The following is a 72,089-nucleotide window of genomic DNA, read 5'->3' on the forward strand; positions in this document are numbered from 1 at the left end:
TAGCCCTTAGTTAACCCTAATGCATCCTCCCTAATTTCCACTATAAATACCCCATTAGTCTAATTAGAGGAGCATGTTCTTCTTATCAATAATTAGTGTAGTTAATATCAATCAAATCTCTCTTTAATATTGTAATTAAGTATTAATCAAGTTTCAATCCAAGTTTTAGTTCTTTAATCTCTGTTTTGTTCATCCTTTATTTTGGGTAATTGAAGATTATTTGGGTTATTGTTGGGAGATTGACAACCTCTCAATCAAGCATTCAAGTACTTCTTTTATCTTTGCTTTATTATTGGAATCATTAGTAGGTATAATCTCTTAATCCCTTTTTAATTATTGTTAATTACTTTCATTTATTCATCATGTTTCATATTGTTGGTATGATTGACAACCTTGCTAGCATGATCAACATGATAATGAGTGAGTAGTCTCTTAGCTAGGGTTAATGGGTGATTAGGGGAAACCAACATGGGGAATGATTCATGCTTAATCTAATATGCTTTCATGTTTTATTCGCTTGCTTGTTTTAATCTCAACTCATGCACATGTTATATTTGATGAAATGCTAAGCCTATGAATCCTTCCATTTACTATCATCTTCTATCTTTTCAATGAGACTTGTAAGACATAACCCAACTCGAGTCTCATTAGACCATGCATGTTGTTGAGTAGGGAAGATTAAGTCGACTTGTAGGTGTTGTACAATCTAATCGATTCGGCTCCGGGACCCAAACTTTCCTAGGATTGTAAGATATAACCCAACTCAATCCATCACAACAATAATTGCTTGCTTATAAATTGAGAACATGTTTGTATGTTCATATCCCATGATTCCCCTATGATCCCATGACACCCTAGTGCCTTTAATCAATTGTTTACACCCCTTTAATTCATCTTGCTTGTTTATTTTCACTTCTATTTTAGTTTAGTGACCTTTTACATCAACCCAATTTGTGACACCCCTTAGACACCGCTAGTTTCAATAGAAATCTCATTTCAATACCCATCCCTTGGGATCCGACTTTTACTTGCCTCTTTACTAATTGTAGAGTTGTTTGTGAAGCTATAAATTGTGTTTTGATTCGACCGCGTCCCAACGACCACATCTTAATTTGTGAACACTAAGCGGACTCGCATCAACCTTTCTACGGATTACAAATTTACTAACCTAACTCGTACAACTAACTATAGCTGTAACTCAATGAGTATCGTTAAATACACGAGTGACTAACTTACGCTAATAAGAAAGCACTAATGATTCTACTAAAAGTTCACGTTAATGAACGAGTAAGAAATCAATTAAGCACTATTATCTTATAACGATAACAATAAGAACGAATGCACAAGTTTATAATTCACACGACCTATTTTTTAAAAATAAACAAAACGGTTATCTTGCTTTAAAACACGGTTTTTGTTTTGTGAAAATATATGAAAGTTATGCTCAAAGGTCTTAACTGTTTATGATGTAAAGTATAGAGTATTTATAGTAAAAGAGGAGCAAGGGTCGGTTTAGCAAAAACCCTAAGTGCCGTGGAAGTCTTGTAAAGTAAGAAAGAATTAGGTTAAATCTTTCCTTAAATCTTTTCCAAGACTTGCATTAATAAATAATATTTTCCTATCTTAACAACTCACCAATATATTGGGGATTAGGAAAGATAATATAAGGAGATAAAGAAATCTCTAACAAATATTATCCTAATACTTTAACCCTTATCCAAGCAAAGACTTATTGTGCAAGAAAGAAATTACTATTCACGGCACTGTTCACGCATCACTATTCATCCCTAATATTTTTATAAGATAGAAAGGAATAAATCAAATAATAAAGAGATAACAAATCTCTAACCAAATATTATTTTAAAGATTTACTCAATATTTTCCTTCTATCTTTACAAAAATAATATCTTATAAGTTAGGAAAGTATAAATCAAAATAATATAAAAGAGATATTAAATCTCTAATCAAATATTATAAAGATTTACACAAAACCCTAACTTGTACAAAGAGTAACCGTGTATGAGAAAGAAACGACTCAAAACGACTCATAAGCCCAATCCTCTTTCACGAAAACCCTAGGTAAGATAAATTAGGTTTAGGGTTTCTAGAGTATATAGAAACTAGAAACCCTAATTTGCAAGATGCCTCAACTCATAAATTGATTCAATAATAATTACTAATTAACCTAATAGTAAAACCATAGTCAATATTAAAATAAGCTCCCTTGTAAAATAAATACTTTTACTAAGACATTTAAAACGGTTTTCCAAAAACAATATAAAAACTATTTTGTCGTGTGTTTTATAAACTTCACATCTCAATGTTATAGTAGAAGAGCTATAACATTGAGCTCTTATATAAGTAATGTTATAGCTGTGAGGCCATAACTTTAACAATGTAAGAAGTCCATTCTTACGTTACCATTACGAGATAATCACCTACGCTATTCTAATCTTCGTTAGGAGATCTTCGAGTGTAGACTACTTCATCATTCAAGCTTGATTAATCTTTAAATGAGCTTCATCTTCTCATGAATGCTTGAATAATTCTTCAATATCTTGTAATATCTTGATCCTTAATTGAGGGCTTGATCATAATATAAACGCATCATACATCCATCACAATTACTTAATGCTTGCGATTAGTAAGTCCAATCTAAAAGACTAAACAAAAAATTTTGCACAACGAGTATATACAATATAAAGTACTCTTGACATCATCAAAACATAAACATATATCCTATATGGTTCAACAAACGTTGACACCAATTTCTTTGTACATGCATAAACAACCGACTTAGGAAATATTCACATGTTAGGTTAAAACTTTTGGATGTGCATTCATGCATTTACACCGTTTTATCAACTCTTGCACTTAAACAACCACGATCGTTCAGTAGAGGCCGCTAACGTGGGCGGGATTGGGTGTCCGATTAAAGGGCTTCCCAATACGTACCCTCACCCCTTGCTCAGAACCTTTGGATAGTGGATAGCCTTATCCAGGGCGTACGAGAGTCATTTTAGGCATAGAATGCTAAAAGGGGGACGAGTCCTTATCTTTAGTACCTATGTCAAACACTGCTTTGTGCTTCGTTTGACCGAGGTATAAAGTGGATTCAAATGGGTTCCAGGCATCCCACAAATGCTTGGTGGCGACTCCGAACATCTCTGTATCGTTTCGAGACCTTTACCGAGACGAAACCGACCGATCTAAAGCGATCCGGTTGAAAGCATTTTTACGCCGCCGAGCGTGGCTTTCTAGACCGGTGCATGTCCACAGATTGGCTTGGCGTACAGGTGGTCCGTGACTACGGATCGGTAGGTGGCCCAAATCCACAGACCGGCCTGTGGCCCATGTCCACACATGGAATCATTAGGAAATCATGGTGAGATAAAACAAACAAGTTTCATAGATGCAAGCAATTATTATTGTTGGAATCAAGTTAGTGTGTATCATACAATTTCTAGGGGAAACTTAGGTCTCGGAGCCGAGTCAGTCAAGACTTTACAACACCTACTAGTCGACTTGGTTTTCCCTATTTATGGTGAGATAACATAAATGAGTCCTAGGAAGATTTGGGTCCCGGAGCCGAGTCGGCCAAGACTTTACAACACCTACAATCGACTTAATTCTTCCTAAATCAACTATATGCATGGTCTAACAAGCCTTGAGGTTGTTTATGTCATAAAAGTCTTGTTGAAAATATAAGAAAATTAAGTTAGGTTGTCAATCAAGCAATTCGTCAAACATGACATGTGCATAAGTTGAGAAAACAATAACAAGCATTCATATGAACTTACAAAGCATAAATCTTCCCCATGATTAACCCTTCTAATCCCCCACTAATCCCTAGTTAGGAAACTACTCACTCATTATCATGGGAAACATGTTAACAATGGTGTCAATCATCGTACATGATAGAAGAGTAAAACAATAAGCAATAAAGTAAAGAGTAAAGGAATTATACCAATATTAAGATGACCAAATGGAAAGGAAAGAATAATAGAAGAGAACTTGATTGATTGATGAAGAGTTGTCAATTCTCCAATAATAACCCAATAATCTTCTATTACCCAATAAGAAATCTTGAACAATAATTAAGGAAATATTAAAGTGCAATTTATGGAATGATTAAGATTAATTTATTCTAATCTACTCTTAATCTAATATAAGAAAGCTTAATCTCTTGATTGTTACAAATGGAGTATATATCGTAGTACAAGGATTAGGTTAACTAAGGGTTTAAATGACGGTTACACCCTTTAATTAAATTTAGCGCTTTGCAAGTCCTTAAGGAGCCCCACGACTCCCCATTGCGAAGACAATCTTCCTGCCGAAAGATTCGCTCGATCTGGGCTGAAATCAAGTGTCCTGGGCTTCAAATCGAGCGGGTTGAGCTTGACTCGAGCGGGTTGAGGCTCAACGCGAGCGGGTTGTTCTTGACTCGGGCGGGTTGAGCAGCAGATTCCCTTTTCTTACTTTTATGCCTATGATGCTTCTATATACTCCTTATTCCTATCATCTTTGGTCATCATTCTTGCCTCCTCTTCATACTAGTCCATCCAAGACCAACAACAAGCTTTCGAGTATGCGCGAGAGATGGGAATTCCGCCTCATTATCTCCTTTCCTACAAGACATATAAAATGCACTAGGAAAGCAAATAGGAAGTAGATGATGAATAAAATAGTTATGAAATGCTATATTAGTATGCAAAAATAGGTTGATTAGGGGACTAAATGTGCGAACTCATGAGCCACATCAAAAGTCTCAAGGAGAAAGATTATCTACAAGGGACTTATATGCACTTGTCAAGCTTCCCAATTAGGCATCTTCACAAAAAATTTCTACCATGCAACTACATGCCATGATTGTAAGATTCATTAATCTCTTATTATACACTTCTAATAACTATGTTGATTTAGTTTAGTCATAAACTAATTAGATCTTATGCATGCATAACATTAAAGTACAAACTAAGAAGAAATCTGATCAACTTACAATGAGGGCCGAATGGTTTATACTAATTGGTCTCCTACCAAATTAGTCTTCTTAAGAAAAACCAAGTGCTCCAACAAAACCTTTACATTCAATAGTAGAATCTACTCCTCAAGGATTGTACCAAGGTAATCACTCTTAATAAATATACTAATTTAGATACTAGAAATTAGTATATATACCCTTAAAAATAATAACTAATATTATTGTTTACTACCTTTAGTAATGGTGGAATAATATTAGAGATTTTGAACAAATTATTCATAAAACCATTTTTATGTGAGAGAGTATGATGGAATATAAGAGAGATAAGCATAAGTTTTCTACACTAGAAAAATAAGAACCAAATGTTCTCATATAGAGAAGAGGGAGCCGGTTTTTGGCTCTTATTGGGAGCCAAAATTGTTCTTCTCAATTTGCTTTTTGTCTTCACAAGAAAGGCTAGGTGTAGGTCTAGTTTAGGGTAGTCATCATTTTGTTTCTTAATTAAAAACAATAAACCATAAAACCATAAACAACCTACTTAAAACCGGCACCCATATGTAAAATGGACTCCATTTTATCTTTTGTAATTTGTCATTTGTAATTTGTGTGACATATGACAAGTAATATGTCATTAGGCATAATAATGCATATTTAACAAATTAAATATCATTATATATTTAAATAAATTACATTTAATAAATTAACAAGTAATTCACAATTACATGTAAATAAAATGGGTCACATTAAGTCTAGTTAATATAATCTACAACATCTTGTAATTATAATTAACTAATTACTCGTATCTCAAATGTTTCACAAACATTAATCAATTTTATTAATATTACAAATTAATTACTAAATTGAATCTTATTTAATCAAATTATAATAAGATATAAATTTCTCTCTTATAAATAAAATTTGTTCAATTTAAGGAATTAATTAACTTGTATCAACATAGAATTAATTAATTAAACAATTAAGAGTGTTATCCTAGAGGTATGACCTTAAGAGATCAACTGATCACCACCGTCATACGACAGTAATGTCAAACTCTATTCAGCCAATCATTACCGATTAATGTGGATCAGTTGACAATAAAATATTACTTTCCCTCATGCATTCTTATTATAAAATTTAACCTTGTGATCGCATTATTGTCGAGGACACATACTCCAACAATGATGCAACTAAGATATATACAACTCAAATGCGTATGCTTCTATCACTATTATGCCATATAAACTAAATGCAACTCCTAACATCACATTGGTATAAACCGCATCAACAAAAAGTAGCCACGATGTCATTAACATATAAGAAAGGGAGACGGAGATTTTGAAAGATCATACCATGTGGTCTTCTTTATATCCCTTATTGTTCGAATATGACGTAGTCGTCCCCATGTGATAAGAGTGACAAACAAACATGTATATACAAGTCTATGCTAAAAAGAAAATGTTTTTGGAATTTTTCAAAATTTTCAATTTTTATCATTTTAATAATATAGGTTAGATATTAGAATTTCTCATCCTTACACTAGTGTGGACATTGCCCTCAATGGACAAAGCGATAGGGAATGTATGCAAATGCAAATTCATGAAGCTATATGAAATGTATGAATTCTATACTAAATGCATACTACATGATATGTATTATACATGATGCAAACTAAGCTATACTACATGATGCATGCTTTCTATTAGGTTGGAGAGCTAATTTTAATTAACTCGGATTGCTTATGAATGAATTTCCCCAAACCAAACTAAACACTATTGCTAGTGCAAAAATTGGGAAGATTATTCATAAGTTATGCAATGCAATGCATGATAAGTAACTTGTCATTTCTTATTCCTCATGGTGGGAGAAAAAAAAATAGTCACCTCAATGTTGCCGAGGTTGATAGGTTCATATACCTATTATTAGACTCTTCTAATAGTGAACAAATTAACATTTTAATTATTAATTCTTTAGATCTAGTGCATGCATAACTAAATAAGAGATTAAATAATAATAACAATGTCCCTTACATTGTTATATGGCTCGAAAAATTGGGCACAAATAAGGTCACCTTCCTTATTTGTTCTTGAGCTAAAATGTATTGGATGATCCTCCAAAATCCCAATGTAGAGATCCTACTTTGATTGCACCCAAGACAAATCCCTTAAACTAATATATTAATTAACTAGATTAATACACTAGTATCCTTAAAATGATTCTAATAATATTCTTATTACTACACTAGTAACCTAATATTGTATTTAGAATTTATGATGAACAATTTATAAGGTTTCTAAACCATTTTAGAGAGAGTTGTGAGAGAAGGAGAGAAATTCATGTAGAATGAATAATGAATAATGATAGAGTAAATAACAGAACAAATTCTCTTAACAACGAGGAGGAAAACCGGTGGGGGTCAAGGGGTAGATGCCAAAATATGGTATCTCCTTTTCCTTTTACTCTTCTTAATATTTTAGGTGTGTAAGGCTAGAAGGTGTAGGTGTAATTATTTAAATTTTCTCACATAAAATAATATCACCCACTAACACCTTCCACCTCCATTATTTCGGTCCATATATATAAAATGGACTACCATTTTATTTTGTCAATTTGTCATTTGTCACACAATATGTCACATGTTGTATGTTACATGTTATTAATTAATTTAATGCATATTTATCAAATAAATATCATTTTATACATTAATTAAATTACATATAACAAATTGACTAGTGATACTTGATCACATAAATAAAATGGGTCATTTAATTATAATTCACAACATATTATAATTATAATTAACCATTCATTCTTATCTCAATTGTTTCACAAACAATAATCAATTTTAGTAATAAAGTATTTCAATTACTAAAACAAATCTTATTTAATCAAATTACAATAAGATATAAATAATCTCTCTCACAATGAAATTGTTCAATTTTAAGGAATTTATTAACTTGTATCGTCATAGAATTATTCAATTTGTCTATTAAGAGAATTGTCCTTTAGGTGTGACCTTAAGGGATCAACTGATCACCACCGTCAGACGACAGTAATGTCAAACTCTAGTTAGCCAATCATTACTGATTAATGTTGATCAGTTGACTATATAAATGAATCATCCCTTATGTATTCTTAATATGAGATTTAAACATGTGATAGCACTATTATTGAGGACACATACTCCTACAATCTCCCACTTGTCCGAGACAAGTGTGCGTCACCAATTCTCTTGTCCTATTATAATCTCCCACTCAATGCAAGGTGTCTCACGGGTCGTACTTGCATTTGATCATATGTTGAGTTGTTTCCTCGATTTGGAGAGTACCTGTATGGCCGGAATCATCTACCGTAGATACCTTTCGAGTGTGGCCACGAATTTTCAGTTTACTACTTCTCGAGTGGGCTTGAGATTTCAAATAACCCTGACAAGGGGGTGGACAATTCCTATCGCACTATTTCCTTCATTTAGCCATAGTTCATCATAACCCAAAATGCACTCATTTGACCTCATTAACGACAGTCATAGAGCATAAATCAAAGCCGATAAGAAAATTGTGCCAACTTGGGCAAATAGTCTCTAGTCAAAAGAATTGACTCATAAGAATACTATAATAGATCTTCCCACGACCAGGCTTTATGAATTACTAGAACTCTATAGGCGGTCAGTACCCGACAGAACCCGACAGAGTGTCCCATACAGTCTGTCTATGTGATCGACTAGTCATCGCACATGACTCTATGACACTTGAACTTGCCATCAATTGCATCACACTCCAGTCACTTCGAGACGTCACCTCCTTTAAGTAACTAGGGACGAATACTATGTCAATCCTGTTCACTTTAGTGGGGTTCAATATTGTCTCAACAACCCATTTGGATACAATAAAGTAATTAATAATTGAGGTTGTACAAAGAAACTAAAACGACAAATGCGATTATCACATATAAACCAAAAAATAAGTTTTTCATTTTATATCTCATAATCTAATACAAACTTGGCATGCATTTCAGACCCATGGAAATAACATGTTGGTCATGCTTAGCCTACGATAAAGGTTTGGTTAAAGGATCACCTATGTTGTCATCCGTCCCAACCTTACAAATCGCTATTTCCTTTCTTTCAGTGAAATCTCTAATTACATGAAATTTTCTAAGTACGTGTCTAGACTTGTTGATAGACTTGGGCTCTTTAGCTTGAAACATTGCCCCACTATTATCACAGAATATCGTGATAGGATCTTTGGCAGTAGGGACTACCCTTAGCCCCTCCAAAAATTGGCTAATCCACACGGCTTCCTTGGCAGCTTCTGATGCTGCAACGTACTCAGCCTCCATAGTAGAATCCGCAATCACAGCTTGCTTGAAGCTTCTCCAGCTTACGGCACCACCATTGAGCATGTATACAAATCCATCTTGTGATTTCATGTCATCTCTATCTGTTTGAAAACTCGAGTCTGTGTAACCCTTAACACATAGCTCGGAGTCACCTCCAAACACTAAGATAGAATCCTTAGTCCTTCGCAAGTACTTGAGGATGTTCTTAACTGCTATCCAGTGACTCTCATCTGGATTATCTTGATATCTACTAGTCATGCTTAAAGCATATCAGATATCTGGATGAGTGCATATCATGGCATATATGATTGATCCAACAGCGGAAGCATAGGGAATCAACTTCATGCGTTCAACATCTTCGGGTTCGGAGGGTGATTGAGACTTGCTCAAAATTATCCCACTACCCATAGGAATTAAGCCTCTCTTAGACTGATCCATGTTGAAGCGTCGCAGAACCTTGTCAACATAAGATTCTTTACTTAATGCCAATATCCATTTGGGTCTCTCTCTATAGATCCGGATACCTAATATGCATTGTGCTTCTCCCAAATCCTTCATTTGGAAATGATTTCCCAACCACTCCTTAATGGGGGATAACATTAGAATGTCATTTCCAAGAAGTAGTATGTCATCCACATACAATATTAGGAACACAACATTGCTCCCACTGAACTTCATGTATAAGCATGGTTCCTCAACACTTCGAGTTAAACCATTTTCTTTTATAACATGATTAGTCGATGGTTCCAACTTCTTGATGCTTGCTTATAACCATAAATGGATCTTTTAAGCTTGCATACTTTGTTAGGATTTTTAGGATCTACAAAACCTTCAGGTTGCATCATATACACCTCCTCTTCTAGATGCCCATTTTGAAAGGCGGTCTTGACATCCATTTGCCATATTTCATAGTAATGAAATGCGGCGATCGCTAACAGTATCCGAATGGATCTAAGCATGGCTACGGGGGCAAAAGTTTTGTCATAGTGAAGACTATGAACTTGGGTAAAACCTTTTGCCACTAGCCTAGCCTTGTAGACATCATCATGTCCTTCTTTGCCATTCTTTACTTTAAAGACCCATTTGCATTGAAGAGGTCTTGCTCCTTCAGGCAAAACCACCAAGTTCCAAACTTGATTTTCATGCATAGAACTCATTTCGGATTCCATGGCTTCAAGCCATGAAGCTGAATTGGGACTAGAGATTACAGCTTCGTAGGTGGCGGGTCGTCACTTTCTAAAAGTAACACATCAAGACTCCCATCCTCTTGGATAAGTCCAACGTATCTATCAGGATGACGAGTTACTCGACCCGACCTCCTCGGTTTAGGAATAATAACTGAATTAGACGATGAAGGAACGTCTTCATGTGCCTCTACTTCGGTTTGTGGCTCTTGAACTTCATTAAGTTCAAAATTTCTTCCACTCCGTCTCTTAGAAATAAACTCACTTTCTAAGAAGACAGCTTCACTAGACATAAACACTTTGTTTTCATGAGGTTTGTAGAAGTAATAGCCTCGGGAGGTGATGGGGTAACCTACAAAGATGCATTTTTTGGATCGTGGGGCTAGCTTGTTGTCGGTCTTTACCTTAATGTAAGCATTACATCCCCAAATCTTCATATAGGATATATTAGGAACCATTCCTTTCCACATCTCATATGGAGTCTTTTCGGTTGCTTTTGTTGGACTATTGTTCAATGATTTGATTGCGGTTTGGATTGCAAATCCCCAAAAAGACTCAGGTAACTCGGTTTGACTCATCATAGATCGAACCATATCTAGTAGGGTTCGATTTCTCCTCTCGGCAACACCATTAAGTTGTGGTGTACCGGGTGGAGTGAGTTGTGACGCTGCCACAACTTTTCAAGTGTAAATCAAATTCATTACTAAGATACTCTCCACCACGATCGGATCGTAGTGCTTTTATCTTCTTGTTCAATTGGTTTTCTACTTCATTTTGAAATTCTTTAAATTACTCAAACGCTTCACACTTGTATTTCATTAAGTAGATATACCAATATCTACTTAAATCATCGGTGAAGGTAATGAAGTAGTCATAATTACCCTAGCGGTGATAGTCATTGGTCCACATACATCGGTATGTATAAGGCCCAATAGTTCACTAGCTCAAGTCCCTTTACCACTAAAAGAATTACGAGTCATTTTGCCTAGGAGGCAAGATTCGCATATAGCATAGGATTGAAAATCAAATGATTTAATAACATTAGTTGAAACTAATCTTTTAATGCGATTCTCGTTAATATGACCTAATCGACAATGCCAAATGTACGATTCATTTGGATCACTTGATTTGAGTCTCTTGGATTTTATATTATATATGTCATTACTTGGATTTGAAGTCTCTAGAACATAAATGCTATTTATAGAAGAGCCTTGGCATATGACCAAGTCATCTCTAGAAATTATACGACAATTGTTTTTAATGGCAAAATTAAAGCCTTTTATGTCTAACCTAACAATTGAAATAATGTTCTTAGAAAGAGAAGGTACATAAAAACAATTATGCAAATATAACTCAAATCCATTTGCTAGAACAAGTACATAAGTTCCCTTGGATGTGGCCGCTACTCTAGCTCCATTCCCAAGTCGGAGATCAACATCGCCCTTTCTCAGCTTTTCCACGTTTCTTAGCCCCTGCAAATGATTACAAAAGTGAGAACCGCAACCGATATCTAATACCCACGTTGTTGTGGAAGTAAATTTTCAGAAGGAATTTTACCGAGTGGAATAACAAGACAATCCCTAATATTTCCCAAATATATGGGGCAATTCCTCATCCAATGTCCCATACCATGACAATAATGGCATTCATCATCAAGTTTGGCTCCTTTGGTAGTCCCACTAGCCATCTTTTTTCCATTGTTGAATTTTCTACCTTTCTTTCTATTCCTTTTGAACCATTTTCCTTTAGTTGCAAGAGCTTGCTTGCTAGGACTCCGACTAGTTTCGGCATCTCTTTCTTCCAAAGACAAGGATCCCATAGATTTAGTGAGATGGTCTTCCCGAGACACATTCACAAAAGATCTAGTCATAGTAAGAGGTATGGAGGAAGTAATAAAATTAAGGTTTCCTTCGGAACCGATCCCAAAATGAAGCTCTCTAGTTGTATCGAGATTGTTGTTGGAGCAAATATCGTCAAATAAGTTATGACAAGACTCAATGGTAACAGGTGTTGTTGCATTTGTAGGATCCATTGCGATATATAAACTACAAACATAGAGGTAAAGGAAATATTAACATTTGTCATTTTAATCATACTTGTAAACACTTTAAACAAGTTTTAAGCATTTATATAGTGACGTCTACCCAACTATTATAAATTATCCCGAGATTAAAATTCATATCAATTCGGGCACGGTGAGCCGATTTATCCCTTATCAATATAAATCGATGGATTAACTCTTTAATCGATTCTACTTCTAGAACTCTCGGTCGATAAAATTACTTTAATATTTATCTTTAGCCCGGAACACATGCGACTACGGTCACGAAGACTTCCGTTGAGCTCAATTCAAATTTCGATGTAATAACATTTTATTACCCACTTACCCAACGTAACAAGATTAGCACCCAGGTGAGCCGAGCCTACTTCCTTATGAAATTGGGACTCATGATTTCTACTATTTGGTAAGGCTAATTCTCAATTATTATTAAGTTAGAGGTCTTGTCAATTTATTATCTATGACATTTTAAGTGAACTAAAGCGGTGAACTACGATAATTATAATTGACACGGTCGATGACTCGATATGATATGCATGTGTTGTTGTGGCGATTTGGCAATGCATGCAACATATTAAAATAAATGCAAAGCAATAATAAACTTCTAGTATGGCCTTCTTAAAATAGAAAATCAAATAATATATTACATATTCGGAAACCGACTTCTTTGGTCCCTTGAATCTTCAAGTGGCACGCCTCCCAAGAACGCCATCTTTGTCAGAACGCCTTTCCGAATGGCACCCTCTTGAAGAAACTCTATGATTACAAATAATAATAAAAATACAAAGATATTTCTATTATACATTTGTAATGTGAAAAACTAGTAAAAATAAAAGTGATACGACATCACAATAAATTAAAACCGAATCAATATTCAAAATTATATAAATAAAAAGACATTCAACAATTGAAATATGCAGTATTACAATATGTGTCTATCATGCCAAATTATGTGCCAAATCACCCTATTTAACTTATATCGTTTATATAACCCGGTTTTATGGAAATGCATGATAATAACTTTTAAAAATCACAAATCAATACTTAACTCAAATTTAAGCTCAAGTTAATTATCCTAATACTCTTAGGACTCAAAAATTAGTTATCACTCAATTTTTGATAATAATTCAACTTGATTTAATTTCATGCTCATTTTTTACCTTAAAATCATAACACTTATGAAATAAATCCAAATTAAATTACAATAATTTAAAAATTTGAATTTTAAATTTTTTAACATTCTGGAATAATTCCATGACACTCATAATGTCAAAAACCATAGTTAAAAATTTCGAATTTATTTCGAGAAAATATTGTTGCGATTTATCGGTTTTATCAAATAAAACATCTAAAGTATACAAAAATTAATCCAATTAATTTCACAACTTTAGATCTGATAAGTGGGATATAAATTCAACCTAAAATAATTTTCTCATGTCATGCAATTCGTTCTTGCTATTTATGCTATAATAGTCACTATTTATGCCATTTTTACACTAAAAATTCATAAATCATGATAAATGAATCAAGTTCATTTCCAATTTTACACACAATGATTAAAACATGCATGTGACAATATATTAAAATTTCATGGCCCAATTCAAATTTTAACTATATTTAACCATTTTACCTCCTTTTAATTCATTTTTATCTCACAAAAATCGTAAATCATGCAATATTAATCACATTAATACAAAATTTTACATAAAATAATTAAAATATGCAAGTGAGGTCATATAAAAATGTAAAGGTCAGAAACTTAGTTTAATCATATTTAGCATTTTAATTTCCATTTTAGTCATAAAAATGTAATCAAATCACTGAAAATCATTAAAATGAGCAATAAAATACCATAAATCATAAAAATGACCTAAAACCATTTTAGGATCAGAATATATAACATGCATCATGATTTTGTGATTTACTCTAATAAATCACAAATTTTTAGTTTTAATTAAGTTACTAATAACACGAAAAAAACTATAAATCGATTATGCATGCAACATCTTATGCTCTGATACCAATTAATAGAATCATATACCTATTATTAGACTCTTTTAATAGTGAAAAAATTAAAATTAAAATTATTAGTTCTTTAGATCTAGTGCATGCATAACTAAATAAGAGATTAAATAATAAGAACAATGTCCCTTACATTGTTATATGGCTTGAAAAATTGGGCCTAAACAAGGTCACCTTCCTTAGTTGTTTTTGAGCTAAAATGTATTGGATGATCCTCCAAAATCCCAATGTAGAGATTCTCCTTTGATTGCACCCAAGACAAATCCCTTAAACTAATATATTAATTAACTAGATTAATACACTAATATCCTTAAAATGATTCTAATAATATTCTTATTACTACACTAGTAATCTAATATTGTATTTAGAATTTATGATGAATAATTTATAAGGTTTCTAAACCATTTTTGAGAGAGTTGTGAGAGAAGGAGAGAAATGCTTGTAGAATGAATAATGAATACTGATAGAGTAAATAAGAGAACAAATTCTCTTAACAAAGAGGAGGAAAACCGGTGGGGGTCAAGGGGCAGATGCCAAAATATGGTATCTCTTTTTCCTTTTACTCTTCTCAATATTTTGGGTGTGCAAGGCTAGAAGGTGTAGGTGTAATTATTTAAATTTTCTCACATAAAATAATATCACCCACTAACACCTTCCACCTCCATTTTTTCGGTCCATATATATATAATGGACTACCATTTTATTTTGTCAATTTGTCATTTATCACACAATATGTCACATGTAGTATGTTACATGTTATTAATTAATTTAATGCATATTTATCAATAAAATATCATTTTATATATAACAAATTGACTAGTGATACTTGATCACATAAATAAAATGGGTCATTTAATTATAATTAACAACATATTGTAATTATAATTAACCATTCATTCTTATTTCAATTGTTTCACAAACAATAATAAATATTAGTAATAAAGTATTTCAATTACTAAATCAAATCTTATTTAATTAAATTTTAATAAGATATAAATAATCTCTCTCACAATTGAATTGTTCAATTTTAAGGGATTTATTAACTTGTATCGTCATACAATTAATCAATTTGTCTATTAAGGGAATTGTCCTTTAGGTGTGACCTTAAGGGATCAACTGATCACCACTGTCAGACGACAGTAATGTCAAACTCTAGTTAGTCAATCATTGCTGATTAATGTTGATCAGTTGACTATATAAATGAATCATCCCTCACGTATTCTTAAGTTGAGAATTAAACATGTGATCGCACTATTGTTGAGGACACATACTCCAATAGAGGTGTGAGTCCTTTCATGTTCCCAGGACTCAAAAACTCATAGCCATAAAGAGTCTGAAAATGACTCTCTAAATGCTCTATACTACATGATATACAAGGTATGTAATCATGAGATAAGAAAAACAAAGGAAAATGAGGGGTAGGAGACTCACAATGGTATAAGATGAGATGCTATGAAAGCCATCAACTCCTTAATTGTGTCGTCCTCCTTTTGTTAGTTCAACAATCAACTATCATTCATCATCCTCCTCCAAGGATCTGGAGGCATCACCATCAGCATCTTCACTTGAACTTTGGTCACTTTCTTCATTACTTGCCTCGCTACTCTCCCCATGTTTATCATCAACATGCTCCTCACTCCTAGCAACCTGGATTTCCCTTTCTTCATCTTAGGAGGCTTGAGGAAAGAATACCTTTCTATCCACCCAATCCGATAAAGGACTCTTGGGATCAAGAAGTCCTTGCCTAGCAAACTGAAATAGTTGTGAATATTGGGCATAGTAGGCATTCACCCGATCCTTGTAAGCCTCTTTATGGTCATGCTTCATGAACATAGTCAAGTAATCGTTGCCTTCCACAACATATGGATCATCGGTTGTGAATTCTTTAAAGGCAAAGGGGTAAGGCGGTATAACTAAGCAGGAGGGGTCTTTATTTGGATTTTGTTGTTTGTTGATGATTGTCTTGGCAAGTCGGGAGACGGGAATAAGATATTTGTTTCGGTGAGTGGAAATGCGGCAAATTTTTCGTGGCAAGACTATAGAGTCGGCTCCCATGATTATCCGTTCGTATCCCGGGGTTGAGTTAGCATGTGTCACCAAATGGAATTCGTGAATTGGTGAACTCATATCAAGGACATGACCACCCTTAACCGGCTTGTAAGCTTTGTTCTCATTGAAGTTTGGGTTAAAGTGTTTAGCCAACTTTGTTATAAAGCCACCATTGACAATAAAGGCCGTCTTTTCCTTTTGTTCTTGGATGTCCATCCACCTCTCCAACAACAATTGGATAATGTTTTAATCATTCTTAGACTTCCCATGGACATTCATGTGAAACTCTAAGTAAGCAAGGTCAGTTCGGTCATATGATTTGCTTCTTTTCTTTCTTTTAATGTATTGGCTATGGACCGATGCCAATACCAAATACCCGGATGGTGGATATACAAGGCATTTCACTTCCTAAAAGTGGTAAATTCTTGTCCGGCAATCGCCTTCCATAGGGGTTCGGCATTGAAATTTAGAGGCTTCTTGAAGAAATCCCAATGGTCACGAAACCCAAGTACCTTACCTAAATGACCCTTAATCATGCGCCTACTTTGGTTCTCAAGCCGAAACTCAACATACCTTCGAGTTTCTACCTTATACACCTTTAAAGAGCTAATGAACTCCAAAGTAAGGTTTGGGTAAGTCAATTCTTCCATCTCGAACTAGGTAGATAACCCCATAGTTTCGAAGAATGCTCTAGTTTGATCAAGCACTCCCAACTTTCTTAAAGTCTCTTGCCAAACAAATTCGGTGGCAATGACTTTCTTTTTGCTAAGGGATTCAAATGCATTTATATGATCATTAGTAAGGAAAGTTACCTTCAGATAGTCTTTGATTTGCTCGACCTTCGGTGTTTGATGTGACCATTATTTGAGAATATTTAGTCCCCGAATTAGCCTTGATCCCATGCGTTTTAGTGCATATTTGGGTCATTTATTGTCTTTAGTCCTTTGTTTTGCATATTCTTTGAGGTTTTGATCTCGTGGTAGGAAAGGAGTGCAAACCTTGCATTTTTATGGCAAAATGGAGCTAAATTGATTGAATTCAATGACCAAGCATCAAAGAGAAGACAAGACTAGAAGGCCTTTGTACATATTGTAGTAGATGGGCAATGATGAGAAAAGATCCTTGCATCCCTGAGGAAATCCTCAAGGATTGTATGAAGAGAAAGGAAGAAAAGAAGAAAGGAAGAAGCTGATCGACAATCCGAGCGGATTGCCCACAATCCGCCCGTCCTAGACAAACAATCCGAGCGTCTTCCTCAGAAGGCCGCTCGTCCACAAACACCACAATCCGCCCGTCCACCCCAGAAATCCGCTCGTCCAAAACACCCACAATCCGCTCGTCCCGTGCTCTGGACGCTCGGATTGTGTGACTGCTATTTCGTCTTCTACATGTTCTATGAAGGATGCGCATACCTCGGGAAAGACTAGCAAAAAGGAGACTCGCATATTTTTCTGAGTGGAGCGATTCCTCAAGGACTTAATCGTCATTTAAGCCCTTAGTAAACCCTAATTTGTGTACCTAATCCCCACTATAAATACCCCATTAGTCTAATTAGATAATCATGTTCTTCTTAGCAATCTCTAGTGTAGTTTATATCAATCTAATCTCTCTTTAATCTTGTAATCAACTTTTAATCAAGTCTTAATACAAATCTCATTTCCTTAATCTCTCTTTTGTTCATCTTTCATTTTGGGTAATTGAAGATTATTTGGGTTATTATTGGGAGATTGACAACCTTCCAATCAATCATCAAGTACTTCTATTATTCTTTGCTTTATTATTGGAATCATTAGTAGGTATAATTCTCTTAATCCCTTTTTAATTATTGTTAATCATCTTCATTTATTCATCATGTTTTACTTTGTTGGTATGATTGACAACCTAGCTAGCATGTTCAACATGATAATGAGTGAGTGGTTTCCTTAGCTAGGGTTAATGGGTAATTAGGGGAAACCAACATGGGGGATGATTCATGCTTAAATTAATTTGTTTTCATAGTTTATTTGCTTGCTTGTTGTGATCTCAACTTATGCACATGTTATGTTTGATGAAATGCGAGCCTATGAATCCTTGCATTTTTTACCCATCACCTATCTTTTCAATGAGACTTGTAAGACATAAACCAACTCGAGTCTCATTAGACCATGCATATAGTTGAGTTGGGAAGATTAAGTCGACTTGTAGGTGTTGTACAATCTAATCGATTCGGCTCCGGACCCAAACTTTCCTAGGATTGTAAGATATAAACCAACTCGATCCATCACAACAATAATTGATTGCTTATAATTTGAGAATATGATTGTATGATCAATTCCCATGAATCCCATATGACCTCATGACACCCTAGTGCTTTTTAACAATGGTTTACACCATTTTTTAATCATCTTGCTTGTTTACTTTCATTGCTATTTAGTTTAGTGATCTTCTATTGAAACCCCAAATTGTGACACCCCTAGACACCGCTAGTTGCAATTGAAAATCACATCTCAATTCCCGTCCCTTGGGATCCGACCTTTACTTGCCTCTTTACTAATAGTAGAGTTGTTTGTGTAGTTATAAATATTGTTTGGGTCTAGGTGCTCCTAACGACAAGTACCGAAAACTAAACCTCTCAAGAGAGTCCGGCCAAAAATGGCGCCGTTGCCGGGGACGGTGTTAACTTGATTTAGATTTTCTTAGATTGTTATTAGTTGTGTCTTTCTTTGCCATGAGGAAGTAAAACTTCTCAAGGTTTGTTCTAATTATTTTCAAGTTGTTTGATATTTTGCATGTCTAGAAGATCACAAGGTAACTTGTTACCCTTTGATCACGAAATTGAAAGGACTTTGACAACCAATAGAAGACTTGCTAGAGGAACTTTGAGAGGTATTGGTGAGGTTGTAGATATTCAACCAAACGCTATTGAGTTCGTCAACCCTTTTGCAAGAGAAGGTGAGGAGAACCCAACACAAAATCCAACACAAAATCAACCCACATTGCCTAAATTTTCATCACATTCCATACCCACCAAAGAGAACCTACCCAATGGTACTCCCACACCACAACACTTAACCGGAAATTTCATTGCGAAATCCGCATTTATCCAATTAGTCGAAAGAAGCCAATTTGGGGGGATGACTAGTGAAGACCCTCACTCTCACATGGAGACTTTTTGTGACTATTGTGATGCGATTTCTCAAACCGGTGTAACTCAAGACCAAATTTGATGGGTCTTATTTCCTTTTTCTCTAATTGGCACCGCAAAACAATGGTTGAAAGGCCTTGATAAGGCTACACTCGGAATTGACTCTTGGAAGAAATTTGCCCTAGCTTTCTATAAAACGTTCTACCCACCGGAAAAGACTAACATGCTAAGAGCTCAAATTACGGGCTTTAAGCAAAGAGATGAAGAATCCTTGTATGAAGCTTGGGAGCGATTCAAGGGAATTTGTCGCTCATGTCCTCATCATGGACTTAGCGAGTGGTTCTTGGTACAACAATTTTGGAATGGTCTTTATGAAGACTCAAGAAACATTCTCAACATGGGATCAAATGGTATATTCACCGAAGTTGACGATAATCAAACTTGGAACAAGATTGAGGAAATGGCGGTTCATAATTCATAATATAGTAGACCTCGCAAGGCTACTAGAGGAGGAAAGCATGAAGTGGACTTTATTACTCGATTGGGTGCTCAACTTAGTGCTCACATTGATACCATCAATTTGATGTCCGAAAAAGCTATGGCTAGACTTGAAGAAGCCTCAAAATCACCAAAGCAACATGTTAATGCCATGACGACATCTTCATCAATCCCAAGTGGGATATGTGAGAATTGTGGAACTTTGGGACATGACCAAAGTGAATGTAGGGGAACAAATGAACAAGTCAATGCTTTTCAAGCATATAAGAGTGGTACCCCTTATTCAAATTATTACAATGAAAACACTAAATTCCACCCAAATCTCTCATACAAAAGCGAAAATGCTCAAAACCTTCAACCAACATACACCCCACCTCCCATGAGAAACCAAAATCAAAGACCCTTTTACAACCAAAACCAAGGTTACAAAATCAGACTCCATATAATCAACAAAATGACCAAGGTTTTGATGTTCAAAAACCGGTCCTCCAAATGCAAAAGAATCAACAAGAGTTTTTCACTCAAATGTAAAAGGATAGTCAAGCAAAGGAAATCACCATCAACAACATCCTATCCCACACCAAAATGTTAGAAACCCAATTGACTCAACTAGCATCTTCAAGCTCACAAAGACAAAAGGGGCAATTACCACCTCAAAATAATCCTCCGAGACATGAAACGGTTAGTGCCATCCACTTGAGGAGTGGTACGAGGTATGAAGCACCAAAGAAGCAAGTTGAGGATGAAGTTGTGGAAGCTAGTGACAAAGACGAAGTGGTGCAAAACTCCAAGGATGGAGAACCATCAAAAGAAGAAGTTTCAAAGACAAGTGAAGACAAGGCCAAGGAGAAGGAACCCATTGTGATTAGACTTCCTTTTCCAAGTCATCAAGCCAAGCCCAAATTTGATCACCAACTTAGAAAATTTATGGAAATTGTGAAGAATTTGGAAGTCTCGATTCCTTTCACGGAAATAATCAATCACATGCCGGCCTATGCAAAGTACATGAAAGACATGCTTACGAAAAAGAAGTCGATCCGGAAGCTCGAAACTATCGCCTTCACTAAGGTGAGTAGTGCAATCCTTCAAGGGAGTTCACCTCCGAAACTTAAAGATCCGGGAAGCTTCTCAATACCGTGTACCATTGGCGACACATCGATCAACAAAGTCTTATGTGATCAAGGGGCTAGTGTGAGTGTTATGCCGTATTCGGTAAGTAAAAGGTTAGGGATGGGAGAGCTTAAATGTACCAATATCACACTCCAAATGACCGATAGATCGACGTCGACACCATTAGGGATATGGGACGATGTTCCCGTAAGAGTTGGGAAATTTTTCATCCCGGTGGACTTTGTCATTGTTGACATGGAAGAAAACTCCAATATTCCAATCATTCTAGGTAGACCTTTCTTACACACCGCGGGTGCGGTGATAGATGTGAAGCATGAAGAGCTCACTCTAGAGGTGGGAGATGAGAGCATAACTTTCAATCTTGACAAGACCATGAGAGCTCCCCGTTTGCATGAACCATGTTTTATGGTTGATCATTATAGCCGGAAGAATGAGAGGAAGAAGTCGGAATTCCAATGGAAAAAGAAAGTTGACGATGCTCCATCAAAAGAGAAAGTGAATTGTAACAAAGAGAGCTTGAAAAGATCACCCATGACAAGTGAAGAGAATGGCCCCATTGGCCAAAACAAGAAAGGAGAAGAGTTGTCTCTATCAACTCAAGAGATTTTTAATGATCAAGTAGACGAAGTTAGTGGTCTTTGGGACGATGAGTTTGAAGGGATTTTCAATCCCTACATTGGTAATGCTATCGATCAAGACCAACATAAAGGACAACAAGTGAAAAGATCTATTGAGGATCTTTATCATGATAATGAACAAGCTTTTGGCTACTTCTTCAAGGTGTTGAGTAACATCAACAACACCTTGAACATGCCCCCATGACATCTCACTAAGGATAAGAGTTTGGTGGAGTCCTCTCCAAACCACCATTTGTAAATATTTCTAACTCCCTAACTTGCATTTTAATTCTTACATTGCATTTTTGTCATTTTTGGCTTTTTGTGCGTTGATCAAGATATTCATCATTTTTTAGAGAAGTGAGGAAGGGACTAATGATTTTATTGATGTGTAGTGCTTTAACTTAGTGTGGGGATAGCAATTGCCTAGGCTATTCATGCCTTTATAGTGCCCCTACAATGAAGAACACGGAATTTGAAGAATGAAAATGACACGGGATATGCAAGTGCACGGATGGACCTGAATCCGGGTAGACTAGGAGGAATCCGAGCGTCTTCTGGGTAATCCACTCGTCTTATAGGAATCCGAGCATCTGTGGAAGAATCCGTCCGTCCAAATGAGCTGCAAAATCAAAAAAATTGGTCGGTTAGAGAATCCAAGCGTCCCAGCTGAGAAGACGCTCGTCTAAAACTGGCCTCTCGTTTTTGCAGAAAGACGCTCGTCTTTTTGCCAGTGCAGATTTGGCAAAGTTCCTGTAAGAGAATCTGTAACACCCCGCGCTTTCCTTATATTTTAAATAAATTTTTAAGTAATTTTTATTAAATAATTATTATTTAAAGCTTATTTTCATAAAATATCGTCATAGCCTTGTAACGGTAATAATAGTGTAGATTTTAATAATATTATTCTCCGTCTCGAGTTATAGTAGACTTGGGACGAAAATTCTAGTGGATACCGACTCGTTTTGAGTTATTGGGCTTAACTTGACTTATGGGCCTTTTCTCTCCTCTTTTCTCTACACAAAACCTCAACTAAACCCTCACAACTTCATCTCCCTCACTTGTAATTTCTGAAATTTCCCAACAACCACCCCACCATTGTTGAACCTTCCCTTACTAACCCTAAAACCACCATATCTCACTCAATTCTTCACCAATCTCGTTCCTTTTCGCGCCATTCTCTTCCTTTTCTCATTTCCCTTCTTTCTAAGTAAGAAAGTCGCCATCTTTTCCTCTATTTTGAAATTCTCATCTTTCAAGGATGTGGATTCTTGACTTAATATCTTTATTTTTGTGTTTAGGGGAGAACTTGGACAACCCGGAGGAGGATAGCTACATCATTGACGAGTCTTTAGAAGATTGAAGTGCAAAAAGGTAACGGTGATGGGTTACTCGACTTTTATGTTAAAATTGTGTGGTTTTATGTAGTTATAATCTCATATGAATGTTAAAAGTTGTATCTTTCATGATTGGTGCTAATTTGGTTGTTGAATGTCATGCTTGTTTGCAATTCTCACATGTTTGGATGAAAATCTCATGCTACATCTCTTGAATCCGAAATTACCCATTCACATGCTCAAATATGTTGTTTTTCCGAGTTAGAATCATGCTAGGATACGTAAACAATTGATGAGAAACGATTTTTGTTGGTTTCAAATGATTTGGAAGTGTTTTGCATGGAATTTGCGTGTTTGTAGTCCCAGTAGGGTGACGGCGGCGGTCTCTTGACCATTTGGGAGATCCCGTAAGTTTTGGACTCATTTTAGAAAGCTGTAGTCCCCTGGTGTAGGGTGGCCGTCTCTTCGACCGGGTGGGAGTACACCGAGGATTTTAGGTGATTTTGAGTTTGGGCGTATTCCCAGTAGGGTGATCGCGGCCGGTCACCGACCTACTGGGAGTGCACTGATGGTTTTATGTGTTTTTGAAATTTGGCTGTAGTCCCAGCCGGGTGACCGGCGGCCGGTCTACTGACCGGCTGGGAGTGCACTGTAAGTTTTATTAAATTTTGACTTTGGCATGTTGTCCCAGCCGGTGGCCCGGCGGGCGTACACCACCCGGCTGGGAGTCCCCTGTTTGTTCTATTTCACTTGCGACTTCTAATAATGATTGAGCTATGCATGCATCTTCTTTCCTATCGATAATTGGTTACTTTAAGACTCATTAATGTTATGATCATGCATAATGGTTATGGTTCTTGTTCGGACCCGAGTGTGACGTTTTACATTGTGAGACTACTCGACTTTCCCTATTTATTTGCCCTCGGACATTGGGTCACGGTTAGGTGCCATTGTTTCCGAGTTGGGCTATTTTTTCCTTCCGCCTTTTTCGGACCGGGGGTCACGGTTAGGTGACAAGGTTCCGCTTGAGGTTACTCGACTTTCGGGCACGGTTAGGTGTACCATATTTCGAGTCTTGGATACGATTTGGTATCGTTTGTCGAATCGGGTGTCGTCCATCCCGAGAGTCTGGCCAGGTTTAGACTAGGACCGTATTATGATCGTCGTCCTACCAAGAGGTTGGAGTCTAGAGGGTTGTCTTGTTTGAGTCTATACTTTGTAATTTGTCTTACATTTGAGTTGAGTCAATATTTGACCGTTTGACCTAATAATTCTTCTCTCATTTATGCGTAACTACTCTTATTGCATTTTGTATACTAATCATGATCCTCTCGTCACCGTAAGTATCTTACTCTCATGCTTGTTTATTTGATTAAATTCTTAATTACTTGTATTTTGACATATTGTGGTGGGAGAACCCGAGTTACTCCCCACCGACGTGGCTTTCATATTTATTATGAATGACGGGTTTGTGATGAAGCTTAAGTGGGGAAGACCGTGTGAGCTAGCGAGTTCTTACCTCGGACCTTATTTAGTTATCACATAATAGACTCACCGACTTTTCGAATCTATGTTAATTCGTGGGATATCTTTTCCCCAATAAATAGACTTGTTTTGTAAACTTAAACTTCACTGTCTAAACTTATTTATCGTGTTGGTGATGCCTCGCGTTGGACTTCTTTAGAAGCCTTAAAAGTTTTCAAAAATCTCGTGTTTCCGCCACGATTTACTAGTTACTTTTAGTTACCTCAACGAGGGGTGTCACAGTTGGTATCAGAGCATATATTGCTCCCGACGCACACACGTGTACCCCAACTTAAAATTATTACTTGACCTTGAATAATGAATGAGAGATGGGTAGAATTAAGGACCTAAGTTGGTAGCCTTTTTGTGTATGCTTTGTGATAGGTTCTAACTTGTTTACTCTTGTGCAAAGAAGATGGTACGAGCGACCAATGTGGAGAATGCTATCATGCAAGCCCTCACTCAAGTGCTTGCTAATCAACAAAATGTTCAACCCGCTTCCCCTCTACATGAAGCCAACCGTCAAGGAAGCTATGCTTGGATTGCAAGTCAACTAGCAAGGAACAAGGCTAGGACCTATGGTGGTGAAGTGGATCCCGTTGCTCTCTCGGAATGGTTTCGTGATATGGAGAAGAACTTCTCTCTCTTTGATGCCCGAGAGGAGGACAAGGTGAGATTAGCCTCTCACTTTCTTGTGAAGGAAGCCGATAGGTGGTGGACTTTGACCGGTCCTACCGCTACTCAAGACCCCAACTTTGATTGGAACCGCTTCAAGTCACTCGTGGAGACTCGCTTCTATCCTAAGGAGCTCAAGCAACAAAGGTTGAAGGAATTCATGGATTTCAAGCAAGGGAAGCTATCAATTCAAGCCTACACCGACAAGTTTAATGAACTTGCTCATTATGCCTCCAAGTTCGTGAAAGATGAAGAAGATCGTGTCTACTTCTACAAGAACAAGTTGAACCCTAAGGTGGAAAGCATGGTGAGAAGAAGCTCAACTACCTTCGTGGAAGTTTATGATGATGCTATTTGGGCCGAAAGTTCTTTGAAGGCCATTGAAGAAGATTCCAAAATCCACTCCTCTTCTCATTCTTATCGTTCTAACTTTCATGGCAAGAGACCATTTGTGCCTTCTACTTCCAACTATGCCAACAAGAGAAGGTTTGTGCCAAGGATGCAAGATCATGGAGGACAAGGACCGAGAGTTCAAGAATCTAGAGGACAAGTTCCCACACCAACCAATGAACTTGAGAAGGACCGTAAGTGCTACCATTGTAGGCAAGCTCTACACCCCGGAGTTGGATGCTATGGCAAGCCCTTGACTTGCTTTCATTGTAAGAAGCCCGGACATCGTGTTGCCGATTGCCCCGAGAAGAAGAATGCCCCTACTCCAAATGCTAGGCCAAGAGGAACTATCTTTGTCATGAGTCGAGCCGAAGCCGCCGCTCATCCCGATATCATTACGGGTATGTTCTCAATTTTTGATCAACCTTGCCTTATTCTATTCGATACCGGCGCATCTTTATCCTTTATATCTTCCAAGTTTTCGGAAAAATTAGCCCTTGAACCAATTCCTAGTGAGGAAACTTCTATATCTTTACCTTCCGGAGAAATGTTCTCTTGTTCCCTTTCTTTCTCCGACATTCCTATCTCTATTTCGGGAACCTTGTTCCCCGCTAACCTACTTCGTTTTCCCCTTGAGGAATTCGATGTAATTTTGGGTATGGATTGGTTGTCAAAGTATGATGCAAGATTCGAGTGTAGAGACCAAAAGATTCGCCTCAAGAGTCCGCTAGGCACTCGTGTGTCTTATAGAGGAGTCCGTTCCCAAGAAGGTGTGAAGTTGATTTCCGCTTTGAAGTTGATGAGTATGAGGAGGAAAGGTTACCAAATCTTTCTATGCGTGGTGACTTCTACCTCCCCTTCCTTACCAAATATCGAAGAAGTGCCCGTGGTTTGTGAGTTCGCCGATGTCTTTCCCGAAGAATTGCCCGGAATTCCTCCCGAGCGTGATGTTGAGTTCTCTATCGACCTTGTACCCGGAACCGGTCCGATTGCTAAAGCCCCGTACCGTATGGCGCCAACCGAGTTGAAGGAGTTGAGAAAGCAACTTGATGAGATGATTGAGAAAGGATTCATTAGACCTAGTGCCTCGCCTTGGGGTGCTCCCGTTCTCTTTGTGAAGAAGAAAGATGGATCTATGAGACTTTGCATTGACTACCGTGAGCTTAACCGTGTTACCATCAAGAACAAGTATCCTCTACCAAGAATTGAAGATTCGTTTGATCAACTCAAAGGTGCTTCTACTTTCTCCAAGATTGATTTGAGATCCGGTTATCACCAAATCCCCGTTCGTGAGTCCGATATCCCTAAGACCGCCTTTAGCACGAGATATGGACATTTCGAGTTTAAGGTGATGCCCTTTGGTTTAACCAATGCCCCTTCTATCTTCATGGACCAAATGAACCGGACCTTTAGCGAGTTCTTAGACAAGTGTGTTGTGGTCTTCATAGATGATATCCTCATCTTTTCCAAGTCCGAAGAAGAGCATGCCAATCACCTTCGTATCATTTTGGAAATCCTCCGTCGTGTCAAAGTGGTTTGCCAAATTCTCCAAGTGTGAATTTTGGTTGTCTAAGGTGTCTTTCCTAGGCCATGTGATATCTAAAGATGGTGTCATGGTAGATCCTTCGAAGATTGAAGCCGTGATCGAGTGGAAGAGTCCAACCGATGTTGGTGAGATCCGTAGTTTCTTGGGTTTGGCGGGTTACTACCGCCGCTTTGTGAAAGATTTTTCCAAGCTTGCTAGACCGATGACTCAACTTTTGAAGAAAGAGACCAAGTTTGTGTGGACCGAAGCTTGTGAAAGTGCATTCCAAGAGTTGAAGAAGAGGTTGACTACCGCCCCCGTGTTGACCTTGCCCGAGGATGGAGTTGATTTTGATGTGTTTTGTGATGCTTCTAAGATGGGTTTGGGTTGTGTTCTCATGCAAAATAGAAGAGTTGTTGCCTATGCTTCGCGACAATTGAGGGTTCATGAGGTGAACTATCCCACTCATGATTTGGAGTTAGCCGCCATCGTTCATGCCTTGAAGATGTGGAGACACTACCTCATTGGAGTCCATTGCCGTATCTACACCGATCATAAGAGTTTGATGTATATCTTCACCCAAAAGGATTTGAATATGAGACAACGACGATGGTTGGAATTGGTGAATGATTACGACATGGAGTTGTTGTATCATGAAGGAAAGGCAAATGTGGTTGCCGATGCCCTTAGTAGGAAGTCTACTCATCCCTTGAGTGCTATCCGTGTACTCCCCGATGACCTTTGTGCCGAGTTTCGTAAGTTAAGTTTGCAACTTGTAGAGGGTGGTTTTGATTATCTTGGTGCTATGGTTGCCGAGCCCGTGCTTCACCGTGAGATTCTAGATAGCCTTGTGGGCGATGCTACATTTAAAAGTTTTCAAGCCAAGCTTCTTGAAGGGAAAGCAAAGGATTGTGAGATTGATGCTAGAGGTTACCTCCGTTACCGAGGACGCATGTATGTGCCCGATGCCGTTGATTTGAGGAAGAGAGTTCTAGATGAAGCTCATCTATCCCCTTATTCGATTCACCCCGGAGGAGACAAGATGTATAAGGATTTGAAGCTTCAGTTTTGGTGGCCTAACATGAAGAATGACATTGTGTCATATGTGGGAAGATGTCTTACTTGCCAACAAGTAAAGATTGAGCATAAGAGACCCGGTGGTTTGCTACAACCGTTGGATGTTCCTTTATGGAAGTGGGAGTCCATTTCCATGGATTTTGTGATGGCTTTGCCTAAGACTGTTGGTGGAAAGGATGCCGTATGGGTTGTTGTGGATAGGTTGACCAAGTGTGCTAGGTTCATTCCTATCAAAGAGACTTGGAGTTTAGACCGTCTTGCTAGTGCTTATGTTGAAGAGATCGTTCGTTACCACGGTGTTCCTAAGGAGATCGTTTCGGATCGTGACCCGAGGTTTTGTTCAAGATTTTGGAAAGCTTTGCAAGATGCTATGGGTAGTAAGTTGTTGATGAGTACCGCTTTTCATGCCGCTACCGATGGACAATCCGAGAGGACGATTCAAACTTTAGAAGACTTGTTGCGTGCTTGTGCCCTTGATTTTCATTCTAGTTGGGAGAAGAGCTTACCTTTGGTGGAATTTTCTTACAATAATAGTTATCATGCTTCTATCAAGATGGCCCCTTATGAAGCCCTTTATGGAAGGAAATGTCGCATCCGATCCGTTGGGATCAAGCAAGTGATGTCCGTGATCTAGGACCCGACAAGTTAGCCGAGACGATTGATCAAGTGAAGCTCATCCGTGAAAGAATGAAAGCCGCCCAAGATCGCCAGAAATCCTATGCCGATGTTCGCCGTCGACCCTTGGAATTTGAAGTTGGAGATAAAGTGTTCTTGAAGGTGTCCCCGATGAAGGGAGTCAAGAGATTTGGAGTCAAAGGGAAGTTGAGTCCAAAGTACATTGGACCCTATGAAGTGGTAAAGAGGATTGGTGTCGTGGCTTATAAGTTGGATTTGCCCCGAGTTTGGGTAAAGTTCATGATGTCTTTCATGTTTCTCAACTTAGGAAATACATTAGCGACCCTAGTCATGTGTTGCAAAATGAGATTCCCGAGCTTGAGCCTAGTCTTTCTTTCGAGGAGAGACCGATTCGTATCTTGGACAAGAAGGAGAAGAAGCTAAGGAGCAAAGTGGTGCCCTTGGTGAAGGTTTTGTGGAAGTGTGGTGATGTTGAAGAAGAGACTTGGGAGCCGGAAGCTTCCATGCGTGTCAAGTACCCTAGTTTGTTTTCTTAAGGTAATACCTTTTCGTTTCAAGTTTCGAGGGCGAAACTTTTTAAAAGGTGGGATGATTGTAACACCCCGCGCTTTCCTTATATTTTAAATAAATTTTTAAGTAATTTTTATTAAATAATTATTATTTAAAGCTTATTTTCATAAAATATCGTCATAGCCGTGTAACGGTAATAATAGTGTAGATTTTAATAATATTATTCTCCGTCTCGAGTTATAGTAGACTTGGGACGAAAATTCTAGTGGATACCGACTCGTTTTGAGTTATTGGGCTTAACTTGACTTATGGGCCTTTTCTCTCCTCTTTTCTCTACACAAAACCTCAACTAAACCCTCACAACTTCATCTCCCTCACTTGTAATTTCTGAAATTTCCCAACAACCACCCCACCATTGTTGAACCTTCCCTTACTAACCCTAAAACCACCATATCTCACTCAATTCTTCACCAATCTCGTTCCTTTTCGCGCCATTCTCTTCCTTTTCTCATTTCCTTCCTTTCTAAGTAAGAAAGTCGCCATCTTTTCCTCTATTTCGAAATTCTCATCTTTCAAGGATGTGGATTCTTGACTTAATATCTTTATTTTTGTGTTTAGGGGAGAACTTGGACAACCCGGAGGAGGATAGCTACATCATTGACGAGTCTTTAGAAGATTGAAGTGCAAAAAGGTAACGGTGATGGGTTACTCGACTTTTATGTTAAAATTGTGTGGTTTTATGTAGTTATAATCTCATATGAATGTTAAAAGTTGTATCTTTCATGATTGGTGCTAATTTGGTTGTTGAATGTCATGCTTGTTTGCAATTCTCACATGTTTGGATGAAAATCTCATGCTACATCTCTTGAATCCGAAATTACCCATTCACATGCTCAAATATGTTGTTTTTCCGAGTTAGAATCATGCTAGGATACGTAAACAATTGATGAGAAACGATTTTTGTTGGTTTCAAATGATTTGGAAGTGTTTTGCATGGAATTTGCGTGTTTGTAGTCCCAGTAGGGTGGGACGGCGGCCGGTTCATGACCGGCTGGGAGATCCCGTAAGTTTTGGACTCATTTTAGAAAGCTGTAGTCCCAGTGGTGTGACGGCGTCGACGATCTGGACTGGGGGAGTACACCGAGGATTTTAGGTGATTTTGAGTTTGGGCGTATTCAGTAGGGTGATCGGCGGTCTCTCGACCTACTGGGAGTGCTGTGATGGTTTTATGTGTTTTTGAAATTTGGTGTAGTCCCAGTAGGGTGACGGCGGCCGGAGGTCGACTTGGCCTGGGAGTGCACTTTGTAAGTTTTATTAAATTTTGACTTTGGCATGTTGTCCCGGCCGGTGGCCGCGGCGTACACCACCCTACTGGGAGTCCCCTGTTTGTTCTATTTCACTTGCGACTTCTAATAATGATTGAGCTATGCATGCATCTTCTTTCCTATCGATAATTGGTTACTTTAAGACTCATTAATGTTATGATCATGCATAATGGTTATGGTTCTTGTTCGGACCGGAGTGTGACGGTTTACATTGTGTGACTACTCGACTTTCCCTATTTATTTGCCCTCGGACATTGGGTCACGGTTAGGTGCCATTGTTTCCGAGTTGGGCTATTTTTTCCTTCCGCCTTTTTCGGACCGGGGGTCACGGTTAGGTGACAAGGTTCCGCTTGAGGTTACTCGACTTTCGGGCACGGTTAGGTGTACCATATTTCGAGTCTTGGATACGATTTGGTATCGTTTGTCGATCGGGTGTCGTCCATCCCGAGAGTCTGGCCAGGTTTAGACTAGGACCGTATTATGATCGTCGTCCTACCAAGAGGTTGGAGTCTAGAGGGTTGTCTTGTTTGAGTCTATACTTTGTAATTTGTCTTACATTTGAGTTGAGTCAATATTTGACCGTTTGACCTAATAATTCTTCTCTCATTTATGCGTAACTACTCTTATTGCATTTTGTATACTAATCATGATCCTCTCGTCACCGTAAGTATCTTACTCTCATGCTTGTTTATTTGATTAAATTCTTAATTACTTGTATTTTGACATATTGTGGTGGGAGAACCCGAGTTACTCCCCACCGACCGTGGCTTTCATATTTATTATGAATGACAGGTTTGTGATGAAGCTTAAGTGGGGAAGACCGTGTGAGCTAGCGAGTTCTTACCTCGGACCTTATTTAGTTATCACATAATAGACTCACCTACTTTTCGAATCTATGTTAATTCGTGGGATATCTTTTCCCCAATAAATAGACTTGTTTTGTAAACTTAAACTTCACTGTCTAAACTTATTTATCGTGTTGGTGATGCCTCGCGTTGGACTTCTTTAGAAGCCTTAAAAGTTTTCAAAAATCTCGTGTTTCCGCCACGATTTACTAGTTACTTTTAGTTACCTCAACGAGGGGTGTTACAGAATCCGCTCGTCTTTGAGGAAAGCCGCTCGTCTTCACTGAAAGACAATCGTCTTTGGGCGAGTTTTCCTGAAGCCAAATTGAGCAGAATTCGAGCGTCCCGAAGGGAATCCGCTCGTCTTCCCCCTACAGTTTTGAATTTTTTGGGTGTTTTAATAGACCCTCCCACACTCATTTCATTCATTCATTCATTCAAACACTACCCATAAACCCAAAAACCCTCATCCTCTCCATCACCAAAAATAAGATTTCCTCAACCAAATTCAACAAAATCAAATCCAAACTTCCTTACAACAACAATTAATCATTCCTTTTGCAACAATAATCAATCCAAGCACCAAAATCTTCAACAAGTGAGTCTATTTTTGAAACACAAAGACAAATCCTTTCATCTTAAATCGATTTGGGTATAATTAGAAATTGAATATGTTCAATCTTTTCTTGGTATAATCAACAATGGCAAGAACAAAAGGAGCAACAAAGGAACTCAAGGCAAAGACACATTCGAAAAGGCAACAAAGCTTTCAAGCAAAGAAAGCTTCAATGGCTATGGTGGTTTCTAGTGCAAACTTCCCTTGGAAGCAACAACAACAACAACAACTCCGGAAATCGCTCAATTACCCAACTATCCGGAGGTAATTTTCATTTCTAACTCCCATAGGGATACATTTGCCAAGTATGCTAAGAAAGCCATTTTGCCCACCAAATTCATTTGTGAAGATGCCTTGAATAAATTGGGTGTCCTTGAACAAACAAAAGCCTTCCTTGAAGCCATGGGGTTGGGAAAATTGTTTACTACAAGAGAATTGACATACCCCTCCCTTACCTTGGAATTCTTAAGTTCATTGAAAGTGACTAAGGTAGAGACTAGAGAATACATCGAGTTTCGTCTTGCGAATATGAATAGGTGCATCACCTTTGATGTTTTTAGTAAAGCATTAGGCCTTAGTGATACACCATACTATCACAAGATGCCCGAAAAGTATGACCCCGCTCGTCTTTGGGAGGCGATTTCCGGGAAGAAATTTGTGAGCTTTCATGCTTGTCGCGCTCTATTAGTCCACCATCCGGGCATTAGAGTGTGGCACAAGGTCATTGGGAATACTATAATAGCGAGAAAAGGTACTAATCACTTTACAAAGCTCGATTGTGTTCTACTTGAGTCGGCCTTAAATGTCTGAAGGGAATTCACTAAGCCCTACAATGCTTTAAGGCTTTTGATGGAAAGATGGCTTAATGTTGATTGTGGCAAGGAAGGCACCGCTCATATTGTAAATGGAGGTCTAGTTACTCTCTTGGCCAAGCACTTTGACGCAAATTTCAACAAGGATAACACCTATGTGGCGATCAAAGGGGGTCATCTCATTGACATGGATGCCATGATTTATAAGTACAAATGGGTCAAGCACAACTCTCTTAACACCAACTATGGGTGGCTAACCAATGATGCTAGATCTTTCACTTTACCTTCCAAGATATGCCGATTAAGTGCTCATCGAACAAACTACCTTCTTCCACTTTCCAAAGGCGTCGAGTACATCATCCGTCAACAAAGGGGCGAGATTGAAGAGCCCTCCTCCTCCATTATCACACCACCCTACCCATTCAAATATCAAGAGTTCAAACCCAAAGATGTTGAAGTGGGCAATGACAACATGACTCTCCTCATGCAAGAGATGCACAAACAAGCTTATAATGATCGAGTAGATGCATACTTGGCCTAATATACACCTCTCCTTCATTTATCTAGGCAAGGACTACTTGATCCTTCATGTCCTTTGCCTAGTTGGGCGGATAGGGAAGTTTTCTTTTCAAGCACATCTAGGGGTGAAAGATCGGGTGAAGATGAGAATGTTGATGATGAGGGTGTTGATTAAGAGTTAGATGAAGAAGTAGAGGGTAATGAAGATGATGCAGGAAGTGAGCAAGATCAAGGAAGTGAAGATGAGAGTGGAGATGAGTCTGCTTCTATGGAGGAAAATGATGACAATGATGATATGGTGGAGGACTAGCAAACTTTGGAGGCTCCTACCCTCTTGAGGTTTGTCTACTTCTTTCTTTGTTTTCTTTATTTTTATCTTGATCATAGTTGGAAAGTCCTAGCAACATGAGGACTAACACGTCGACCCCATTGAGGTGTTCTTTTTATTGTTCCCATTTGAAAAATCCAAAATGACAATATATAGTTCCATGCATTGTATCTTGTGTGCATGAACTACCCCAAAATTTAAGACATTAGAAATAATGTCTATCTCAGTTTGGGGAAGTACATGCATACGCAACGGGAGGTAATCTATATTACGCTCTCCGTTATAAACAAACCCATGCATCATGTAGTGTAGATTAGTCTTAGTGATTCTCCGAGTTATTTTAAGAATGTTGGCAAATATGACCCCGACCCTCTTTGGGAGGCGATTTCCGGAAGGAAATTTGAAGACTTTCATGCGAGTCGTGCTCTTTTAGTCCACCATCCGGGCATAAGAGTATGGCACAAGGTCGTAGGGAACACCATCAATGCAAGAAAAGACACCAACCATTTCACCAAAGTCGATTTTGTTCTTCTTGAGTCGGCTTTGAACGTTGGTAGGAAATTCACCAAGCCTTTTAACTTTCTAAGGCTCTTGGTGGATAAATGGTTAAATATTTATTGTGGGAAGAAAGGCACTACCGTTATTGTGAATGGCGGCCTAGTCACTATCCTAGCTAAATACTTTGATCCAAACTTCAACAAAGATGACAAGTATGAGGCGAAAGAAGGTGGTCATCTCATTGATTTGCATACTATGATACACAAGTACAAGTGGGTTGCCCATAACCCTCTTGACACCAAGTATGCATGGCTCACTAGTGAGGCTAGTTCTTTCACTTTGCCTTCAAAGATTTGTCGATTGAGTGTCCACCGGACCAATTATCTACTTCCCCTTTCAAAAGAGGCTGAGTATATTATCCAACAACAAAAGGGTGAACTTGAAATACCCTCCTCTTCCATTTTCACACTACCTTACCCTTTTGAGTATCAAGAGTTCAAGCCGGAAGGAGTTGAAGCAAGAAATGATTATTTGACTCTTCTCATGCAAGCAATGCACAAGCAAGCCTTTAAAGATCGGAAAAGTGCTTACTTAGCTCAATATCCACCCCTCTTACCCTTAGCTAGGCAAGGTCTACTTGACCCATCATGTCCTTTGCCTAGTTGGGCGGATAAGGAAGTCCTATTTCCAAGTGCATCTAGGGTTGTTCTGGGTGATAATGAGGTTGTTGGTAATGAAGAAGTTGATGATAACATTGATGAAGAAGCTAGTGAAGAAGGAGAAGAGGATGATGAGCAAGGTGAAGAAGAAGGTGAAGAAGCAAGTGAAGGAGAAAGTGGTGATAAGACCACTTCTAATGAGGATGATGATGATAGTGATGATATGATGGAAGATTAGCAAGCTTTAGAGGCTCCTACCCTCTCAAGGTTTGTCTATTTCTCTCTTTGTTCAATTTATTTATTTTTCTTGATCATTTTTAGAGTAGTCCTAGCACCATTGAGGACTCACACCTCGATACTTTTGAGGTGTTCTCATTTTATTGTTCCCACCTTACAAAATCCAAAATCACAAATTAGTTTCATGCATTGCATAGTGTGTGCATGAACTACACCCATCCTTGGACATTAGCAATAATGTCTAGATCGGTTTGGAGAAGTTAATACATACACAACGGGAGGTAATCTAAATTATCCTCTCCGTCATAAACAAAAACCATGCATCATGTAGTATAGATTAGTGTAGATTGCATTTAGTGTAGAAATCATGCATCATGTTTGCATAATTTCCCATCATTTTGGCCATTGAGGACAATGCCCATATTAGTGTGGGGATGGGGAATTCTAACTTAACTTTTATTCAAAAATCCAAAAAAAAAAAAAAATTGAAAAATTTCGAAAAAACCATAAAAATTTGAAAATTGAAAAACCCAAAAACATGTTTATTCCTTTTGTAGTGTAGTTATATATATATTGTATATATTGTGTTTGTTCTATCCTTGTTCACATTGAATGACTACGCCACATCCGAGACATGAGGATCATGAAGACCGCATGGTATGATCTTTCCAATCTCCTTTTTCCTCTTTATGTTAATGACTATATGGCTTTATTTTGATTGATGCGGTATAACAATGTGAACTTAGCACTTGCATTTAGTTTATATGTCATATTAGTTGATAGAATCACTTACATTAGGATGTATATACTAGTTGCATCATGGCATGTAGTTGCATTTAGATAAAAGATTTTGAAAAGTGCCTTGAGAACTTTGACAAGAGCAACTAAGCCATTATAAATACTTTTTCAACTTAAGACTTTGCCTACTAGAATGGTTGTAAAACACCCTAGATAGTGTCATACTAGTGTCTTTTGACCCATGACCCAAAGCCTAGTCAAGGGTTTGCATGTGAGTCACCTATCCAACCTCGTGATGCGATGTGAACTTGGTTAACTTGTCTAGGTGACCTTGATTGACCTTGTGGTAAGGCAACCCAAAAATATTTTCTATCAATAAGCTTGAAGTGCTCATTTCGAAAATTTTGTCATGTGGAAGTAATTTATTGCCAAGGAAACCTCAAATATTATGAAATGTTGAAATATTGAGAACTTTAGTTGTTTTGATGGAGGCGTAACACTTCGATGTGCTTTGGAGCGGGATCCATTGAATTGGGCCCCCACACGGTTGTGAATTCGGCCGCCCAGAGACAGAGTGACTATCACCCCGAAAAGCTATTGTCTAGAGGTTAACCGGTTGCCTAATAAGCGATTGGCGAAAGCAAAGGACACTACCCCGGAAGGGACAAACCCCATCTTAAATTTTTGAAATGTGAAAGTTGAATGAGGTCAAATTTTGTATACTAGTCATATCCACCCTTTGTTTATAAAGATTTGAGCATTTCATTCCCAAAAAACCTTTTTGTCAAGCCACTTTGTCGAGCTTGGGACGATCCATGACCTTTACTTTTGTAGAGAATTCGAGACTTGTCATGTCATATGCTACTAGCATCATAGGGATCATCATTCCACCACCATCCGATCGCTCTTGACTAAAGCATTTGGAAATTGAGGACGAAAGTAGTCTAGTTTAACACCATTTGGAGGTGATTTAGTGCCATCCTCTTAGCCTTAGTAATTTGTTGAACTAGTATTTGTGAAGGATTACATGCTCTTAAATTTGTTCTCTTTTAGTTGCCTCCGCCACTTGATGAGGAAGTGGCTATTCCTTTTGTAGATGCATCCATTATTTGATTTTGTGTGCTTAATGTTTGGATGTGTCGCCATTTTGGCAAGACCCACCTTGCCTTGCAAGAAGGCATCCTACCTCATGGTTGTCTTGTTGTGAGTTGAAGGGGCGGAGTGAGACCCGCTAATTGTCTCATATCGGCTATGTTATTAGGTTAGTTTAAATAATGGTCCTAGTCTTTGTCACCTCTTTACTCAGAATGAGCAAAGGTTCGGTTTGGGGATATTGAACCCAAGACTAGGCTTGACTTAACCCAAATTACCACATGAGCGTTCGAGTTTGTGAGAATATTGCCAAAGATGACGAGAAAAGAGCGGTTTCAGGGCTTCCAAAGGTTCGAAAACCCCTTAACCAAGGCTCGTCGTCACGTGACGCGGCCTAAATTTGCTTTAATGTTGCAGGTGATGAGGCTTCTATTTCTGGGAGGACTCCCATAGAGATAGACACTGTTGTGATCGAGGAGACTTTAGAGCAGGCCTTCACCGCCGCGGTGATGGGTGCTGGGGACGAGGTCCATGAGGAGGAGTCTGTTGAGGAGGAGGATGTAATACTCCGTCTTTATAAGTCTTGGGGTACTCTATCGAGCAGCCCTTACTCTGTCGAGTAAGGGTAAGTTGCGAAATAAAATAGTTTCTGACCTGTTGGGTACTCGATCGAGTAGCTGGGGTACTCGATCGAGTAAGGGGGTACTCGATCGAGTACCTTGGGTACTCGATCGAGTGTCCGGTTTTACGGGGAGTTTTCTCGGGTTTTGTTAATTATGCGATTAAGGTATTTAAACATAATCGTCATTGTTTTAAATCACTTTTACAAAACCTAAAACCCTGTTTAAGAGAGAAAGCAGCCAGTTCATCTTCCTAATCGCATTCTTAGCAATTCCCGGAGTTCAGACGGTCAGTTCTTGTCGTTGTTCGTGTCGTTGAGTTCCTTGCGTCAAGGGTAAGCTTTTAACATAATTTTTATAGTGTTTTGTTAAGATTGGTTAAACCCTAATTTAGGGATTGGGGGTTTTGTGTGTAGTATGTGATGTGTAGTCTTTATGTTTTATATGATAGGAGGAGGGTTCGTAGAAGAGGCGTTTTGATACTGTTTGTAGATACCGTCTCGCTTGTTGTGCTTTCGGGTAGGATTTCCTACTCGGTATTAGTCCCATAATGGGATATTGGCGATGTCTTTGTGTTTGGTTGTTTGATATAATGATTGTACTGTGTTTGTGGTTGTGATTGTTGTTGATGGTTCTCGAGATGCGTTCTCGGCTGAGTGGGGTCACTTGCGGGAGTGACTTCACGCCCTAGTTTCGCCCTTCGTGGAACCCGCCACGGAAGGGGATGTGCACATTAATGGGACAGGGTTATCGCTCGGTATGATGAGCGGGGCTTAGGTGGGAACGGCTGCGGTCCCCATCGGCAGTGGCTGGTCCGGTGGACGTCGGTGTTGAGATGATGGGAGTTTGTGGTGTGTGTGTGTGTGTGTGTGTGTGTGATTCAAATTGTCTGTTTGTCTTATTATTGTTATCTATATTGATTGTGTGATTAGTATCGACCCGGTGTTGTTTTGTAAACTGCGGTGATCCATTCGGGGATGGTGAGCAGATATTGAGCAGGTATTGAGATGAGTCTTGGGATAGCCGGGATACCACGACATGATGATAGGAGTCTTCCGCTGTAGCCTTAGTTTATTTACATTTGATTAGACAAATCGTTTGAGAATAATGTATTGCACTTTTAATTGGTTTCATGGATTGTAACTATTCGTTAAACTATTTATAATAAACGTTTTTTCGTTATTGTTGTTTGATTATCATTGCCTCGGGTAACCGAGATGGTAATGTCTTCATACCTGAGTGGTCCTGGTAAGGCACTTGGAGTATGGGGGTGTTACAAATGGTATCAGAGAGACGATCCTGAAACCTGTAACCAATGAACTTAATGAACATAGGGAGTCAATTAAAATGAACCCGGGGTAAAAGTTGTAGGAGCTAGTGCAAAGGCTTGGGAGACGTCCTAAAGTCGCGGGGGTCGCCCTACAACTTTGAACCGGTCACATGGGGGAAGTGTTTGTCGAGTCGTATGTGTGTTTGGTTAACTTGTTTACAAATGTGATGGAATGTGTTGATTGTTGGATGTTCGAATTGGAAGTTGAGGAGGTGAAAGAAAAGTGATGATATATATAGAAACTGTTGATGAAATGATAGCATGTTGAATGTTTTACAACGTGGCAATAAATAGCATGATTGTTATGATATAATATGTGATTTATAAAGTTAGCATGTTAGCATATGACGTAATATGCGGGTAGCTCTTACGAATTAGGGTTACTCGATCGAGTGGGGCTGACTCGATCGGGTGGGTTTTTGGCGATTTTGAGTCCAGAATCGAGTTTTGGGGCACTCGATCGAGTAACTAGGGGTACTCGATCGAGTAGGGGGTCACTCGATCGAGTAGCCTAGATACTCGATCGAGTAGGTAAGAGATCAGAAGGTCTGTTTGGGTTCTGGAGTTTGGGTACTCGATCGAGTACGTGGGGCACTCGATCGAGTAGCCCGTTACTCGATCGAGTGTGTTTGGGAACTCGATCGAGTGGGTTCTGGGCATCGTGTTTTCGTGTTTTGAGGTTTAGTACGTGTGTTTATGTTTACCCCTTTCTTATATAGCTTCAAGATGCCGCCCAAGAGAACTGCTTTGTACGCGGGAGCTGAGCTTATGACCGTGGATGACATCGTTAAGATTTTAGAGCACCAGGATGCTCTTACTGAGACCCTGAAGAGAGTGAATGAGGACAAGGATAAGAGTAAGGAGAAGGAGGTTGATCATTCTAGAATCAGCCTCTATATTGCGAGGTTTAACCCGAAGGAATACAAGGGAGTTGGGGAGCCTAATCTGCTTGATAGTTGGCTGAGAGAGATGGAGAACATCTTAGACTTGGTTCATTGTCCTGATGAGATGAGAGTGGAACAGGCTGCGTTCTATCTGAGGGAGGCAGCAGGCAAGTGGTGGGATTCAGTGAAGGTGAGTGCTAAGGAGATATACACCAACCAAGGCTTACCTGCTATACCTTGGGAGGAGTTTCGTAGGGTTTGAGGAAGGAGTTCGACGGAGCATGTGAGGAGTAAGTTGAGGGAAGAGTTTGATAAGTTTAAGATGACCGCTGAGATGTCGGTAGCCGAGTACTACAGACAATTCAATGAGAAGTCCAGGTATGCTGAGGATATGGGTTTGAGTGAGGAGAACCTGGCATTGAGGTTTGAAAGAGGGTTGACTACCACGATTATGGATAAGTTACCCGTGGGGATCCTTACTGATGTTAAGGAAGCTTATGAGAGGGCTGGGAGAGCGGAGAGGCTGGTGGAGATGGCTCAGGAGAGGTCTGGTGGTGAGAAGAGGAAGTCTGAGAGCGAGGGTGGTGGCCAATCTAATTACAAGAAAGGCAACCACAATCAGTCTAAGGGGTTTTCTTCTGGGTCAGGGTTCAGTGCTGGGGCTTCCTTTGGGCGTGGCCGTGGGAGTGTGAGCAATAGCTAGGGAGTGACCTGCTTTGGTTGTGGTGGTGTAGGCCACAAGAGACATGAGTGCACGAGTGCACCGGGATCTTTTCAGAGACCTGCACAGAGCTTCGCGAGTAACAGACCGGTTGGATCATGGCCAAACCGGGGAAGTCAGAGTTACCAGAGTGGAGACAACCGCAACGGCGGTAATTCTTATCAGAAGACACCGACGAACAACAACAACAATCAAGGGTCGGGTGCTAAGCCTACCGCATTAGCCAGTACTGTCCAGGGAGGTGGACAGAAGACAAGTGGCAAGTTGTTCATGATGGAGAAGAAGGCAGCTGAGGAAGATGCGCACGTTATCACCGGTACATTCCTTGTTAATGGTATTCCTACGTTTGTTTTGTTTGATTCGGGGGCTTCTCAGTCGTTTGTGTCTTTGAGTCATGTAAAACAGTTGGGTTTGAGAGTATATGAGTCTGTTAGTGAGCAAGTTTTCATACCTTCAGGTGAGTCTGTATCGTGTGGGAGGTTGTTTAGAGATGTATCTTTGATAGTTGGGCAAGTTGATTTCCCTGTAGACTTGCTAGAGTTTCCTTTTAACGGTTTTGAGATGATAGTTGGGATGGATTGGTTAGGAAAGTATAAAGCTAAGATAGACTGTCATCAAAAGAAAGTGTCCTTAAGAGGTCCTAAGGGTGTTAGTGTGTCTTATCGTGGGTTTCTAGTCAAACCCAAAGTTAAGTTGATTGCAGCTGTCACCTTGAAGTCTTATCTGAGGAAGGGATGTCCGTTGATCTTGTGTCATGTGAGAGATGACCGGATAGAGAGTCCGACAGTTGATGAGATACCAGTGGTGGGAGAGTTTGCAGATGTTTTTCCAGAGGAGATTCCGGGGTTGCCACCGAAGAGAGAGATAGATTTCACCGTAGAGTTGAAGCCAGGGACGGGGCCAATCTCTAAGGCACCATACCGTATGGGTCCTAAGGAGATGGAGGAACTTAGGAAGCAGTTGGATGATTTGATAGAGAAGGGATACATTAGACCAAGTGTATCGCCTTGGGGAGCACCAGTTCTTTTCGTAAAGAAGAAAGATGGGAGTTTGAGGTTGTGCATAGATTACAGGGAGCTGAACCGTGTGACGATAAAGAACAAGTATCCTTTGCCAAGGATAGATGACCTGTTTGATCAGTTGAGCGGTGCAACAGTCTTTTCTAAGATTGATTTGAGGTCGGGGTACCATCAGGTGAAGATTAGAGAGGTGGACATAACAAAGACAGCTTTCACGTCAAGGTATGGCCATTATGAGTATGTGGTGATGCCGTTTGGGTTGTGTAATGCGCCGGCGGTGTTTATGGATTTGATGAATAGAATCTTCAGACAGTTCTTGGACCAGTTTGTAGTAGTGTTCATCGATGATATCCTACTCTAAGACTAAGAAGGAGCATGAGGAGCATCTGAGGATCGTGTTGCAGACTTTGAGGGATCATGAGTTGTATGCTAAGCTGTCCAAGTGTGAGTTCTGGTTAGAGAAAGTTGCTTTTCTGGGGCATGTAATCTCGAAAGATGGGGTAGCTGTGGATCCGGCGAAGATTGAGGCAGTGACAAAGTGGGAAGCACCAAAGAATGTTGCTGAGGTTAGGAGTTTCTTGGGTTTAGCTGGATACTACAGACGGTTCGTGAAAGATTTCTCCAAGATAGTTAGACCGATGACAGCGTTGATGAGGAAAGAGAACAGGTTTCGTTGGGATGAGAGTTGTGAGACGGCGTTCCAAACATTAAAGGAGCGTTTGACCACAGCTCCTGTCCTCGCATTACTGAAGGAGCGAGAATTTCGAGGTTTATACAGATGCCTCGAAGAATGGGCTGGGATGTGTGTTAATGCAGAATGGTAAAGTGATTGCCTATGCTTCTAGGCAGTTGAAGCCTTATGAGGAGAACTACCCTACTCATGATCTGGAGTTGGGTGCAGTGGTGTTTGCTCTCAAGATTTGGAGACATTACCTTTATGGAGCAATCTTTAAGGTATTTTCTGATCACAAGAGTCTTAAGTACATCTTCACGCAGAAGGAGTTGAACATGCGACAGAGGAGGTGGATGGAGCTGATTGGCGATTACGACATGGAGATTATCTACCATGAAGGGAAGGCCAATGTTGTTGCTGATGCTTTGAGTAGGAAGAGTGTACATTCCTTGTGTACAGCTCTATCTTTGATGAGGCTGAGGGATGAGGTAGCGAGCTTTGGGATACATATGATGCAGAAAGGAGATGCCATGGGTGATATGACAGTACATCTGGAGTTTTATGATGATATTCGGGATAAGCAGGCTTTGGATCCTAAGATAGTTGAGTGGAGAGTGGAGTAGAGAAAGGGACAGTGTCCGGTTTTCTATTCATACGAGATGGTAGTTTGAGGTTTGATGGTAGGTGGTGTGTTCCTAATGATGAGGAGTTGAAAAAGATGATCATGAAAGAAGCGCATTGCACACCATATTCAGTTCATCCAGGTGGAGACAAGCTATACAAGGATTTGAAGAAAACGTTTTGGTGGCCTGGGATGAAGAAAGAGACAGCTGAGTTTGTGTCCCGTTGTTTGACATGCCAAAGAGTTAAAGGGGAACAGAGAAGACCACAAGGTAAGATTCAGTCTTTAGAGGTGCCTGAGTGGAAGTGGGAATCCATTTCCATGGATTTCATTGTGGGTTTGCCTAAGAGTCAACAAGGTAACAACATGATTTGGGTGATAGTGGATCGTCGACCAAGTCGCTCACTTTGTTCCAATGAAAGATACATGGACTAAGGCACAATTGGCTATGGCCTATCGAAAGAACGTGCTTAAGTTACATGGAGTCCCTAAGGACATAGTGTCTGACAGAGATGCGAGGTTTATATCGAGGTTTTGGAAGGAGTTGCAAGAATCGTTGGGAACAACTTTGAAGATGAGTACTGACATTTCATCCTGCGAGACGGGCAGATGAGAGAACAATCAAGACTCTTGAGGATATGTTGCGAGCTTGTGTGATGGATTTTGGTGGTAGCTGGGAGCAGAGGTTGGACTTGATAGAGTTTTCTTACAACAACAGCTATCACACCAGTATAGGTATGGCACCGTTTGAGGCTTTGTATGGGAGGAGATGTAGGAGTCAATCTGTTGGGACGACAGTGCTGAGGCAGTGGTTTTAGGACCAGAGATGGTGCATGAGATGGTGGAACAGATTAAGATGATCAGGGAACGGATGAGAGCAGCCCAAGATCGACAAAAGAGCTATGCAGACCTACATCGTCGGGACATAGAGTTTCAAGTTGGGGACAAGGTTCTTCTGAAAGTGTCTCCGATGCGTGGAGTTATGAGGTTTGGGAAGAAAGGCAAGCTAAGTCAGAAGTTTATAGGGCCTTATGAGATCTTAGAGCGAGTTGGGGAAGTTGCTTATCGTCTGGCTTTACCAGCTGCGTTGGAGAGAGTGCATAATGTGTTTCATGTATCGCAGCTGCGGAAGTATGTGAGTGACCCGTCACATGTGTTAGAGGCAGAGAGCTTAGAGCTAGATGAGTCCTTATCATATCTTGAGGTACCTAAGCAGATTCATGACCGAAAGGTTAGGAAGACTAGGAGTGGTGAGACAGTTTTGCTTAAGATCCTTTGGTCTAACCACGAGACCGAGGAAGCTACATGGGAGCCAGAGGAAGCTATGAAAGAGCGTTACCCTTTCCTCTTTGATCAGGTATGTATGGTTACAGGGACGTAACCTTGTTTCTTTTAGGGGGGTAGGAGATGATCGCGAGAGTTTTTAAGAGTTTTATACACCTTTTTATATGTTGTGTCGGGATGTTTGTCGGGATAAGTTGGGTTAGTATCATGTTTTATGTTCGGTTGCTGAGTCGGGAATGTTAGGGAGTACCTTTGTTTAGTAGTGGTTTGAACTTCGGGGACGAAGTTCCTTTTAAGGAGGGAAGACTGTAATACTCCGTATTTATAAGTCTTGGGGTACATTATCGAGTAGCCCTTACTCTGTCGAGTAAGGGTAAGTTGCGAAATAAAATAGTTTCTGACCTGTTGGGTACTCGATCGAGTAGCTGGGGTACTCGATCGAGGAAGGGGGTACTCGATCGAGTACCTTGGGTACTCGATCGAGTGTCCGGTTTTACGGGGAGTTTTCTCGGGTTTTGTTAATTATGCGATTAAGGTATTTAAACATAATCGTCATTGTTTTAAATCACTTTTACAAAACCTAAAACCTGTTTAAGAGAGAAAAGCGACCATTCATCTTCCTAATCGCATTCTTAGCAATTCCCGGAGTTCAGACGGTCAGTTCTTGTCGTTGTTCGTGTCGTTGAGTTCCTTGCGTCAAGGGTAAGCTTTTAACATAATTTTTATAGTGTTTTGTTAAGATTGGTTAAAACCTAATTTAGGGATTGGGGGTTTTGTGTGTAGTATGTGATGTGTAGTCTTTATGTGTTATATGATAGGAGGAGGGTTCGTAGAAGAGGCGTTTTGATACAGCTGTAGATACCGTCTGCTTGTTGTGCTTTCCAGGTAGGATTTCCTACTCAGTATTAGTCCCATAATGGGATATTGGCGATGTGCTGTGTTTGGTTGTTTGATATAATGATTGTACTGTGTTTGTGGTTGTGATTGTTGTTGATGGTTCTCGAGATGCGTTCTCGGCTGAGTGGGGTCACTTGCGGGAGTGACTTCACGCCTTAGTTTCGCCCTTCGTGGAACCCGCCACGGAAGGGGATGTGCACATTAATGGGACAGGGTTATCGCTCGGTATGATAAGCGGGGCTTAGGTGGGAACGGCTGCGGTCCCCCACTGGCAGGGCTGGTCCAGTGGACAGTCAGTGTTGAGATGATGGGAGTTGGTGGTGTGTGTGTGTGTGTGTGACAGTTCAGCTGTCTGTTTGTCTTATTATTGTTATCTATATTGATTGTGTGATTAGATCGACCCGGTGTTGTTTTGTAAACCTGCGGTGATCCATTCGGGGATGGTGAGCAGATATTGAGCAGGTATTGAGATGAGTACTGGGATAGCTGGGATACCACGACATGATGATAGGAGTCTTCCGTTGTAGCCTTAGTTTATTTACATTTCAGTTAGACAGTCGTTTGAGAATAATGTATTGCACTTTTAATTGGTTTCATGGATTGTAACTATTCGTTAAACTATTTATAATAAACGTTGTTTCGTTATTGTTGTTTGATTATCATTGCCTCGGGTAACCGAGATGGTAATGTCTTCATACCTGAGTGGTCCTGGTAAGGCACTTGGAGTATGGGGGTGTTACAGAGGAGGCCCCGAGACGGGCCAACGTTGGACGAGGAGGTCGTCAGCTGAGGGGAGCACCCGCGTGGGCTGATACCTGGGAGAGTAGGCACTTGCTGTGGGCCGCAGAGGGGCACCTATCCTACAGGACGGTGAAGAGCTTGGTAAATAGGAATTCACTACTCATCACCCATCTTCTTTCATTCGTTTGTTCATATCTCTTCCAATGTTTTTCAAAAACTAAAGATAGCTTTTGTTTCAAATCATAATCGGAGGCCGGGAACATCAGGTCCGTGGACAAGGCCCTCGGGAACTGCGTCCGCGGGATCCACACTAGGCATAATCGACTCGAGGTTCCTTCGAATCGAATTAAGACAAATTAGAGTCGCCACCAAGTTTTTTGGGAAATTGGAACCGTTCAAGTCAACTTTACACCTTTCATCGAAAAGCATAAAGCCAATCGACTACGAGTGATTAAAGATAAAGACTTGTACCCTATATCACTCGATTTGAATGACTCTCGTAATCCAATGGTATTTAGACGGATCCACAAACCATAGATCTTGAGTAAGGGGTGAGGGTACGTGTTAGGAAGCCCATAAGGACACCTAACCCCGCCCGTCGATAACGGCCTCTACTAAGTCAAGTGTCGGATTTCAAACAAGGTCATAGCTACTACGATATATGATATGCAAACATCGTTTTAAAAACCCTAACATGTGAAGTTTCTATGTCGATTTAGATGCAACTAAACTAACTTTGTCAAAGTTGTAATTTAGCATGTGGGTTGATTAATCTAACAACATACAAAACAAAGCAAACAAGGGTTAAGGGGGAATGGGGGAGCCATGGGATCTACCTATTACAAACCAGGCATTTCATGCCGACACAACAATAAATTAAAGATACAACTCGATCTAAATACAATTGCTATATACGATACCATACACGACACATGGCCATTCGGCCTAGGAAAACGTGCACAAAGGGGTGACTCACGGCCTACATGACTCACGGCCTTTGGTCACTCCTCGTAATACGTGCTTCCACTTAATCTTATCGAATTAGACATTGGGTCACACACCAAAGCATGCATTAGCATAAATCGGGCCATGTTGCTCTAAACAACATGCGATTTACTACGCTCTCACTTGCATTGGGGCACAACCGTCTAACTAAACAAGACTAAGGTTTTTAGAAATCGTTTGACTCGATAAAAGAAAACTAACTACAAACAAGTTACAAAACGCGACTCAGTAAACACAAATTAATTACGAGATACAAACAATGAGACTAAGATAAAAAAGGAACGAGAAAACGGATACAAAAGACACGGCCAAACATGAACTCATACACGGCTATCCTAGTTCCTAGGTTAGATTCATTAGGTTAGATGGATTTGCAAAGCGATGCGGAAAATACATTAGAAATCGATGACAAAAGAGGTCAGAAGGCTTCGCCTAAAACCGGGTGTTCTACACGGCCTAAAGGGGTCAAATTAGGTCAAGTTCGCTAATTAAATTAACTCGTCGAGTTTTAATAAGAAGGTGCTAGTCACGCACTCTTATACTAGCGAGAAATGAGGTGAAAGAGAGAGATGCGTTCATTAAGTTACAGAATTGTCGATTGATTTTAAAAGCTATGTCGAAGCACCCTAACATGTCTAATTAGGTTATTTAAATGATCGAATGTCGCCTAAATAAGTCATATGTTAACAATCAGAGGTCATACTAACATGTAAATGGTCCTAGGGTGTGTCGAATTGGCCGAAACAAACAAAGGGTCAAAAACGAGGAGCGAAGTTAGAAGTTCGTTTTATTTATGTCCTACCTTGAACACGAGGATATGTAAATGAGACGGGGGTGTACGACCGACTGATGTAGCGGTTTCTTTCCCATCTCAAGTCAACGCGGGTGTTCATGGTGGTACTTTAACTCATACTCGGACTAAACAAGTTTCGTAGTTAATTAGAACAAACGACAAACAAAAAACGATAAACAAACAAAAACAAACTATAAAAAAACAACATGAAAAACGAAATAAAAGGGAGAAAGAAGAGGATTTGATGCACCCTCAACCTACATGTATCGTTGACACCGTCTTGGGTCGTAATCGATGGTAGATTTTATCTCGAGAGGCCGTCGTCGACGAAGAAACAAAGCGAACAACACGTTTTTATCGAATCTGGACAGCAACTTTCAAACAACGATTTCTCTCTCGTTTCACTATAAAAATTCAATTTAAAAGATGTTTTGAAAACTAGAAAGAGAGGAGAACAGAGATCTTAAAGCAACCCCTGCTCGTTTTGAGTTATTGGGCACGAAAAAAGAGCACAAACAGAACTGGACAGACAGGAAAAAGGCGCGAAAATAGAGTGTATAACACTCTGTTTTTCGAGGGAATTCGTGTACTCTCAAGGGCAATTTGGCTCGTAAATCTTTGTCTAATGTGTAGATGGATGTTGTATGGTTAATTAGGAATAAGAAACTCGAGTTTTGATGGAGGTTTGAAGGAGGAACGAATTGTTTTTCGAAGAGGACACACAAACAGTTCCAGTTTGGATGTCGGTTTTGTGGAGGGTTTTTGAGAGGCAATTAGGGTTTGTTTCTGTAGTTTAAAGCTTGTAAGTGAAAGTAGTATGTATGGAGAACTTAGAGGAATGAATGTATGGTGAATGGAGGGTATTTATAAGGAGTTAAAGTAGGGTAAAAGGGAGGAGAGGCAGACGGGCTCCTCTGAGCATAGCTGCTGTCCAGCAGCTTTTGGGGGGTTTTCTAGGGTTTTTATGGGGGGTTTTCTTGGTGGTTAAGCTAGTGTAATATGGGTAGGATACTAGGGTATGGGTTAGGGTTAATGGTCACGGGTTTTGGTGGTATTTGGAGCGGGTTTTGGACTCGGGTTTGAGCTGCAAAACAGGGGGGGCTGCTTCGTGTATGCGGGCTGTTTGGGGGTGATTTGGGGCATGATTTGGGCCGTGGTTATGGGGTTCGAACTGGGGTTGGATGGGTAGTGGTCTAGGTTGGTTAGTGTACTCGAGATTCGTGCCAACTCGTAAAGAAAACGGGCTTAAAAACCGAGCTATAATCGAGCTCCAAAACACGTGTTTAAAACGAGTTCTTTTCGATTTTTGAATCGATTTTTCAAATCGATTAACACATTAAAATAAATGACTTTTCAAATCAAATATACTCATAAAATGATTTTTCAAATCAAATATTTATTTTATTTTCAATAAAATGAACTTGAGAAAATAAATTCAAAATAAAGCAATAAAATGAATTCACTTTTAAAAAAAACATTTAATTTAAATATCATTTAAATTAAAATACTCCGTCGACGACGCTCATTCTACATCGTAAAACGAACCCAAATAAATGACAATGACTACAAATAAATACATGTGTCCTATCATCATCGGGTGTTTGTCGGGTTCTCTATAAATTTCAATATCGACGGATACGGGTATCTACAGAGCCCCCACTTTGACTGAGGCTTGGACAAGGCGAAAGTCAAAGTATACCCCAGGTCCCTCTCGACCTGAGGATTCTGCGGGACGTTTATAGTCTATTAGACTTGCGTATATAAGCTCGCCAGCCATAAGAAGAGATCATACCTGAAACTTCGTTCGGGATTGACTCTTGCTTCTGTCGTGTCAAGTTGTCATCGTTGGTCATCGACCCATAAATTTGCATATATGATGGGTTGAGCCTTATCCTCGGGCGCCTACGTATCCGTTTCTGACGGAATCAAACCCGCGTCGTAGTTCGGCAGCTGCTGACACATGCCCAAAGTTTATCATCCATTGGCGTATGTCCAAAATTCATCATCTACTGACATTTGCCCAAAATTTATCATCTGCTGGCGCTTGTCCGAATGGGACGGGACTCTCCAAAGAGGTTGCCGCCGCTTTCATCATTTGCTTTCAGCCACGGAATTCTTCCATTTCATACTCTTGTATTGAATTGAATTCTTGGTGGATGTCATCCTTTACATCCTGATAATGGTCTCTGAAGCCAACTGCTTCAGAGCCCCCAGTTTGCAATGGCTCTAAAGTCGAAGACTTTAGAGCCCCCAGTTGAAGCATATCCTGCTATATTTGAAGCACAAAAAATGTACGAGCAATAATTATCACATAAGCATATTTGGATCATCGACCTTGAAATTTGATCATTTAAAAGATTGGGTCATCGACCCGAAAATTGAATTTGAAAATTTTGAATAATTGGGCCCTCGACCCGAAGTTTAAAATTGACATCACTTGGAATGTTGGGCCCTCGGCCCTTCAAAAAAAAAATTGAATTTGAAATTTTGAATTTCGAAGAATTGGATCATCGACCCAAAAAGTTTTTGGAATTTTGAAATTTTTTGGAATTTTGAAATTTTGAAATTTTTTGAAATCGAACCTTGATGGGTGAGCATGAAATATGACTCAGACACGCTGTATGACCCGTAAACCACGTGGGCATAGCCCGCTACCGTAAAACAAAAAAAGAAAATAAAACCGTAAGTGTGCACGAGTTTAAATTCAATTATTGACTTGTTGGTGGTTAGAAATGTAAATTGGCCGTTCCGGCGCCAAAGATGGCAAATGGGAATCACAAGGTCGTCGACTTGGGAAGGAGATATCGTATGTCATTGGCGTGCTCCCGAGGGCACATGGGAATCAAGATCACTTGGCATTGACAAGGTGGACTAAAATCACAGAGCAACAACGTTGGCTTCGCCCGACACTAAACACAGACTGATCTTATGAAAGCACTTAGACATCACACATCACTCTTGTTGGGAACATCCTGTCACTGTTCTCCTCGCCTCCTTTCTTTTCAGCGAGTTTTCATCATTTCTTGCCACCGCCTTCTTTCTTTTCAGCGGGCTTTTCATATTTTCTGTTCCCAACACAAACCTACATCTATATGACTCGACATCTTTGCCTAAACCGTTCGATAAAGCTCATTCTGAGACTCGATACAATTCATCCGAACCTATATCCTCATCCTAGCCTACATCGAGTGCTAAGACCGACTCAAACAAAGGTGACTTCATTTGGACTTGATTAAGACCCAAAAGAAACCGACAAGATGACAACTTGGATGATTAGTGGATTGAATCCCTTATTCTGAAGGACTGCCTACGTATTCGCGTGGAGCGAAATCAAATCCGACGTAGTTTGATCATGGTGCATAAACATGGCATTTTGATTGTGTGTACACACTCAAAGGTTTCACCTAAGGTATCATGTCGTATCCCATTCTAGCCTGTAAGGTACTGTTAAATCTCATGTCTAGGGTTGGTACAAAAGGTTGTGGTTCTTTGGGATGTGGAGCTTGGTAAAAAAAAGTTTGAAAGGTAAACCATCATTCTGAAGGTTCGTTTTGTGGTTCTAAGGCCAAGGGCTATGGCTTATAACGTGGTTGGAAATGGTGTCTCAGGTATGATGAACCTGAGTACAAATGGGTTGGAAAATGATGTGGGTTCAAATTTCCATGTCTGGACCCTAAAGGCTAGGTATAACAACACAAGCGGAATGATTCTCAAAATTCCCAACTATCCCCCTTAACTGTCTCAGGAAGGACTTAGGGGTAAAGAGGTTACTACTTAAGCTTTTGGGCTTCGCCCATTGAACTTCAACTATAGGTACTTGACTTGACTTCTGGCTTCCGTAACTTCGACATTCAACCAAAAACCTTTTGCAATAACTTCAACATCTTTGTTTTCTTTTTTTTTTCTTTTTCTTTCATCACTTTTCTTTTTCTTATTTCTTTTTTCGTCTCTTTTTCTTTTTCTTCCTGAAAATGATCTTCCACCCATACTGCTTGTTACCATTGAATTCACACTGAAAACTGGGCTTCGCCAACTAAATTGGGATAGAACTAATAATTCCTTGTTAAAATGGGTTGGTCTCTTCTCTCTTCGAGATGGGATGATTTTATGGGGAAAAGGCTTGCCTTCCGTCATCGATAAGGGAAACAAGGACCAAGTTCGGGTTCGTCATAGAATCATCTAAAAGATTGTCAAAAGCACTGGTTCTGATGGAGGTTTTCTACCGCCAGACATGGAATAGGTAAAGGAATCAAACACGGAATCCTATTGTACCTTACGTTTTGAAACGGGACATATTTCTACCCCAGGGATGCCTTTGAGTGTGTTGTGCGTTTTATCATATTTCAGAATGATTGAGGATTGGAAACAAGACATATTTGGAAACGAAACTGCAACTTTTTATTGGAATGAGAAATGCTTAACACACTCGAAGGAACGATTCCTAGGACACACCCTAGGTCATCGTGGAATAAACGACTCAACTTCGAGAAAAGAAAGTCCTAGACTCGACTCGACTAAGATAAGAAAACAGATCCCGACTCATAATTTTCAAATCTGGTCTTGAGCTTTCTCTTGTTCAGCTGTCAGCTTAGATGCTTGGCTCTGGTTCTTGATCCCTTTGATGGTCTGCCTCCATCCTGAGTTAGTCCTCTGAGGATCTACGCCAGTGATGAAGGTTGGTGAATCGAATTGTCCTTTATTAACTTTGTTAACGAGAGGAGTACATTCTGGAGCAAGACTCCCGACTTGAATTTCATTCTTCGGGTTTGGCAAGAATTCAAAGCAATCCACAAATATCTTCCCGATGAACACCCCTTTCAAGTGACATGGGCGTATAAGATGGGAATAATCGACATTGTCTTGACGTAAAACAAAGTTGGAGTGATCGCCAAATGGATTGGTGATGTTATTAGGTTTAACGTTTGGGATCGGGAGCGTTCCGTTCTCAATCATGTCTTGAATTTCGTGCTTGATCGATAGCACCTTTCAGTATCATGGCCTTTCCCTTGATGAAAGGCACAGTAGGCATTTGGTTTATACCATTTACCTTGTTGATCAGCGGGAGGGTCCGGAGTCGGACCAATAGGCTTCAGCTTTCCTTGGGCTATGAGCCTTTGGAGAGCGTATGAATAAGTGCATCCGATATCGGTGAATGCCCTAGGTGTTTGGCGCTGCGACTTCTTCGATTGCCCTTCTAAGAGATTGATGGCTTCATCAATATGGGACGTTGCTGGGGCCTTGCCCTTAGACGATGAGGCCCCTTGGTACCCTTTCGGCCTTTCAGCCTCTGCCCTTATGACATCATCTTCTACCTTTATCCCGATTCTTATCAATTCTTTGAAAGAACCAAAATTCTGGTATTTCAGAGCATTAAGGTAAATAGGTCGTAGATTCTTTACTAACTTATCTACCATTTCAACTTCATCAGGCTTCTTGGCTAATTTCACGCTTTCAGCGCGCCATCTCGCGAGGAATTCAGTAAAGCCTTCTTTGTCTTTCTGTGTCATCACCTCCAATGTTCTTATGTTGGTTTGAATCTCGACATTATCAGCATAGTGCTTGCAGAACTCCACCATAATATCTTCGAAAGTAGGGAAGTTCTTAAGGTCAAGATTATAGAACCACGCCTTCGGGTGTTCATCCAGAGATTGGGCAAAAATTTCAGAGAGCATGTCAGCAGGTACTCCCTTCATTGCTAAGTACCCTTTATAGGCCTTAACATGGTGGACTGGATCTTCGGTGCCCTTGAACTTTGGGATGTCAATGAGTACCATGTTCGTGGGCAACTTATCCTGAACTGGGGCATAAGCCCTAGAATTTTCATAGTGGATGTTCTTTCCCTGGGAGAGTTTCAAACGGTCTTCGATGAACTTGAACCGTTTCTCCAGATCAGTCAGAGGTGGAGAGGAATCTTCACCCAGCTTAGATTCGATTGCATCCATTCGGGTCATCATGAGGTTCACGGCCTCAGTGAGCTTGTTAACAGCATCTTCCATTACTTGACGTCGGGTTTTTGGCGGTCTTTCTACAAGAAAACCCCGTACTGAGTCAATATTTAGAGTAAGAGCCCCTGCACACTTAAGGACACGACCCCAACTTGACTTAAACAAAGACTCGACTTGAGACTGACTAACCAAAGGTTCGACTCACGGTTGGATTTAGACCTTGGTTCATTTTAGACTCGGCAAAACGACATGACTCAAACTGTCATAGCACGATTCTAAACCGGACTCGGTGTGACTAAACCCGTGATTGGACCAACATAGTCCTTAGGTTCGGGTGAAACGTCCTAAAGGGCCTAGCTTGGACGTGTCTGTGGACTATCCTAGACCAAATGGTCGACCAACATGACTCAAAGCCCAAGAGGTGAGCTTGGGTGACCCAACAGGGTCATGTTCTAGACTCTTAGAACGAAACACACCCGGCCTAACACGGCCATGACCCGGACAGGACTCGACGCATTTCATGCTTGGTTGAGGTTCGAGAGGCATTTTGGATTGATTTTGAAAAACGAATGATCGATTTGAAAAATGAGATTTGAAATGGGCAGCATGCCGGCTATAAAAGCTTGTTTTGGCCGAAATTTCTAGTCCTATTTGGGCAGCATTCCGCGTTTTTTTTTTAAAACCATGCTAATTTTGAAAGTAAGTTGTTCAAAAGTTCGGTTTTGAAATGGACATGGAAAATTTTGAAAAGACTCGGGCAAACAACTTGCACATTGTCATTCTCATGTTATAAGGATGTATGCTCCTAGACATCTCTAAGTCTCGGCAAGTCTTCTACAAGAAGGTCTATGCCCTCCATCCTTTTGCGGTCTTATAGAGCAAGGGCCTTAAGGTAAAGTACCTAGAAGAGCGTCCCCACCATCAAGAACCGCGCGAGGTGAAGTGGAAGCGAGCAATGTGCAGCTTCGTAGCATAGTGGGACGTCGCCCCCCACGCATCACAAAGAAACGCTGGGACGGCCCGGGAAAATCCTTAAGGGTTTATGCATGAATCGTAGCACTATGAGTAATGTTTTACTTTCCAACACTTTCTTTTCAAGTTTCACCTCGGAGGAAAAGACCCTAGAAACAAAGTGTAACTAGTCCTCTTTTCCCAGGAGTCGCCAAAGCGTGGACAAGGCCCTCGGGAAGCTGCGTCCGCGGGATCCACACTAGGCATAATCGACTCGAGGTTCCTTCGAATCGAATTATGACAAATTAGAGTCGCCACCAAGTTTTTTGGGAACTTGGAACCGTTCAAGTCAACTTTACACCTTTCATCGAAAAGCATAAAGCCAATCGACTACGAGTGATTAAAGATAAAGACTTGTACCCTATATCACTCGATTTGAATGACTCTCGTAATCCAATGGTATTTAGACGGATCCACAAACCATAGATCTTGAGTAAGGGGTGAGGGTACGTGTTAGGAAGCCCATAAGGACACCTAACCCCGCCCGTCGATAACGGCCTCTACTAAGTCAAGTGTCGGATTTCAAACAAGGTCATAGCTACTACGATATATGATATGCAAACATCGTTTTAAAAACCCTAACATGTGAAGTTTCTATGTCGATTTAGATGCAACTAAACTAACTTTGTCAAAGTTGTAATTTAGCATGTGGGTTGATTAATCTAACAACATACAAAACAAAGCTAACAAGGCTTAAGGGGGAATGGGGGAGCCGTGGGATCTACCTATTACAAACCAGGCATTTCATGCCGACACAACAATAAATTAAAGATACAACTCGATCTAAATACAATTGCTATATACGACACCATACACGACACATGGCCATTCGGCCTAGGAAAACATGCACAAAGGGGTGACTCACGGCCTACATGACTCACGGCCTTGGGTCACTCCTCGTAATGTGTGCTTCCACTTAATCTTATCGAATTAGACATTGGGTCACACACCAAAGCATGCATTAGCATAAATCGGGCCATGTTGCTCTAAACAACATGCGATTTACTACGCTCTCACTTGCATTGGGGCACAACCGTCTAACTAAACAAGACTAAGGTTTTTAGAAATCGTTTGACTCGATAAAAGAAAACTAACTACAAACAAGTTACAAAACGCGACTCAGTAAACACAAATTAATTACGAGATACAAACAATGAGACTAAGATAAAAAAGGAACGAGAAAACGGATACAAAAGACACGGCCAAACATGACCTCATACACGGCTATCCTAGTTCCTAGGTTAGATTCATTAGGTTAGATGGATTTGCAAAGCGATGCGGAAAATACATTAGAAATCGATGACAAAAGAGGTCAGAAGGCTTCGCCTAAAACCGGGTGTTCTACACGGCCTAAAGGGGTCAAATTAGGTCAAGTTCGCTAATTAAATTAACTCGTCGAGTGTTAATAAGAAGGTGCTAGTCACGCACTCTTATACTAGCGAGAAATGAGGTGAAAGAGAGAGATGCGTTCATTAAGTTACAGAATTGTCGATTGATTTTAAAAGCTATGTCGAAGCACCTTAACATGTCTAATTAGGTTATTTAAATGATCGAATGTCACCTAAATAAGTCATATGTTAACAATCAGAGGTCATACTAACATGTAAATAGTGCTAGGGTGTGTCGAATTGGCCGAAACAAACAAAGGGTCAAAAACGAGGAGCGAAGTTAGAAGTTCGTTTTATTTATGTCCTACCTTGAACACAAGGATATGTAAATGAGACGGGGGTGTACGACCGACTGATGTAGCGGTTTCTTTCCCATCTCAAGTCAACGCGGGTGTTCATGGTGGTACTTTAACTCATACTCGGACTAAATTAGTTTCGTAGATAATTAGAACAAACGACAAACAAAAAACGATAAACAAACAAAAACAAACTATAAAAAAACAACATAAAAAACGAAATAAAAGGGAGAAAGAAGAGGATTTGATGCACCCTCAACCTAGATGTATCGTTGACACCGTCTTGGGTCGTAATCGATGGTAGATTTTATCTCGAGAGGCCGTCATCGACGAAGAAACAAAGCGAACAACACGTTTTTATCGAATCTGGACAACAACTTTCAAACAACGATTTCTCTCTCGTTTCACGATGAAAATTCAATTTAAAAGATCTTTTGAAAACTAGAAAGAGAGGAGAACAGAGATCTTAAAGCAACCCCTGCTCGTTTTGAGTTATTGGGCACGAAAAACGAGCACACTGGCTGAATCTGGACAGACGGGGAAAAAGCCGCGAAAACAGAGTGTATAACACTCTGTTTTTCGAGGGAATTCGTGTACTCTCAAGGGCAATTTGGCTCGTAAATCTTTGTCTAATGTGTAGATGGATGTTGTATGGTTAATTAGGAACAAGAAACTCGAGTTTTGATGGAGGTTTGAAGGAGGAACGAATTGTTTTTCGAAGAGGACACACAAACTGTTCCAGTTTGGATGTCGGTTTTGTGGAGGGTTTTTGGGAGGCAATTAGGGTTTGTTTCTGTAGTATGTATGTATGGAGAACTTAGAGGAATGAATGTATGGTGAATGGAGGGTATTTATAAGGAGTTAAAGTAGGGTAAAAGGGAGGAGAGGCAGACGGGCTCCTCTGAGCATAGCTGCTGTCCAGCAGCTTTTGGGGGGTTTTCTAGGGTTTGTATGGGGGGTTTTCTTGGTGGTTAAGCTAAGGTAATATGGGTAGGATACTAGGGTATGGGTTAGGGTTAATGGTCACGGGTTTTGGTGGTATTTGGAGCGGGTTTTGGACTCGGGTTTGAGCTGCAAAACAGGGGGGGCTGCTTCGTATATGCGGGCTGTTTGGGGGTGATTTGGGGCATGATTTGGGCCGTGGTTATGGGGTTCGAACTGGGGTTGGATGGGTAGTGGTCTAGGTTGGTTAGTGTACTCGAGATTCGTGCCAACTCGTAAAGAAAACGGGCTTAAAAACCGAGCTATAATCGAGCTCCAAAACACGTGTTTAAAACGAGTTCTTTTCGATTTTTGAATCGATTTTTCAAATCGATTAACACATTAAAATAAATGACTTTTCAAATCAAATATACTCATAAAATGATTTTTCAAATCAAATATTTATTTTATTTTCAATAAAATGAACTTGAGAAAATAAATTCAAAATAAAGCAATAAAATGAATTCACTTTAAAAAAAAACATTTAATTTAAATATCATTTAAATTAAAATACTCCGTCGACGACGCTCATTGTACATCGTAAAACGAACTCAAATAAATGACAATGACTACAAATAAATACATGTGTCCTATCATCATCGGGTGTTTGTCGGGTTCTCTATAAATTCCAATATCGACGGATACGGGTATCTACAAGGTCATTCTCGGGTTACACGACAGCGATGGAGTGCAACGAGCGGCTGTCGGCGGAGGAGCGCGCCATGATCGAGCGTGGAGCGTTCGGTGCCTTGGTGCAGGCATGGAGGGATATCGCGAAGAGGAAACTGCGGGCTAACCTTAGCCTAGTCCGCGCTTTCTTGGACCGATTCTAGGATACGACTTCCACGTTTCTCATGCCTTTTGGTGAGGTGGGAGTCACTCTGGAGGACTACGGCATGATTTCTGGTCTGCCTTGCGGGACTAAGGCTGTGGAGTGGCTGGAGACTGCCATGAGGGTGGACTCGGCCGAGGCTAGGAGGTTGATCGGCTGGAACTTGTCGGCGAGGGCTGTCACAGTGTCGGGTTTGGTGCCCAGCTCCTACGTTCGAGACTACTTTGCGGGAAAGATCCCGGCGCTGGTGACGATTGACGGGAGGGAGACGACTCCTCCTTCCTGTACAGCTGAGCAGAGGGTTCATTTGTGGCTCTGGTGGTTGTCTGTCTTCGATCTACCTCGGAGACAAGGGAGAGAGGTTGTCGACGAACTTCTTCCCTTCCTTTCTGACCTGAGCTCCCTAGGGCGTTGGGACTGGGTCACTGCTGGTTTTGCGGTCCTCATCCGCTTTATGAGGGCCATGGTCCGTCCGGAGTTGATGGAGAAAGGGACTTCTCCTGGCGCTGTTGGACCTGGACTACTGCTGGAGGTATGAACCTTCATTTAGACTAAAATCAATTCCTTTCTTTATCCAAATGTGAAAGATCGTTATTGACTATCTTGCTTTACAGGCGTGGGTGTACTCCTACTTTCCGGGCCTCGCGCCCAAGAGGACGGAGCCGCTGGAGAAGGCCTATTCCATGGTGAGGGATTGGGTGATGTGCAGGACGAAGAGCAAGCGTTCTTATCATGGTGTCTACCGGCGGGACGTGAACGCTCTTCAGCTAGACAGCGTAAGCATTTCACTTATATTCATTTGCTTCTATATTGCCTTTAAATTGATCATAATAATGATTCCTTTGTTTATCTTGTCCCAGTGGGTGCCCAGGCCTTGGGCGGAGTACGCTGACGTGCCTCCTTTTGTGGCTGAGGTCCTTTGACCTAGGAGCTCGAGCCGGCTACTGTTGAGGACATCGATGGGTCCTGTGTGGTACTTGGGCGAGCTCTTGGCTCGTCAGTGCTGTTGGGATGTGTTGACGGTTCCCGTCGATCCTCCCAGGACGATGTTCAGGGAGCCTTCTGAGGCAGAGAGGGAGGCCGACTTGGCTTGCGTTGGTGGTGACGCCCTCCTTCTACCTGGCGAGGACTACTCGGCGTTCCTCTACGGGAGGTTGGCGTACTGGCCTGTAGTGGTGAGCATCTTTACTCTTCCTCTTTACTTGATTTTTTTTGAAACTACGATGAAAGATCACCGATTAATGAAAAACATTTGGTTTTGCAGGAGGTTGAGGTGGCGGGCATCGAGCCCCCAGAGTACCCCGAGACCCTCGAATACACTGACGCGACCGAGAGGATGACGATCTCCGAGCTACGCGACTTTGACGTGGTTTATTACGGATCTTTGGCCAGACGATTTGGCAAAGATCGTTCGGAGGGTAAACCTCTAATTTTGTGTGATTTTTGTGTAAGAACACATTTGATTGAGTGTATTGAATTATTGAGAACATCTTTTTGAAAATGCAGGTTGCACCGTCTCGGTTCATGGCGTTATGGAGGGTGGCCAACCGGCTACGAGCTACTGCCGTAGAGGCACTTGTCGGTGCTCGAGGCCGTCAGGTATGAACCTTGTGCCTTTTTCATTTTTTACTTTTGATTTCCAACTTTTCTTGTAATTGCTTGACATGAGCCAATTTTGTTGTTTATAGGGGGACCGCGAGTTGGAGCGAGAGTTGACCCAGTCTCGGGAGGAGACATCTCGCTTGTTGAGGGAGCTTGAGGTTCGAGATGCCGAGATTGCTGCTCTTGCGGCAAGGGTTGCAGAGCTGGAGGGCGACCAGTAGTAGTTTTGTTTTAGTTTTTGTTTGTTTGTTGGTTGTATTTTGCACAATTGTACATTTTGGACCTTCATTTTGAACATTTTGGACTTTGTTTGGGGCTCGAGCCCCCAGTTTGTTGTACATTTCCCCTTTTTGGTTGTATATAAGATGGCCTGAGTGCCTTTGTTGCTGGGCTGTGCTGCTTGTATCTACAGGTTAGCTTTGAACAGGTTTGGTAGTTGACGGTTTATGCCGTCATGCCGCCGAAATTTACATAGAAATCACGCAAAACATACATATGGCCTTGTATAGCGCAAAACGAGTGACTCAAAAGAATGCAAAAATGCAAAAATTTTGCCGGAAATGACCGGACGGTAGGGAGGGTTACCACCTAAAAAAAAGAAAAAAAATAGAAATCTATAAGTTAGAAATGTAATGATTAAAAAAAAATGAAATAAATTTAAATCGAAATGAGAATTATTTCCTAAAATGAATTTGTACGAGTGTGGTGAAATGACGAAAATGTCGATATCGTCTCGAAATGCGTGCCCGCGGAAGTTAGGAAACTCGAAATATGGTAACCTCCACATATTTACCAAAATAATAACCCGTAGGAATAGGAAATTATTCGTCATGGAATTAGGAAAGATCCAACGCGGAAAATCACAGAAGTTAAGCTGAGGATGAGGCGCAGCATGAGCTGCGTTCCTTTGAAGAGGCGCGGCCAGTCTGCGCTTTGTTCCCAGTTGTTCGTTCGGCGGATTTTTGGAAACTGAAATTAGTATAAATAGAGACGTCGATAGAGCTTTTATTCACACAATTCTTCCGTCTCTTCTTCGTCTTATTACATAAAACTCTCAAAATAATCCTTCATCATGAATACTTTGGAGGTTCACTTAAAAGAATGGACCAACGAATTTTCAAACATGGAGAAATATGATATGGGCGCCTATAATCTTGGATCACTGCCGAGTTTGAAGCTTATCAAGGTTGTCAAACCGTTCTTGGATGCTTGTCTTGATTATTGGGACCCGAATTACCATGTTTTTGCGTTCCCTGGAGGCGATATTTGCCCATTTCCTGAAGAAATTGCTGCGATTGGTAGGTGGGACCCTGAACACTTGCCTGCCATTCCTTCTACTTCGCAAGGGTACAAGAGCAAATTTAGAGACTTGCTTTGATTGTCTAGACTCGAGGTGGACCGTCTAGTGACCTCGAAGGGAGTGCGAATGTTGGACTTCATTGACCAATTTATTAACAGGGCTGACCCCACCGTTTCTTATGTTGCCAGGCGAAGGGCATTTGGGTTTTGCTTGGTGCATGTGTATGTCTTCCAAGGGCATGTTGATGAAGACTTGAGAGGTGATCCCCGTCTTCTGGGCCTTGTTGAGCAAATGGAGCTGCGCACGAGCCCAACTTGTTTATGCTTAGGAGAGATCCTGTTGGGCTTGGATAATAGGAGGGCCAATCGTGACCTACCGTATTTGGGAAGTCCCGTCATTCTGCAGGTAAAAGAACATTTCTTTCTTTTTTCTTTTCCTTTCTTTTTTATTTTTTTTGTTTGTTTTTTTTTTTCGTTTTTTTTTTTTTTTCGTTTTTTTTTTTTAGATGTCTAATACCCGCTTTTGGTAGGTCTGGTATATGGAACGGCTTCGATTGATCGAGCCCCCAATTCATGTTCCTTCTTATCATGCTCGTTCAATTGCGATGAGGACCAGGCTTTACATGGTGGATTTCACCCGAGTCTGCAATTATTGGGAGAACAAACTGAAGAGTGACGATGGCCCGTTGATTAGGTGGATTGTGCCGTGGTGGCATCTCAAATCTGTCACTGGAGTGTCTTCTTTGGATCCTACTCAGTCCGTGCGCATTCCTGGCCTGGAATTTATGGTGTGCATTTTCCCGGAAAGGCTGATGAGACAAGTTGGACTAAAACAGACAATCCCAAAGCTTGATACTGTCTCGCAGACTGCTGTGGCGCTGACTAAACAGAGCCGAAGGGAGTGGGCCATTAAATGGGCTCAAAGAAATGTATGGTTCTTGAACTCTTCTGCTAATGCCTTATGGGTGTCAGATTCTTATCTGCGATGGAGGAAAGCTACTACTCCGGAAGAGCCCGAGAGATTAAGGAAGCGCGAACCCGTTGACTACAAGGCGCGCGAGGTGGAGAAAGAGAAAGAAAAGAATTTGACTGAGGGAGAGGAAGAAGCCGGGTTTCGAGTTGTTCGTCCTTCGAAGAAACCGAAGACTTCTCGTGTCGTAGAGATGGTGATTGGCAAGAATGGGAAGTCTAGGCCCCGAGAAAGACCTTTGGTGATTAGGTCCGAAGTGGCGCAAGAGCGTCCGGCTCGAGGTCGTGACAAGACTTATGACAAGAATGACAAGGGAAAAGGGAAGATGGAAGAATAACCCGAGTCTTTATATATTATTTATTTTTATTATTATTGTTGTAATAAAAAGGTGGGGTTTTAGAATCCTAGCCTATTCTATTTTTATTATGTAGCGTACTATTACTATTAGAAAATGAATGAGGAAAAAAAAAGGTTAAATGGTTATGAAACCGTTGTGATTTTCTATTTACTATTCTTGTCGAATTCCAAATGCAATGCAAATGTCCTTCTATTTACATTTTTTTTAAGAAAAAGTGGGTTGTATCCTGTAAAGGATTGCCTACGTATTCACTTACAAAATGAAATCAAACTCTTGCACGTAGTTCGAGTAAATGTAAAAGAATAATTGTTCTAAGCAAGAGCTTGTAGTGAACTTAGAAAATAAGCATTTGCTTTTGCTTACACTGAAGGTGCAAATTTAGTTTATTTGATGATATGAGGACGACAAAAATTGCGAAAGTGCAAGAGTAAAGTGACATTAGCTTATTTCAGCTTCGCCAGGGGCCGTTTATTTAGTGCCGCAAGAGCGACACGTGAGGTTATGCGAGGCGCGTTTTTTTGTTCCTATTCTAGGCATAGTACCGTTTTAGTTGGTCGAGGTTTGTTGGGTTGGAAAACTCATTCCCGTCTAGGTCTGTGATTCTAACCGCACCCCCTGTAAGTATGGACTTGACTAAAGATGGTCCGACCCAATTAGGTTTGAATTTTCCCCGTGGGTCAACAGGTAGAAGAGCTCTAACCGATTTGAGTACTAAGTCTCCTTCCTTGATGTTTCTTGGCCTAACCCTTTTGTTGAAAGCTCGTTTGATACGTGCTTGATATGTTTGGACGTTATGCAAGGCGAGTAGCCTACGTTCATCCAGGAGGATGAGTTCTTCATATCTATCCCTTTTCCAATCGGCTTCTGGGATTTGACTTTCGAGTAGAATACGCAAGGATGGTATCTCTAGCTCGACTGGTTGTACAGCTTCCATGCCGTGAGTCAAATAGAAAGGGGTAGCCCCAGTGGGCGTCCTAATAGATGTATGATATCCCCATAAAGCAAAGGGTATCTTGCTCGGCCAATCTCGATAGTTGTCAATCATTTTCTTGAGAATTGTGACAACGTTCTTATTTGCTGCCTCTATCGCGCAGTTAGTCTGTGGCCTATAGGGCGAAGAGTGGTGATGCCTAATCTTGTATTTGGCTAGCAACTGCTCAGTCTCAGCTTGGAAATGTGATCCATTATCACTAATGATCTCATGTGGGCAACCGTATCGGCAGATGTTGTTGTTTTGTATGAACTTTGCCACATTTTTAGCCATAAGACTAGTGTAGGAAGCCGCTTCTACCAATTTGGTGAAATAGTAGATCGCCACTAGGATGAAACAGTGACCTCCTGTTCCGGCTGGGGTTATCTTCCCGATTATGTCGATTCCCCAAGCAGAAAATGGCCAAGGAGATGTCATCGTATAGAGCAATGAAGGAGGGATGTGTTGTACATTCCCGAAGATTTGGAAATTGTGGCAATGTCTTACGTATTTGATGCTATCGGATTCCATTGTGGTCCAATAGTACCCCAGACGTGTGATTTTCTTTACCATCATGGGCCCACTCATGTGAGGACCGCATTCTCCATCGTGGACTTCTTCCATCACCTTTCGTGCCTGTGAATGATCAAGGCAACATAGGATTACACCAAGAGGTGTTATTTTGTATAACTCTCCTTGCATTAGAACGTATTAGGAAGCTAGTAGGCGTATAGCATGTTGTCCCCTCTTGTCCATATCGGGTGGATAGGTACCGTTGAGCTTGAAATTCAGGATTGTTTGGAACAAGGGTTCCTTTGCGATTTCCTCTTCATCGGTGATTTGGTGTACATAAGCCGGCTCTGACCGTCGTTCGATGCACAAAGGCATTTCCATCATGTCATCTGGCATATTAATCAAAGATGCAAGTTTAGCAAAAGCATCTGCAAACTGATTTTCTTCCCAAGGTAGGTGTAGATATGTCACGTGATCAATGAATTGGGCAACTTGGTCTATTCTGGCTTGATAAGGTGCTAGGCTTTCGCTTCGAATTTTCCAAGATCTTGTAACTTGGTTGATGATCAGTGATGAATCCCCATGTACTCGGAGATTTTTAATGCCTAAGTGATACGTGCCTAATGTATAGTCTTTTTGGTCTATTTCAGCACGTATTTCTATGCATTTCTATACTATTGTTATGGTATTTTGCCCCGAATTGGCTACTTTGGTGTATTTTGTCCTTCTTTGTAGGAATGATCGCGAAAGTAGCGGAACCATGCTCTTTTCCGTCCTTTTTGCATGCATTTAGAGGAGACGGGATTGTCCCAGAGTGAGATGTTGCACTTGGAAGTGTCGTTGCACGCATCACAAGGTATTTGAGTGAAGACGTAAGCTGAATTGAAGACCCAGGTGGTCTATCGAGCTGATTGGTGGTCTATCGAGCAGTTTATAGGACGATCGAATGGTCCCTAAGCTCCCCAAGACTCGATCGAGAGGTTCCTTCCTCGATCGAGTGAGATGCACATGATCCAGGCCTCGATCGAGTGACCTGTTGGTCGATCGAGGGCCTTCTGTTGAGACATTGGTCGATCGAGTGGTTTTGCCTACTCGATCGAGAGGATTTCGACTTCGTGGGCTTTAATTAGTCCGTGCTTTACTTTTCCGCATAGACTTTTTAGTTGCTTAGCTATATAACCTACGTTTTACTAGGTTATTAATGATCTTTGATCTATCTTTTTACCATCATTCACAGTAGAACATTGTTACGTTGCTTTAATCTTCGACTGCTACTCTCGTTTCGGATTTCTTCATTGGATTACGAGTTCTTTACGCCGGAGTTTGCTTGGATTGTAATTCTCTCTTCCCTTAATAATAATTAACTTTTCGTTGCATTAATTTCTTGTCGCTCTTATTTATTCTTCTGCCCTAGTTTTATTATTATTGCGCTTTATTATTATTCCATTATGTCTTCTGCTGGAATCTTGTCTGCTGTTAGATTAATTATGAATATGAGTAGCTAACCCCTTCATGTTGGGATTAGGGGATCTGCGGTAGAATAATGACGACGTAGTGAATGAATTAGACGAATTGACTAAGAGACTCTGTCACTATAGCAATATAACTGTAATTCTCGACCTAGTTGAGTGCACGCTTCTATGTCACCCATTAATCTGGCTACAATTAATCCTGGATCGAAAGATTGGACTAAATAGGCCTGCTATAAACAGTAGAATACCCTAATGAGGACGAAAGTTAAGTTAGTGGTATTTTAGGGTGGGAAGTGGACCGAAAGGACCTTCTAATATCCGTCTCACATTAGTTCGTCTGAGTCTTTTACTGCTAAGTCGTTGTACTACCGTAGTGAACCGAGTTCCCGACATGTCCCTCTCTTATTGATAGTTTAAAATCGTTTTATTGCTTTTACTGCTCTCCGCTCTTTTTCTCTTTCCTTTCAACTCCGTAGTTTAGAAACCAAAAATTCAATCAACCCCCATTGTTACCGTAGGATTAGAATAGACAGCTGTAGTTGCATTACCTCCCTGAGGATTCGATACTCGACTGCCTCTACTACATTTTTAGTTGAGACCGTTAGGTTTTATTTTTGACAGGTACGCGACAGACGTGTCAAATTTTGGCGCCGTTGCCGGGGAGGCAATTGTCCAATTTACTAGCTGTTTAATTTTTTCTCCTTTTGGTTTAAGGAACATCGTTCCTTAAACTATTCTCATATCTTGTCTTTAGTTTCGTCTTATGCGCAGGTCGCAGGGTGGTCCACTACTACCTTTTGATCCCGAGATTGAGAGATCTCTGCGCGTAAAAAGGAGACTATTTCAAGAGCAACAGGCCGAGGAAGAGCCCAGTTCTCGTGGTAACTTTTACGAGAACGAGCTTTTCGAAGACAATCCACCATCTTCTCCAGTTTCCAATTCATCACTTGAGTCTATCACTTTCCCAGAATTTCCCGAAATGGCCGAGGAAGCTACCATTGCTAGTCACTCCGAGCCCACCGCTGACAATCTTTATAAAGGGTTCGAACTGCCTGGAGATGCTAGGAAGTTCGAGCCTAAGCCTTCTTACATTAGCATGGTCGAGAAAAATCAGTTCGGGGGAGCTGCGAAGGAAGATGCAGCTCAACATATGGAGACTTTCATTGATTATTTGCTCCATACCACCTCCCTTTGGCGTGAGCCGATCAAATCAAAGAAACTATGTTCATCTTCTCACTCCGCGATCTTTGCGAGGGAGTGGTACAGGGATTTAGACAAAGCTGCTCACGGCATAACAGATTGGAATTCGCTAGCATTGGCGTTTTATAAGAAGTATTTCTCTGCTTCGAGAACCATTGCCATTAGAGCTCAGATAACCAGTTTCAAACAGGGTCCCGACGAGAACTTCCACGAGGCATGGCTGCGATTTAAGAAATTGGTGCGGACCATACCGCATCACGGTTTCGAAAAATGGAGTACGTGCAACCATTTTTACAATGGTTTATATGATGATCGAGAGGGCTATATTAGATCTTTGCAGCCAACGGTCGATTTTTTTCGACAACTTGGCGCCGACGAAAGGATGGAAAATCATAGATGATTTAGCCACTCATAGGGCTGAATACGGGAATTCAAGGGGAAACCAAAGGAGAGCTGCTGAGTCCTCTTCAGTGGCCGCGTTAGAGGCCCTTACTGCCAGGTTCGACAAGTACGAACTAGGGGGAGCTCTCAAGCCAGGGATGTACCAGGTTAATGCCATGACAGACGGTCCTTTCGTCTGTACGAGATGTGGGGTAGATGGACATGTCGCTGATTATTGCCCTAGTCCTTATGAGCAATGTCGCCTTTCAACACTACGGGCAAAACAACACTCATTACGAGCCGAATATCCACCCCAATTTGAGGTGGAGTAATCAGAACAACGTACTCAATCCCACCGCCCCTCCAAATCGATCGCAACAACCATATATCCCTCCACATCGAAGCAACAAGGCTATCGAAGCCTCCGTCCTTTAACCCTCCTAACCACGGTTCATCTTCAAGTGGGGTGAGTGAAATGGGCGAGTTAAAGTCTATGATGCAAGCCATTACAAAGCAGCTTCATGCGAGCGATCAACAAAGAAGCACAAGTGATCAACAGAGAGACGCGACCATAAAGGCACTTGAGACTCAAGTTGCCCAACTTGCCGCGAATCAATCCTCGAGGAAGCCAGGTCATTTACCGACTCAAAATGAGAAGAACCCAAACGAGACGGTACATTTGATAGAGTTGAGAAGCGATCTTTCTTATGAGGGACCAGAAATGAAGAAATCAGACCTGGAAATAGCTGTAACTGATGATGAACAGTGTTCTGTTAAGAGAAAAGGACTCACGACACGAGAGTTACTCGATCGACTGAAGTTTGATGCTAAAACAGCTCGATCGAGTGGAATTGGTGAGGAAAGCCCTCGATCGAGTAGTCCTTCTGCTCGATCGAGTGAACTGGAAGCTGAAGATGGTCGATCGAGTGGGAATGTGGCTCGATCGACTGAAGTTGCTGAAGAGGGTGTTCGATCGAGTGGCCACATTGCTCGATCGAGTGATATTGATGACGGGAAGCTTATTCGAGAGCCTGCTAGTGCTCGTATAAGCGATGAATTACCAGAAAGGCCTCGTTCGAGAGGTAAGAAGCGTCTGAAGGATACTGAACTTGCTCCGGAAGACACTTTGGAGGCAAGAAACAAGGGACTCGAGATTCCAATTACGGTTCCCTTCCCGAGGCGGCTGCAGAATACCAAGATTAATCAACAGTTTAGCAAATTTGTTGAGCTTTTGAAGAGTTTGGAAGTTTCGTGCCGTTCTTTGAATTGCGACTAAGGTACCTTCTTACTTGAAATTTATGAAAGAGATTTTAGCACGTAAGAGGACCATTAATGATAACGAGACCGTAGCTTTGACTGAGATGGGGTCACCCCTATCTCAGAATAAGCTACCTCTTAAGCAATCAGACCCGGGTAGTTTTTCGATCCCTTGTCACATAGGAGTACAATTGATTGATAATGCGCTATGCGATTTAGGCGCTAGCGTAAGTGTTTTACCTTTGTCTCTAGCTAAGAGACTTGGTGTGACAAAGCTGAGTTGCACCAACATGACTGTCCAGATGGCCGACCGTAGTTTATCACGGCCACTAGGTGTAGCGGAAGACGTACCTGTTCGGATCGGGAAGTTCTTTATTCCCGTCGATTTTGTCGTCCTAGACATCCCCGAAGATGTGCACACCCCTATCATTTTAGGGAGACCATTTTTGTCCCTTTGCCCGTGCGGTGATAGATGTCGGTGGGAAGACTTTGACTTTCCGGGTAGGGGACGAGGAGTTGACTTTCCGTCGGTCCAAGTTCGGAGGGCTCCATGCAAGCTCAGCCTTGCAATGCCCTCTCTGCTGTTGACCCTATTATTGACACTCCATGTGAAAATTTGGAGAACATTGCTATTATTGTTAACCCTCCGCCTCAGATTGAGAGCAAGAAGGAGGCAAAATCGTCTGTTTTCCTTACTGCAGGTACAGATGAAGGCAAGAAAGGAGCTGTCAAGGGACAAAGTGCAACCATTATCAATCAAGCTGGGCCCAAGGATGCCAAAGAAGCGCGAGGGGCGAGAACGAAGACGAGTTCGCACCTACATAGATGGGAACTACATTCCTCCTCTGTCACAAACGATAATTCAAGCTCATGGAAATCAAAGAGGACGGTCGATCGCTGAAGTGACGTCCTCGTCGAAAGCCCACGAAGGGCTCGAAAGCTAATGGGAATTAAACGGGGAAATGCCCCGTGTAACAAAATGTAATAGATATTTATTTGAATTTCTTTTGAATTCTTTTATTTACATTAGGACAATTAGTTTAGACATTTCTTTAGTTTAGACTAAGACTATAGATGTGTTTTTCGCATTTTTGGTATTTTGGGATATGTTTGGATATGTTTTACGCAGGTTTGGGGAGATGCACGCAAATCAAGGAGAAAAGACGGAAATTCAAAGGAGCCTACACGAGGAAGTCCTCGATCGAGTACTTTTGTACTCGATCGAATGGAAATTGGTTCGATCGAGTCTGTTGGCTACTCGATCGAGGAAGGCCAAAGTGGAACAGTCGATCGGGGATTGCTACTCGATCGAGCAAGGGACATCAAAAAGTCCTCGATCGAGTGACTTAAAATCACTCGATCGAGTGAAATGAACAGTGGACGGGAGTTTCTTCTATACTTAACTCCTTATTATTTCAGTTTTCATTTTTAATTATTTTTAACCCCTAATTTCCGTCTAAACCTCCCCTAATTGCGATTGAGTTTCCCCCAAATCCCCATTTCTTGCCCAAAATCCTCAAATCAATCACCTACATTCTATAACTAGCTAATTATTCTTCAATAGCCCCTTGTTTTTCCCCTCTTTTGTGTCCGTTTTCACGGTTTTCAAAGGGAATTAGGGTTCCGCGGGTTTTTGATTAAAAATCCGCCTTGCTTGCTTGTTTTTGAAGTTTTATTGCTTGTTTTAGGATAATCATCATCAAGTAAGTGTTTCTATCACACTCTTTGCAATTTCTCTTGATTTAATTCGCATTTTTGAGGTGATTTTGAATTAGGGCTCGAAAATTCCATGTCTAGTTGAATTTATTCAATTAAATTGTGTTTAATTACCCTTGATTAGCTTGATGATGATATTTTGGCAATTCCCCACTGTTTTTGCATGTTAATTTCGAATTTTGCGCGATTTCCGCGATTAGGGTTCCTGTGAGTCGAAGTTTATCGCGCGTAAGACGGTTTTTATCTTTGCCATGCTATGCCTAAGCTGCAGTTCTTGACTACCTTTTTTCTTGTTATCTTTTTCCGTCCCCTATCGCCATTACTTGATGTAAATTATTAGGAATCTCTATTTGTGAGTGGTTATTCTCATTCGCCCGCAGTCATACATGCCCCAATTTACGGTTTTCATCTTTGTATTAGCTCTTTTGCGATCCTTTGCTCTATCAAATTATCACCACTCACATCTTTGTAATTCGAAATGTTTGAGGAATTGGGTTTTGCATTACGGAAGTCGAATTTTTCGACTAATAGAGCCATTCTTTTTGCTGTCACATGTTGGTTAGCGGTTGTTTTAGCCACGGTTAGCAGCATCCTTCCTTATTCATGCCCTTTGATACTTTGCAGGATGGACGCGAGTTCTCTGTCTTCTACTAGTACGTCCTCCAGCTCGTCAGTGAGCGAGTCAGTGGCCCCTGCTGTTGCCACTAGCTCTGCCTTGGTCACCACTGCAGCACCAGTTCTACTTGTCTCAGCTGCAGGGACGGTGTACGCCGCGCCCGGCTCGGTAGGGAGCTCGGTTCGGACTTCACCACCACTACTCCTAGGCCCTTCTCTTTCTTGCGGATTCGAGCCCCGTTTTTCCATGACTGGTATCTTGCCACCGAGACCACACCAGCAGGCTAGTCGGTTAGCCATCACTTAGGCTCTTCGGAGGTACATGTTGTTACGGGAGAGGCGCTCTCACACTGTCGGCTGCCACGGTACGTTTCACTTCAGAGGCTCACCGGAAACGGTTAGTCGCTTTACTTCGTTGCCCCCTCTCCTCCACCCGTTTCCTTGCGCGGACTGACCTAGAGACCTTAGGCATTTACGAGGAGGTCTGTAGTTTGTTGAACGGGACGGGTATGTCGGGTTTGATTACCATGCAGGAGGCTACCATTCGTACCCTTACGTACGAGTTCTTTAGCTCCTATTCCTTTGACACCGACTCTTACGCTGCTGACCACTCCAGTTCTTGCATTTACTTTCGACTCCGCAATGAGTCGCACCACTGGACTTTGGCCAAGTTTGGCCAAGTTTTAGGCCTAGTTAGTGACGGTCTCACCGCCCCACCTCGAGACCTCCTTCAGCCACTTTGGGCTGCGCTTACTCACACTCCCTTCCACTCACGGAAGGGAGCTCATGTTCACTTACCTGCGCCCCGTTACTACTTGCGTCTGTTAGGAGAGACCATTTTTGGGCGCCCTGAGCCCAATAACTTGACCAACACTGAGCTAGCGATTCTCGCGGGGTACCTCAACATTGACTACGGTACCCCGTTTGTTCTAAACATTGCCTATCTGGTAGCTCAGCATTGGAACGGGATTGGGACTCGGGTCAAGACCGCTATTGTCTGCGGCGGGCTAGTGACTAGGATCGCCCGCGACCTTTACCCCACTGACCCTTCACTCACTTCACCTGACGAGATGGCTCTCCTTGACCTGGATGCCATGGCTGTCTTGACCTGGTTCCCAAAGGCGAAGGGGAGTGCGAGGACGTGGAAGATCTGTGGTTCCACGTCTGTTACCTTGCCGTGCTCTACCCTTCCGCCACTTTTACCGCTCTCTACTGCTGCTGAGGGAGCGAGGCCACCTCCACCTACCTACCACCTCACCTTCACTCCTCCTTCTTCTTCTAGGAAGAGGAAGCGGGAGGCCGGAGCATCTTCTAGCTCTCAGACTCCGGCCCCGACTCAGGCCCAGGCTGG

General features: G+C 40.8%; 1 non-coding gene across 1 annotated transcript; it reads right to left on the minus strand.

Moving 5' to 3' along the window:
• Window positions 1-19,977: 19,977 nt before the first annotated feature.
• On the minus strand, window positions 19,978-20,084 carry LOC141593226 (small nucleolar RNA R71). Its single transcript, XR_012521328.1, has one exon. It is a non-coding gene; the product is annotated as a small nucleolar RNA R71 (small nucleolar RNA).
• Window positions 20,085-72,089: the final 52,005 nt, after the last annotated feature.

Source organism: Silene latifolia, chromosome 7 (genome assembly GCF_048544455.1).
Source record: "Silene latifolia isolate original U9 population chromosome 7, ASM4854445v1, whole genome shotgun sequence".
Classification (NCBI taxonomy): domain Eukaryota; kingdom Viridiplantae; phylum Streptophyta; class Magnoliopsida; order Caryophyllales; family Caryophyllaceae; genus Silene; species Silene latifolia.